Source organism: Xenopus laevis, chromosome 3S (genome assembly GCF_017654675.1).
Source record: "Xenopus laevis strain J_2021 chromosome 3S, Xenopus_laevis_v10.1, whole genome shotgun sequence".
Lineage (NCBI taxonomy): Eukaryota > Metazoa > Chordata > Amphibia > Anura > Pipidae > Xenopus > Xenopus laevis.
The window spans coordinates 28,799,972-28,872,060 of NC_054376.1; the positions used below are offsets into that span (position 1 = coordinate 28,799,972).

The following is a 72,089-nucleotide window of genomic DNA, read 5'->3' on the forward strand; positions in this document are numbered from 1 at the left end:
TATGATAGATATTAATATGTCAGTATCTTTTTAAGGCATTGAGACATTTTGTGCCTTAAGCTACCAAAAAATGCCTTACCCTTTAAACATAAAAGGGATTGTTTGTCCATATATTGCAATATATTTCAAGGATAAAACTCCCAAAGTTGGTTGCCCTTTTATTGGCCACCAGTGGGATCACCTGACCAGAGTTGGAAAGGTTGGGAACTACAACATGGAGCTGGCCACTGCTCCTGTATAAACTATAACAAACAAGGGAAAGTTGTAACTGGCCAAATCAGGGATGGCTTTGACACAGTTGGCCATCTTAAATATAGTGCAATATATGGGCAAACCATCCCTGTTTTGTTTAAAGGGTAAGGCATTTTTGGTAGCTTAAGGCACAAAATGTCTCAATCTCTTAACTATATTGATAATGGGTTGAGTGCAGAGGTCTCTTGTATTTGTCTGTATGAATTCTGTGGTCACAGCCTCCTTGCACCCCAGCTCAATGGTTCAAAAATTAGTGGTGAGCACAACTTTCCCTTGTTTGTTATGGGGTTAAATCATAGTCACTTAGTTGAATCTTTTTTGTAACCGGCTGTAGAATTAATGATATGTTTAGCTCTTAGTGTAACTAATGAGAATTCATATACCATAATGCAGAACACTAATAAGATCGTTATGTCAAACTCAACTAAATTGAGTTTTTATCTGTGGTTTGATCCTAACAAACTGAACCGTTGCATGTATTTAATTACGGAGGCATCGAACATCACATGATGTTTCCCGTATTGGAAGCCTTTGGTTGTACTAGATTACAAATGTTATAAATGAACATGTATACTATAGGGAACAATACAAGAGGCTTTAAAGCAACAGAGGGGTGGTCCATTTGGTGTCACAAAGCAGTAAATTAACATACTGTAAATAATTATGATGGGTCGAAAAAAGACTAAAGTTCATCTAGTGCAACCCCTCCAAATGAAACTCAACACCCATTCATTCACAAACTCATAGCGACCCCTCCATATCCACTATATATAGACCAATACATCCCCTGATTTTCCCTCATTTTACATTGTTGTTTTGTGGTTCCACCTATACATTATACATTTCCCTGATTGTACATTTTCCTGGATTTTACACCATTTTTTTCTTGTTCCCTGAAAAATGTAAAATGGGGGTTCTACTGTATCTATGCTAATTGTACATGTTAGTATCACAACAGCCTTGGATATCATGCTCGTACAAGAAATCATCCAAGTCACTCTTAAAGGCATTAACTGAATCAGCATCACAACATCACCCGGCAGTGCATTCCACAACCTCACTGTCCTTACTGTGAGGAACCACCGACGCTGCTTCAAATGAAAGTTCTTTTCCTCTAATCTAAAGGGGTTGCCTCTGGTGCAGTGATTCTTTCTATGGTAAAAAGGACCCCTGCTATTTGTGTATAATGCCCTCAAGCCACAGAATGACAGTGACTGGAATTAGACAACTTGTCATGTACAAAAATCCCCAGATCCTTCTCAACCAAGGAAACCCCAACACACAGATATTCAGTGTATACCTCGCATTTATATTATTTATTGCATGACCTTGCAACTGAACCTCATTTTTCAATTTACTGCCCATTTTTCCAATTTAGTGACAACATCCAGTATGGAACTGGTAGTTCTGCACAATTTAGAAACAGTACTTTCAATGCCCACCTCCAAGTCATTAATAAACAAGTTAAAAAGCAAAGGACAGCCCTCTGCGGTCTTCTACTAACAACACTAGTCCAATTAGAAAAATGTTCCATTTATCACAACTCTTTGTAATCTATACTTCAGACAGTTCTCTATCCAAGAACCAAAACTATGCTCTAGGCTAGGGCTGTCCAATTTGTGGCCCGCGGGCTGCATTGAAATCTGCCTGCTGTGTCTGTTTACCATGTGTAAATTTTAAAAAGTATCACTACAGAGATTAACTGGCCCCTGCATTGTTTAAGGCTCAAATTCAGACTGTAATTCTCTGTATTGTTCGCACATGTAATCCCCCTGCATTGTTCACACTTGTGACACCTCTATTGTTCACACCCCTAAAACCCTGTACTGTTCACATGTGAGACCCAGACTGAAACTGCCCACATTGTTCACCTGTTCACATCTCATATAAACTGCTGAAGGGGAACCAGTATTGTGTTACTGTATGTAGTAAATCTCAGAGTGGTCCTAATAGGTTTCCCTGTCTCCTGCTCTGTTCTGCCTTCCCTATGCTCCCTGTGTGTGCCTCCTCATAAATAAATACATAATAATATGATTTGCAATGAAAAAAGCTTTCCTTCCACTGATGGGTAAGAACGGGATCCCCATTTTAATATCGGCACTGCATTAGTAATTTTCCAATCTCTCTGTACTATGCCAGACCTCAATGAACTCAAAAAAAAAAAATATGTAAAGAGAATTGGCAATCACAAAGATTAGCCCATTTAGTACCCTGGGATAAATACCATCTGATGACAATTGGGATAAGATTTGGAACCACAGAGCAGGCTGAGTGTTTTGTTGACACTGTATGTATATAACTCTTGGGGCTTGGGGTTACTTAACAACTGCTTAGGGTTGAATTTAAAAAACTCTGAAGTGGGGCGGAGACCATGTTTAACCAATGGACCACAAGATGCCGCAAAGCTTCATCTCCTCCCACTGCACAGCAGCTGAAGGCTAAGCCACTTGTGTAGCTTTTTTTCACATGTTTTGAGGTCCAAGCAACTGTTGGGCCTCCAACAAACATCAAAAAGTGCATGGGGAGGCTATGATACTCATTTCCACAGACAAAAACTTAATTCAGCAATGTGCTGCCTATGGTAGACACTTTTGCCATTAGTGGTGTATGGACTGAAAGCACTGACTTCAAGCAAGTGATGCTCTGCTAAAATTAGAAGTGTATTTTCCATATTGATGCTTGGCAGTAGCAGTCTTGGTGGTTTGTTTGCCATAAGTTCACCTGTAAAGACTGTGGTGATCACAAATGTACCCACAGCACTCTTTACCTGAACTGAGAAAGAAAGGCCAAATCACTAGAGGGGAGACACGTTGTTAGGTCCTACAAATGATTTTAGATCTTACCTGCTACCATGGCCTTTCTGGAGATCCTTGTTGGGCAGCACATGTGTAAACTTTTTTCAAAATGTCTGTACTGCCTCCTACAATAGTCACAGGTGACCCCTGGGAGAACAAAACAAAATGGCAACTTGGCTATAAGCAAACCCTTTGCTGGTGCATTTTTTTCAAGAAGAGGAGTGATGGTCTTCTTTAACAGGTAGGAGGATAGAATCACTGGGGGTGAATTTTCCTAGCCATCCTTAGCATAGGCTTAGACTTGCTTCTGTGCTGTATATTAAATAGCTCCCCAAATCAAAGTGCCAGATGGTAGTATAGAGCCTCATTATTCCTCAGGGCAAACCCTACTAGACCTCACCAAATCCATAAGATCAGAAGTGAAACATTCATTTTAAGAAAATAGCGGAAGAGAAGAACATAAAAATAGTGTTTTTGTGGCCTGTGAAAGTGTTTCCTAATAAAATGACTCCTTAATATCTCCTTATACAGATATATTACATGGTATTTGCTTTCTCTTCCATCATTTTTCTAATGAATTAATGTTTTATACTAACCCATAATGAACTCATAACACACCAGCCCAGTAACCATAAATGTAGCTGCATGTTTTGATGTTGTTCTGTTACAGCCAGACCTATAGTATATGGGTCAAGTTGTTAGGGCCAAATTCATTATGTGGAAGTGATCTGGAAAATTGTTCTCATACGGAGTCTGTATATTGCATTTCCCAGTAGGAACGATGAGTTTGTATTTATTCATTTTGACCTGGAGAGTTGATTGAAAAAAAAACGCATATTACTGCGTGGGATATGGGCAGTTTCAGCGGGGGACTGCTAGAGTGGCCCAATGTTCCCTTTACAGAATGTCTTCAATAGCAGGGGATGAAATTCACATACAGCAAATAGCCATAGCTGAAACACTAAATTGAAAGTAATGTCTCCTGTAATCTGGATTTCTATTTTTTGCTCAGCCATGCTTTTAACCTTAAGGCGAGAACATTTTTTCTTTTGGGTATAGGTTAATTCAACAGTGTTTCTGTGTCACTGAGGAATATAGGAACAGAAACACAAAAAATGAACAGTAAAACCTTTATAACATACACCCACTATAGCTACAATATGTCATGTTTTTATTTGTTAATTCCCCCTTTGAATTAGTCTAATATACTAATATTATCTCCTTAATACTTAGGTATTATGAATATATATTAGGTATAGGTATATACCTATAGGTATTAATACGTGGATAGTTCTACTTTGTTTCTATGAAGGTATTACTTGAAGGATAAGTAACCTTTAGGGGCAGATTTACTAAGCTCGAGTGAATGGTTAGAATGTCAAAAAGTTCGAATTTCGAAGTAAATTTTTGGGTACTTCGACCATCGAATTGGCTATATTCGACCATTTGACTTGGTTTCGAACGATTCGAAGGAAAAATTGTTCGACTATTTGACCATTCGATAATCGAAGTACTGTCTCTTTAAATAAAACTTTGACTTCATACTTCGCCAAATTAAAGCTACCGAAGTGCAATGTTAGCCTATGGGGACCTTCCACAGCACTTTTCTATGTTTTTTTTTGGACAAATAGAAATCCTTTGATCGATCGCTAAAAATCGTTTGAATCGTTTGAATCGACCAATTTAATAGTTTGATCTAATGATTTTTATTCGACCGCAGGATTGCCAAATTTGTTGAAAAAACTTTTAATTCGAAGTTTTTTAATTCGATGGTAAAGTCAATCTTCCCCTTAAAGTAAGTGAATGTAAAACTGATGAGAGAAATTGACGAGAGAGAAATTTTAAAGTTTGCCTCCATTACTTTTTTGAAACTCTAAAAAGAGAGAAATATGTATGTTTGTGTGTGTGGGAAGGGATTCCAGTATCTATTTTTTTTCTCATTCAGGGCATTACATGTATCTTTAGTGATACTGATGAGGACCCCAGGTCTTACCTAATTTTCTCCTATGGAGATAACTAGTGTCCAATGACTTGAAAGAGAGTTCACGAATTTATGGTATAGTTACTACACTACATTACATTGTGTACATTGCACAAAATTCATTCTACCATTGAAAATTTTATAACCAATAAATATATTTTTTTTTAGTTGTTAGGCTTGGGATCCATTATCTGGAAACCTGTTATCCAGAAAGCTCCAAATTACGGAAAGGCTGTCTCCCATAGACTCCATTTTATCCAAGGTTAATTTGAAGTACTTAAAAGAAGTATGGAGGTCTTTAATAGTAATGTTGGTTCAAATGTTTGAAATGGCCACTTTTTAAAACAAATGTCCAAATGAGCCATAATAAAGACAGATGAGATCCTCTAATGCCCTACACATGAGCCCACCCTTATATAAATGTGGCATGCCCCTCAAATGAGTTAAAAAAATTTGTTCACACATAAGTCTTTAATAGTTTGGAGTTATGAAGGCAATCCCCCTTTAAAAAAAGAAAAGTCGCCAGCGTTTTTGACAACTTTAATGCATTTCCGGCATACAGGATATGATGTAGCTGACATAAGATTGAGGAAGATGTTGCTTCGTTTTATCAGTTCGCCTGGTTTGAGGTGGTGAAGTAAACTCTGGCGAAAGAGGTAACGTTTTGTAAAATTTGCACTGAATTTGCGACCGTTCCCCAGAGCGAAAAGTCGCACGAAAAGTACAAACGAATTCTAGCGACACATAAGTTGGCTAGCAAATAGTCCTCTACACCGTGAATTGCTGATGTCGTCGCTAGCGACGGCCACTTCGCCCTTTAGTGAATCTGCCCCATAGTAACCTTATAGATTTGGACGAATTCAAGCCTGGTTAGTGTATGAGCTGCTGTCTTCAAGATAGTTATTAAGACTTATCAGCAATTAAAAGTTGTGTGTACCTTTGTTATTAGTGGGTTGGAACCTCAAGCATGTAAATATGAAAAGTGAATAAGGTAACTGGTCCTCCACCTATAGGATTGCCACCTGGCAATTGTCTTTTTACCAGGTCATCTAGTAAAAATTATGCTTGATGCCAATGTTATTAATAGGGAAGACTAAAAAAATATAGGAATAAGAATATAGGCGTTATAGGTGGTGACCATCTTCATAGGTAAAGTTCTAATGGGCTCATGTGTAGCCAACCAGAGCTGTCCTTGCTTGTTATATCAATTGAGCTGAAAAATCACCTACAACATGTCCTACTTGTTATTCTCTTGCATCTCAAACAATCCCTGACATGAAGGAACACTAAACTATGAAACTGATTTAGCTAGCAACTGAAAATCCAGCTGTCAGTTACCTTGAATGCCTTTGTGGCCTTTCCACAAATCCGGGCCTGATCACCACCTCTAACATGTGTTGAGATTTTTTCTATGCCATTTGCTGAGAAGAAGGAAAGAGAGCTGTTGCTACAGTTAGCAAAGTGCCTAGCTACAGTAGTTGAGCTATTTACATCCTTTACATTGCTATTTTGCCTTCCTGAGCTGAAAGTTTGGGGTTTGTGCACCTGGGATTGCTTGGGTAAATTAACCCCAAAATTACTACCCAATGCATAGGCACTGAACATTTGTCTATATATGTATCCCTGTTGAAGGGCAAGCTAACTAGTTTCTGAGCACTAATTAATAAATAAATAAAGATCAAAATCTTTATTTAATCCAGTCAAACTCAATGACTTCAACCTGTGTATCCATTGTACCTCTGCTTTTTTTTAACAGCATTACCCTATCCCCTATCTCTTCAGGGTTGTGGAATATGCTGAATAACCTAATTCGGAGATAAGATTAAGAAATGGTGCGGATGGCGCCCGAAACATCTAAATACCTCTGTACAGATGAGTATTTGATCTAATATGTTATAATGTGATTACCCTATTTATCTAGGTGTGGCTTCTACAATCAAAGAACAATCAAATATAATCAAATAATTCAGAGCTTTAAGGAGTTATGCTTTTCGGACATGAAAGCCAAATTCTTGTCTCCACCTGACTTTCGACCAGCCTCTGGATTCTGTTGCTGGGGAGTTAACAAGCTGACTCATATAATGAGAGAAAAATAAGTTGACTTTTCAAAACTAGTCATCCCCATCATGCAGCAACTTTATGTGAGACAAGTGCTAGCTGATAGTTGATGTCACATCCAATTATGGGAACCAGAGAACCTGCAAACATACTACAGAGCTGTCAAGTTAAAAGTGGTGTGGGCTGCAATATAGATACATTCGTTACATCCTGTGAGATCACACTCCATGGAAATGCTGATAATGTATGCTCTGTTATATTCATAATTGCACAAAAAAATGGTTGTGTGTTAAAAATATATATCAGCAGTCACCAATGTGCATGATGATATAAAAGGCAAAAGTCTCAAACAATTCATGGATAGTGATGGGTGAATTTATTCGCCAGGCGCGAATTCACGGCGAATTTGTGCGTTTCGCCGCCAGCGAATAAATTCGCGAAACACCCGCGAAAATTCGCGGCAAAAATTCGTTGGCGTCAAAAAAAATTTTTTCGAAAAAACGGACGCCGGCGTCAAAAACGAGACGCCGGCGCCGTTTCGCGAATTTTTTGCCGTTTCGCGAATTTTTCGGCGAAACGAAACGGCGCAAATTCGCCCATCACTATTCATGGAACTTCAAGAGAAGTCTCATATTTTAAAGGAGGGCATGCATTATTATTTCTTATGCTATAAAAGCTGGATACATTTTGTGGCTTACGTTCAATTGCAAAGTGCAGGGTCTGTCTAAACTTTATAGGTTCATATGTGCCTATGGTGGGACATACTTTGGTACTTTGGTACCAATCGGACCCCAAGTCACTCATATAAGTTATAACATTACAAAATACTATATGTATTTTATATTATACTAGACTTTAGGGTACTGTTCAATACCCTAATACAGGGGTGCTTGATATCGGGATCTACGAGTAGACCTTTAGCTGGTGATCAGTAGATACCCATAGTAGATCAGCCTTACCCTTTAAACAAAACAGGGATTGTTTGTCCATATATTGCAATAAATTTAAGCTGGCCAACCAAGTCAAAGTCATCCCCAGAATTGCCAGTCCTACACTCAACTTATCTGATGTATTAAGAATTCTATTGCTTCATTGTACATTTTACACAGGGATTAAGTTTTAACTTCAACGTACTTGCTTTTATTGTTTGGTAGCTTAAGGTACAAATGGGGGAATGTAATAAAAGTTGGTAACAGCAAAAATATTCGCAATGCGAAAAGTTATGCCTCTTTGCAAACACATTTTCCTTTGCGTGAATTTTATATAGCTTTTGCGAACTGTTTAGCGACCACTTCCAACAGTGGAAGAAGATTTGCAAAGTTTAATGGTTTGCGCCAGTGCGCAGTGAATGTAATAAAACGTCTTACTGGAAAACAATTACGACACCTTCAAGCACTTCTTAAAAGTGGGCAATGCACAATGAAATGCGAATTTTAATTCTTATTCATGCAAATTGTTTTGCTCTTTGCGACTTTTATTGCAGTCTCCCAAAAATGTCTTAAATATATTGATAATTGGTTGAGTGCAGGAGACCTCTTGTATTTGTCTGTAGGAAATTTTGTAGACACAGCTTCATTTCACCCCCACGTAATGGTTTAAAAATGATTGGTGAGCACAACTTTCACTTGTTTGTTACAGTTTATACAGAAGCAGTGACCAGCTCATTGTTGTAGTTTTCAGCATTTCCAGCTACAGTCAGGTGATCCCAGTGGTGGTCAATAAAAGGACAACCATGTTTGGGAGTTTTAACCATGAAAGCAGCAAGTAAGTTGTAGGTAAAACTTAGTCCCTGTGTAAAATGTATAATGAAGCAGTAGGATTCTTAATGAATCAGTTAAGTTGAGTGTCGGAACTGGCCACACCAGGGATGACTTTGACATAGTTGACCAGTTTAAATACATTGCAATAGATGGACAAACAATCCCTGTTTTGTTTAAAGGGAAGGCAGTTTTTGGTAAGGCACAAAATGTCTCTGTCTTAAATATATTGATAATGGGTTGAGTGCAGAGGACTCTTGTATTTGTTTGTATGACACTTTGTGGTCACAGCCTCATTGCACCCCTGCTTAATGATTTAAAAATGATTGTTGAGCACAAATTTCCCTTGTTTGTTATAGGGTATGTCTCTTTTCTAAAAAGGAGAGACTTTTAGTTCTCTCTTCATGAAATCTTCTGGACCCACAGGAAGATCTGTGGATATGTTTTCTACAGGTACAAGAGATGGTCCTCTTTCTAGTGTACCACTTGCCTTGCAAACCATACTCTGAAATTGCCCTGCTCTGCAGGTTCCATTTTGTGATGGATTTTACAACAGGGTACAAAATACTCTGCTCTAAATCTGTGGAATTGAAGAAGATTGGGGAATGGGGAATAGAAATCAAATCCCATGACTAGGGATGGGCGAATTTTTTTGCTTTGTTTCGCTACGGAAATGACAGGCATAGACATGTCATAAAAAAGCCAAGCGTCAAAAAAATTTCTTCGCGCATCAAAAATTTTTTGACGCCCATAGACTTTAATGGCCATTGGCGAAAAATTTTTTGCTAAACAAAACGGGTCAAATTCGCCCATCCCTACGCCATGACATATGCGGTCTTTGTGGCCGGCTCCTAATGTCTTAGCCTAATTCCCCTCACTTACATCTTACATATAGGGTTTTAATGTGGAATGTATCCTTTTGTTGCTACTAAAACATCCTTTAGCCTCTATGTTTCTGGAAAGGCTTTGCACTAAATGTTGGATCATTTTTGGCAGGATTTACTTGCATTCATGCATAAGAGGTTGGGCAGTGATGTTGGGAATAAGGCCTGGCTTGCTGTTTTCATTCCTATTCATCTTAAATGAGTTCAGTTGGGTTGAGGTCAGGGCTCTGTTCTGGGACCCAATGACTAGTAGGGGAAGCAGGGACTTGATGCGGCTTAGGAGTAGCGCCAAGCCCCGCCCCTTCTTTTGTTGCAGGGCCTGATTGGAGGAAAAGGTTCCCGGGCTTGTGGAAGGATCGAGGCGGTGATTGTACTCACCATTCGGCGCCGGGACGAGGAGGCAGCAGGACGCAGCATCCCGCCCGCCCTCCCTGTATACGGGTTGGTTTTGTCGCAGTTGTTGGAGGGTACCTTTACAAGGGGAAGTTAAAAGGGGGTGTTTCATAGGGAGTGGAAGTAGCCTGGTAGGCCTGGGTCCCAATGGGAAGGTTGGCAGCCCAGTTTGGGGCTTGGGAGAAATAGAACAGGAACCTACCTTGGCAGTTTGGGTACAGCCATCCCCACTCCCATTCCTCTTTCCCTCAGATGGGGGAGTAATATTAAAAAGAATGTTAAAAGTTTGTTATACAAACGGTGTGTAAAATGTTAAAATGTTATACTGGTTAATTATTATTCTGTTTAATAAACAACTGCGGCCATCTCTTTCCAAACCAGTGGCGTGCCTGTGTGTTATTGGGGTAGGAGGTATATGGTGTAGGGGGGAGAAGGGAGTTGTGCGGAATCGACATTGCACCCGTCAAGGCCTTTCACTCCCATATTTTCAAATGGACTATACTTTGTACCTTGGCCCTCACCTAAAGTGATGCTACAATGTAGGAAGAACTCAGTTATCAAGAATGCCATTGTATGATACAGTGACAATGTTGGCAAGGAAGGTTGTGCATAAATAGCTAATTTCAATAATTTACATATTATAGACATACAATCGACATATTAAATAGATCATCCTTGTTCCTGCTAATGTTTATACCCACTAAGGTTTATACTCAATTCATTTCACTCATGTGAAAAGCAGCCGATTTTAATTAGCATGAATTTTACAGTCTGAGCCCCCACTTCGATACAGATTTCACTGAAAGAGCCAGGAAATATCTATTTATCACATTTCTGAAGACTTGTCATTGGGCTTTCACTCTGAGTTAGGTGGCTGTTAAAGAATCTACTTCTAACAGTTCAGCTTGCACAAAACAGGAATCAGAACATAAGAATCTTGAGTAGGGATGCACCGAATCCAGGATTCGGTTTGGGATTCTGCCTTTTTCAGCAGGATTCGCCGAATCCTGCTGCCTGGCCAAACCGAATCCAAAACCTAATTTGCATATGTAAATTAGGGGTGGGTTGGGAAATCATGTCACTTTTCGTCGTAAAAGAATAATTTTCCTTTCCTGCTCCTAATTTGCATATGCAAATTAGGATTCGGATTCAGTTTGGTATTCGGCTGTGACATAAATACCACCTTATTGGAGGCCTAATGTAGCAGGGCACAGAAAATACGGTTTCTGTGCATAAATTTAGGGATGAATATGTTTCATTCTCAAGAATAAAAAAGGCATAAAACCTTCTTAATTTGTTGTAAAAGTAAAGGAAGGCAAAAATGTTCATTCTTGGTGCCCTGGTTGCACTATTGACTACAATATTGCTGGATAATTTGTGACGGCCCAAAGCTTAGCTTCTCAACAGCTGCTCAGAGCCCACTGAGCATGTGAGAGTCGCAGACACTTTCCAAGATGGTGACCCCCTGTGACATGTTTGAAGTCCTGGATCATTGCTGCTATTGAGAAGCTGAAGCTTTAGGCTGGAGCAATAAGTTCATTATATAAAATACAGCATTTTTAGCCATGTTTATTTTTTAGGGTTTAGTTCTCCTTTAAAGGGCAGGCTCTTGTACAGGCATCCGTTCTGTTATTCTAAAATGTGAAAGCCATCTCCCATAGTTGTTTAAGAGGTTATTGAAACCACAACTAAGCTCACAAACTCTAAAACCTCAAATGTCATTGAATTTATTAAAAGATCGGAATATAAAAAGTGCGAACAAAAAAAAGGGGTTGAAAGATGCACTAAAAAATAAGAATACCTTGAAAACCTCTTTTCCGACAATTCCTAGTGAAAAAAAATCCAAAACTTCCAAAACTGGATTGGATTAAAAGTGGTCCGATAGGATCAGCACACCGCCCATTGATTTCTGTAGGAGTTTGACAACTTTTACTTGGTGAATTTTTGTATTTATTGCTTTTGTGTTTTGTTTCAATAATATAAATCTCAAACTTTTTTTTAAAAAAATTTTTTTTTGAGACTTGTGGAAAAAATTGATATTTGATTGTAATTAAGCCCCTTGGATTTTATTGTAATCAAATACTTCACATTGTGAAAAATAATTTCCTTTTCTCTGTAATAATAAAACAGTACTAGGGCTGGAACTAGGGGTAAGCAGAAGAGGCATACTTCTTCTGCTGCCTACCCCTGTTCTGGGCCTTGTCCCCTCACAGCTTGCTGCTCACTCTCTGCACCGCTATGTGCCACTAGTGCCAGTTGTCGTGTGCATGTGACTGCACGAGGTGGGGGCTGAGAGGTTGCCTTTAGTGCTCGATTGTCTTGGCCCACCTCTGAACAGTACCTTCTACTTGATACCAACTAAGATTAAAGTAAGCCTTATTGGAGGGTAAACAATCCTATTAGGTTAATTTATAATTTAAATAATTTTAGCAGCTTTACAGTTTGGAGGTCCAAATTATGGACAGACCCCTTATCTGGAAAGTTCCAGGTCCCAAACATTCTAGATAACAGGTCCCATACCTGTACTTTCTATATTTTAAACTTTCATTAACGGAAAACTATACTCTCAAAATGAATACTTGAGCAGATAGTTTATATAAAATTAAGAGGCGTATTAAAGAATCTTATTATATATATAAATTTATAAGTAAATATTGCCCTTTTACATCTCTTGCCTTGAACCACCATTTCGTCATGGTCTGTGTGCTGCCTCAGAGATCAGCTGACCAGAAATACTACAGCTCGAACTGTAACAGGAAGAAGTGTGGAAGTAAAAGACAGAACTCTGTCTGTTAATTGGTTCATGTGACCTAACAAGTAAAGGTCGTTTGGTATGTTTGTGTGCACCGTGAATCATACAATCCCAGGGGACTGCCCTTATTTTTTAAAATGGCAATTTTCTATTTATGATTACCCAATGCTACATACTAGAGTCCTGCGTGGAACCGGGACCCGCAACCCACATACTTACCCGCATGGACCTGCTACCCGACCCACAAGTACCTTATCCACAACGCGACCCGCTGATCATCAAGAAACGGGAAGTGCTGTCATTGAAGTGACATCATTAGAAGTAGGTGTGATCAGAAAAAAAGGAGTAAAACTCCCTATGGAGAAGACCCGCAAACCCGGAGAACCTGACCTCTATACCCACTCCCGAAACTTCTACCTGCAACCCGCAGGCAGGGCCGGACTGGGGGGCCCGGGGCCCACCGGGACTTGCTGTCCTGGCCCCCCTCTGTACCCCCTGGCCCCCCAAACGCGACGGTGCACAAGAGCGCAAGAAGCAGCACATGCGCACAAGAAGCCGCACAGTGCGCATGCGCACACGGAGCTGCACAGCGATGCGCCGCAAATTGTTTGGGTTTTTTTGGACCAGGAGATAGGGAGAGGGGGTCTGGCTGGTGGGGGCCCATGAGGGCCGGGGCCCACCGGGTTTTTTCCTGGTATCCCGCTGGGCCAGTCCGACGTTGCCTGCAGGGTACTGCAGGTTTTTGTGGGTAACCTGCGGGTTCCCGACCCGATGCAGGACTCGAAAAAAGTGTATTAATATGACAATGGTTTATTTAAATGAAGCTGGGTTTAACATATGAGCTGTTTTTTGTTTTTATGGAGACCTACATTGTGTGAGGGGTATAAGTTTTGCTTTAATACGCATTACAGGATGCCAGATATTGATCCACCATCACACATATAAAAGAGCAGGCAATCATTAGCTTTATTTGCATAATCGTGGCACATTATCCTGCAATATCTTTCTCATTAGAATCATTTCTTGTGTCACTGATGTTGCCAAGTACTGCAGAATCCATGCACTGAAAAGTTCATGGGTGTCTACCATCCTTATGTGTTCAATTTCCTCTGCAAAGACCATCCATATAAATATAGACATACAGTATATCTTTGTATATGTGTTCTGAATTCTATGTCACCTCGTTCCCCTTATTTAAGTGGTTTACAATTTTTAAAGGGGTTGTAATGAAAAAAACTGAACGGAAGGAGTTAAGAAAATGCGTAGAAACTATTTTGTCCAGCAATTAGTCAACCATGCCCTTGACTGTGATTGGCCACTCGATCTCTGGAAGATGTTATAACAAAGTGATCCCATTTACAGAAGACATAAAACACTTCTGGCAGAGATGAACTGTTCGGTTTCATAAAGCCAGAGAGCTGCACAAAAAGGACAATATTAAATCATTAATAACATGAACTAATTATACCAGCCTGTCCTGTCACCTCCATAGCCCTAAATTAATAGAGAGCAAGAGCAGTATTTCTAAATAAAGAAATAAAATATAAGCAGATCTCACATCAAACAGACAGGAGACAATAAACAGGAGAACTAGGCTTTCTCAATGTGATTACCCTTTATTTCTGCATCATACGGCTTTCATTAAGGCTACTGTTAAACTCCCTCTCTTCAGATTCTGGTCTCTGTGTCCAGAAAGTCATTAGAATTATCTGGTTAATTTTTTCGGTGTATATACGTCTGTTTTATTTATTTATTTTTTTAATAAAGGCACAGTAACCTTCTATTTTTCCAGAGAAAATATCATGCTGAATATTTCATGGTTTGAATTTCTAAAAGAGTTCCTGTCTGGCAATAGATCATAGTGTTTACCTAAATCTTCATATGTCTTCCCATTTGGTATAGCACGACATACTGAAGCTGATAAAAGCTGCCAATAGGGCCCCTCCAGACTGAGTTGACAGTGTATTGGCGATATATGGGTCCTTCTTGATGGCACCTTTCGGAAATCCCATCTTTTCATTATTATGGTTCTATTCTCCCAGGTCTTCCTCTGCCCTTATTATGATCCAGTTCTTATGTAACAGAATAAATATCTGAATGAAACTGGAGGATAATTTAGTCAACCTGTTTGTTGACAGTGTCTTGAGATCTACTGATCACCAACTAAAGGTCTACTGGTAGATCCCGATCAACCTTTTGAACACAAACACAACATTTTGAAGACATACCCATGTTGATTATTACCTAGGAAGACAGGGACAAATGTTCAATGGAAATTGTCTGCTACTGCTGTCAAGTTATTGTCTATTGGAAAAGTGTCAGTCTAGGTTTCCTTTGGTCCTTTTACTACTACTAAATGGCTAACCAATGTGGAAGGATATTTTAAAACACCACTGGGGGGGGGCTACATATTGCATTAAAAAATAAATATAACACTACTGTCCAACCCCCACCACCCGCGCCATGGATTTAATGTGTCAGGCTCTGTACAGTAATCCTGGCTATACCCACATGATGGTGACCTTTATTACCAATGAGTCACAAGATAATTTCCATAGAAGTAAATGGGAATAATTCTAAGGATTTTGTTCCAGGTTCTACAGCAGTGATCCCCAGCCAGTCACTTGTGAGCAACATGCTCACCAACTCCTTGGATGTTGCTCTAAGTAGCCTCAAAGCAGGTACTTATTTTTAAATTCCAGGCTTGAAGGCAAGTTTAGTTGCATAAAAAAACAGATGTACTGCCAAACAGAGCCTCCTGTAGGTTGCCAATCCACATAGGGCTATCAATTAGCCAATCACATCCTTTATTTGGCATCCCAGGGACATTTTTCATGCTTGTGTTGCTCCTGCTTCCCAACTTTTTATATATGAACTAGACATTAAGCCCGTTAAATTAACGGGCGCTAGAGGTCCGTGGGGCACATGCGCAGTAGCGCAATCCCACGGACACAGGGACTGGACGCAGAGACACTTCAACTTTATTATATAGGATGTGACTCATGGGTAAAAATGTTGGAGACCTCTTCACTAGAGCTTCTCCAGCTGGTGGCACAATGATGGCAATTACAATGTGATAAGGTAACAAAGGACACCAGCCAGGACCATTGTACAGAGCATGGCACATTTTAAATCCAGGGTGGGGGGTCTGGGCAGAAGTTTTTTTAAATGCAATAAGTAACCTTCCCCCAGTGTGGTGTTTAAAAAGATCCTTCTGCGTCGGTCACTAGCCATTTAGTAGTAAGGACACCAAAGGTTAGGTATATAATTTATGTATAATCAAAGTTTGTATATCATTAGATGCCACTCTTGTTCAATATATACATTTGACCTGCTAGATAGAAATACATTTTAAAAGAAAACAGTAAATCACTTGGCGATAAATTATTTTGCCTGTTTCCAATAATCCTCTGGATTATTCAAATGCTTTAATAGGAAATAAAATACTGTGGAATGGCAAGCACCAAAGAAATGCAGTACAGGTATGGGACCTGTTATCCAGAATGCTTGGGACTTAGGGGTTTCCTGATAACGAATCTTTCCATAATTTGGATCTTCATATCTAAAAAATGTATTTAAACATTAAAAAAACCCAATAGGCTTGTTTTGTTTCCAATAAGGGTTAATTATATCTTAGTTTGGATCAATTACAAGGTACTGTTTTATTATTACAGAGAAAAAGGAAATGATTTTTAATTATTTGGATATAATGGAGTCAATGGGAGATAGGCATAATTCGAATCGTTCTGGATAACCGGTTTCTGGATAAAGGAGCCCATACTTGTGATAGAAAACAGACACTGGAAAAGTCCTCAGCCAGGCCCGGACTGGCAATCTGTGAGTTCTGGCAAATGCCAGAGGGGCTGCTATAAGGTGCCATAGAAAGTCAATATTTAGTGGGCTGGTGGGGGGCTGTTCGGGCCTCTTTGTGGGCTGATTGGGCCTCTGAGTACCTGAAATGCCAGGGCCTATTTTAATTCTCAGTTTGAACCTGTCCTCAGCTCCTTAGGGCTAGTGATGTATTCGTATGACATCACTCCACGATGTACTGTGCATGGTTGTGACATCACTCCCATTGTGACCTGGACCCAACAGCCCCCACCCCCCCCCACCTCTGCCACCAAGTTTCATGGAAATATATCGTGTGGCAGGTGAAAATGTTTATTTTTAAAAATTTACTACATCGGCATCCAAGGGCCTCACCCTAAAAGCTGTCGCCCTTGGCACAGGCCCTCGAGTGCCTATATGGTAAATACAGCCCTGCTTGGGCAAAAACGCTTGCACAAAAATGGATGATGCCATTCATTAAAGGTACTTGCTTGCAAAGATTCTCTTGCAGTTTTATAGTTGTGTTGGAATAATGGGTTAAAAAAGAAACATGGCAAATTATATCTGAAATTGAAAATGGAGCAGGAAACAGTGCGCTATTGGAATGTTTCACTTAAGTACATATAGTGGTCAGGTTTTACGCATTGAAGGTTCTAGCTGCTTTATCCTTGGTTTCGTCCGTCGGATTTCGGTAGCGTTGCCTAACGGGAAAAGACCAAAGATAGTGCAGAATCGTTGGCACGTGAGTGAAGGAGGGTGAGGGTTCTGCTTACCGGAATGGTTTTCTAACCAAGCGTATAAGGGCCGAAATGTTGTAATTTGGTGCGGCTTCCCTCTCCTATCGCTATACTGGTCGGGCAGTGAACGATCCACCAGTTCTTGAGGGCTCCTGTTGCAGACAGTCGCTGGAATTTCTGCTGTACACCAGAGGTGCGGCTCTTTTCCTCGTGGTGAACGCTGAAAAACTCAGCGCTTGATCTGTAGATGCTTACTTAGGTATTAAGTGAAATCATACAGGGGTTCCGTAGTATTTGCTTTAAAAAGAATTTTTTTATTGTAGTAAACTAGTATAAAAGGACTATTTAGCCCAACGCGTTTCGTATATACAAATACTTCCTCAGGGGCAGTTACCCACACAACCTTGTGAAACCTTTTTATTTGGTTGGTGGGTGGCTGTATCAATTAACATAATTGGTTCAGTCATGATTGTTACATGTGAGGCAATTACTTCAATTGGACATACATGGTATCCGCTTGTACAAATAAAAATAGCAATACTTGTTTAAAAGGAAATGAAGCTTTTTTTTAGAAAACACATTATTCGTTTAAAAAACATTTAAGATCGATTTCAATGTTTAACCCTTTAGGTGTGAGTGTTTTTAGCTTATGGATCCAAAAAGTTTCTTCCTTGGATATTAAATTAATAATGTCACTTCCCCGCCAATGGGCTTTTTTTTGCTTTATTCCAACAAAAGTTAAAAGTGAGGGATCTGAATCGTGATGGGACTTAAAATGGGCCAATACGCTGTGTGTTAAAACACCTTTTTTAATATTATTGATATGTTCCCTTATTCTAGTTTTAAGGGTTCTGCCTTTCCTTCCTATATATTGTAACTTGCAGGGACATTCAAGTAAGTAGATTACATTGGTACTGTTGCACGTCAAAAAATTCTTAATATCAAATGTTTCGTTTGTTACATTGGAACTAAAGTTGTAAATCTTTTTTTCGTTACTTTTTTTTTAAAATAATATTTTTATTGGTTTTGGGAAAAATAGACTCACATCAGAAATACAGAAAACGGCACGTGAGACATATATAACAATATGCATAACATGGTTGGTCTAGACATTATGTTAAACCAAGGAAAGCAGAGAGGATCCTAGGAAGCCCATGATGAGAATCCTCTTGCTGGCAATCTCAGAGTATGCCACAAATCTGTGAGGATCTCAAATGCAGGAAAAATTTCTCTGACTCAATATGAACCATGTGGAAGTGCCTGCTAAACATCTGCTCAGTGAGTATTATAGAAACAAAAAGAAAAACAGGGGGAGTGGAAAAGGGAAGGATGAAAGGAATAGGAAGTAAAACGAAGTAAAATGGGAGGAGGAGTCAGGAAAAAGTGGGGTAAGAAAGAGCATGAGAGGGAAGAGAGGTAGAATGAAAGAAGTGGAAAGTAAAGGTTGAAGCACCTGACTGGGAAAACTCTTTTTTCGTTACTTTTACACGTTTTACAGGCCTTGCAATTTTTGCAGCTAAAAAATCCATTTTTCTCTTGTGAAAGAAAGGTTTTAATGTTTTTTTGTTTGGTAGGTATGCAGCTTGGGGCAAGGATTTGCTTCAGAGTCTGAGGTTTTTTATATATTATTCGAGGATATTCTGACAGGTGTCCTGACAAATCTTTATCCTTTTTTAATATGTGCCAATGTTTAGTTAAAATCTGTTGGAACAATTTATTGGAACGATTGTAAGTTGTAATAAAGGGAATGAATTGATTTGTTTCTCTTGTTTGTTTTGTATTAGTTTTTAACATTTCTTCACGGTTCTTCTTATCACATTTGTTTTTTGCTTCGTCAACTATTCTCATATTATAACCTTTCTCTCTGAATTGTTTGCGTAAAGTTTCACATTCTTGTTCATAGTCTTCTAGCTTGCTGCAGTTTCTTTTAGCTCTGTTGAATTGACTTAATGGAATGTTGTTCAACCATTTTTTATGGTGGCAACTAGTATTGAGAATGAATCCATTGCTGTCTGTGGGCTTACGGTATAAACTGGTGGAAAGTTTGTCGTTCTCTGCTGTAATAACCAAATCAAGGAAATTCACACTCTTGGTACTGTAATCGGTAGTGAATTTTATATTGAAAGCATTAATATTAAGGGAATGTAGGAATTGTTTTAAGTCGTTTTCTGGGCCATGCCAGACGAATATACAATCGTCGATGTAGCGCTACCATTGTATTAATCCTTTTGTTTGAGTTATTAAACAAAAAAACATTATCGCAGTATAGCGATAGGAGAGGGAAGCCGCACCAAATTACAACATTTCGGCCCTTATACGCTCGGTTAGAAAACCATTCCGGTAAGCAGAACCCTCACCCTCCTTCACTCACGTGCAGCTTTTAACCCGTCATTCATAAGCACGGTGTATATCTCTTCAACCCACTAGTTATATCTGAAATTGCACTTAGAACACTGAGGAAATCATTGCCTATTACAGGGTTAAACAGGGGTCCCGGCTATTTTCCATGGCAGATCATATAAATATTTGTTCTTTCTTCATCCCTTTATTTTAATATAATAAGTTATTGATTGGACAGCATTGCATTACAAAACACATCCATCTCCCAGGACGGATTACCAAATGCTGAGGCCCCAGCAGAGGATTTATAATGGCTGCAAACATTATAAACTGCAGAGAACTCTCCTGGAATATTTATTACCGTGGCGGGTAAGAGGTGGGAGGCAACTACCAACGGCACAAACGGAAACTTTCATGGGACAGAAGGATTAGTTGGACTATTACTAAAACACAGATGTGGAGGATAGTTTCTCAACACATATTGTAGCCGAGAGTTGAGAGACACCAGACATCTCAGTTATAGAGTTATAGGGGTGCTCAGAACCAAGAGACTGATTTATGGAAAATGAAAGTGGGGGTACATGAAGGATTCCCAGTAGTTTTCTATTGTTTTTGATTCATCAAAATGTTCCCTTTTCTGACAGTTAGGAAAATGTTTAGTGAATGAACATATTTATGAAAGCTTCTGATGATGCCAATCATTAGCTGTTGGTAAGATTTACCGGGGGATGATCATCCAGCCCCTATTTAGCAGCTTACTACTTGGTGGGGTGGTAGAAATGATCTCAACATTATAAATAAATGTCATTGTGATGTAGGATAGACATTGTTTTCAATACTTCATTCACTTAGGGGCCCATTTACTAAGGGGCACATTTACTAGGCTCGAGTGAAGGATTCGAATGAAAACAACTTCGAATTTCGAAGTTTTTTTTATGGGTACTTTAACCATTGACTATTCTACTACGACCTTCGACTTCGATTCGAACGATTCGAACTAAGAACCATTCGACTATTCGACCATTCGATAGTCAAAGTACTGTCTCTTTAAAAAACACTTTGACTACATACTTCATCAGTTTAAACCTACCGAGGTACAATGTTAGCCTATGGGGACCTTCCCCATCACTTTTCTAAGGTTTTTTTGATCGAAGAAAAATCCTTCGGTTGATTGATAAAATCCTTTGAATCGTTCGATTCAAACGATTTTTACTTCAATCGTAGCATTTGCGATAAATCCTTTGAATTCGATATTCGAATTCGAGGATTTTACTTCGAGGGTCGAATTCGAGGGTTTATTAACCCTCGATATTCGACCCTTAGTAAATGTGCCCCAAGAGTCGAAGTGAATTTTCGAATTCAAAAACTTCGAATTTCGAAGTAATTTTTGGGTACTTCGACCATCGAATATGCCAAAATTCGATTCGAATTGAAAAAACTTTGACTTCTAAAATCGAAGTACTGTCTCTTTAAAAAACTTTGACGCTTCGCCACCTTAAACCTGCCGAATTACTGTTTAGCCTATGGGGGACCTCCTATAACCTTTCTGAATGTTTGGCTACGTTTTGAGTAGTCAAAGTATTTTTTTGTAAAATTGTTCGAAACTTCAATTCGAACAGTTTAATCGATCGATTGAACGATTTTTACTTCGATCGAAAACGGCCGTTATCGATCGAAAAAATACTTAGACTATCGAAGTATCAAAGTCGATGGTCGAATTTCGAAGTTTTTTAACTTTGAAATTCGACCCTTCGTAAATGTGCCCCTTAATGTTTTACCTGCATTGTCGTTGAGTGGCCTGACATCAAAGTTTACATCACGATTAATGGTTATAATTCATTTTATCCTGTATGTCTGTCTATAAGGCCACTCTGTGTTTTTTCTTCTTCTAACTCAAACCGGCATATGTAATAATAGGCAATTTTTGCCCAGGTGACCAGTAAATGCTATAGTACTTGCTAATTGGTTGCTATAGGCCATTATAACTGTAGCCATAGTCAAATTGGGGGGCAGGGACAACTCAGGAGATGGTGTACCCCCTCCACCCCGGCCTCCTTGCCTCAGCCGCAAACCCCTCCGCCCCTATGAGTACCTTATAGTCAGCGGGGAACACCAAGTTTTTTCCCAGTGTCCCGCTGGCCCAGTCCAACCCGATCGTTTCACCATTCATAAGCTGTGCCACATCTCGCTATAATTGTAAAATGGTAACGTGCATTGGACTATTCTTTTGTTCCCTGTTTTCCTTTGGATGAACATTTAGGGGCATATTTATCAAGGGTCGAATTTTGAATTAAACAAAATTTGAATTCTAATTCAAAAAGACCAACGGAAATTAAGTCAAAGTTTTTTTTTTGGCTGAATAGGTCCGTTTTCGATCAAATAGGTCTGCATTTAGCCGAATTTGGATCGTACGAATCAAAATAATAGCGCATTCGATCGAATTTGATTCAAAGTTTTTCCCCCAAAAAATTAGATTTTTCAAAGTCCACCAATTGACTCCAAATGGGTTCTAGGAGGTTTCCCATAGGCTAAAACTGCGATTTGGCAGGTTTTAGATGGTGAATGGTCAAAGTCGAATTTTTAAAGAGACAGTACATGATAAATTTAGATATTCGAATTTTCTAATTTTTTTCAAATTAAATTTGGACTATTCCCTTGTCGAAGTACACAAAAAATTGCTCGAAATTAAAAAATTTTTCATTCAAAAATTCACCTCGACCTTTGATAAATCTGCCCCATATTCACGAGCAGGTAACTTTGTGTTATTTGCTGTTCATTAAGCCTATTTTACCTTCTGTAAATTATACAAAAGTTTTTCCCTTTATAACATTATTTTGACAAATCCTGCCCCTCCCCTTACTGCTTGAGCTTATTTAATTCAGAGAGTGCAGTTGCACTTTCTCTGTGATACATTTTTGGTAGAAGACATAAGGTCTGCTGCCTTAAGCATGAGGAGCATCAGAAGCCCCCCAGATTAAGACATTCAGGAACAGAATGAGATGATGTAAAATTAAAGGAGAACTAAACCCTTAAAACTAATATGGTTAAAAATGCCATATTTTACATACTAAACTTATTGCACCAGCCTAAAGTTTCAGCTTGTCAATAGCAGCAATGATCCAGGACTTCAAACTTGTCACAGGGGTCACCATCTTGGAAAGTGTCTGTGACACTCACATGCTCAGTGGGCTCTGAGCAGCTGTTGAGAAGCTAAGCTTAGGGGTTGTCACTAATTATCAAGCAGAAAATGAGGTTGGTCTTTAATATAAACTGATGCTACAGGGCTGATTATTAAATTCTGATGCTGATTGCACTGGTTTCTATGCTGCCATGTAGTAATTATCTGTATTAATTACTAATCAGCCTTATACTGTGACATTTCTATTCTATGTGTACTGTATATTGTGAGTGGGTCCCTAAGCTCAGTAAGTGACAGCAGCACAGAGCATGAGCAGTGAATCAGCAGAAAAGAAGATGGGGAGCTACTGGGGCATCTTTGGAGACACAGATCTTTACTGCTAAAGGGCTGTGGTTGCCTTGGGCTAGTACAGAAGCCCAAAACATAATGTACAACATGTCTAGCCTACTTCTTTAGTTAGGCTTTAGTTCTCCTGTAAGGGTTAGATGGATTTTACACCACTTGATTTACCTGCATAAGGCTGAATTTTGTCATTCAGTCTGAAATCTTAATACAGATAGGGGCAGATTCACTAAGGGTCGAATTTCGAAGTAAAAAATACTTCGAAAATTCGACCCTCGAATTGAAATCCTTCGACTTCGAATATCGAAGTCGAAGGATTTAGCGCTAAACGTTCGTTCGATCGATCGAAGGATTTTTCGTTCGATCGAACGATTAAATCCTTCGAATCGAACGATTCGAAGGATTTTAATCCAACGATCGAAGGAAAATCCTTCGATCAAAAAAAGGTTAGCAAACCTATGGGGACCTTCCCCATAGGCTAACATTGACTTCGGTAGATTTTACCTGCCGAAGTAGGGGGTCGAAGTTTTTTTTAAAGGGAAAGTACTTCGACTATCGAATGGTCGAATAGTCGAACGATTTTTCGTTCGATTCGTTCGATTTCGTTCGTATTCGAACGAATTTAACCAATTCGATGGTCGAATTTTTTTTTCATTCGAATCCTTCACTCGAGTTTAGTGAATCGGCCCCTAAGTGTTCTTTTTGTCTGTGTGTCTTCCCCAACCCTAGGGGTTCTGGCTCTTCATGTTTGTTCAACTGTTTGTGGCTGCAATGGCTGAAAGCTGCTTAGGCACGGTTCCTTTACTGATTGCAGATCTCCTGACCGGAGAACACGCATGCTAGGTTTTTACACCTGCATTAAGACGGTTTGCTGACAAGTACTAGATAATGCCTTTTCATGTGTGTTTTTATATTGCAAACTCATTTTACCACTGAATTACCAAAGGCTCCTCTCACGTGTAGCCCATTACCCAATCCACCGTGAATGTAAATACAATGTAAATAACTCCAAATCCTAATTTGCATATACAAATGGTAAGGGGAAACAATTTTTACTTCCTTGTTTGTGACAAAAAGTGACGTGATTTCCCTCCCTGTCGCTAATTTTCAAATTCAGATTCGGTTTGGCCAGGCAGAATCCTGCTGAAAAAGGCAGAATCCCTAACTGAATCCTGGATTCGGTGCATCCCTACACTACAATAAAGTTAATAATCTAGGACAAATCTCCAAATTTTCTGATGTAAAGGAAAGAATGAACCAGTGGCAGACACATTTAGCAAAGGGTCCCTTTACCTTTACTAGACACTAGTGATGGGCGAATTTGCGCCGTTTCGCTTTGCCGTAAAATTAGCGAATTTCGTGCGAAATTCACGAAACGGTGAAAAATTGGCAAAACGGCCGCGTCTCTTTTTTGACACCGGCGCCTGTTTTTTTTACGCCTGCGCACGTTTTTGTGCCTAATTTTTGCCGCGAATTTTCGCGGGCGTTTCGCGCAAATTCGCAGCAAATTCGCGCCTGGCGAATAAATTCGCCCATCACTACTAGATACCTGATAGGAGACTTCCTCTGGACCGTAAGGGGCCCTTGTGTTGCTGCATCGGATGCAAAATAGTATGTCTCTACCAAAAGTAAGGTTGCGCGGAAGAGCGGTTAAATACTGTAGGTTTTTTAAGACAACCCCTGATAGAACCTAATTAAATCGGTAGTTTCATAATAAAAAAATCCTTTTAATGTCAATAAATATAATGTGTTTCATTTGGTAATGTGCATGAAGAACAATTCAACCTCTAATTTCACTTAATGTGACAGTAACAATGCATTATACGGTATGCAAAGCCACAATAAAGCTAAGTAATGCCTCCTGACCCTTAACAAACTGTCTACATAATGGGTTTTTTACTACCTGAGCTATTTTACAGTTTATGTGTAATTTTTATATATAGATATATATGAACAAAAACGAAGCAATCTTAGAAAACAATAGGATCCATCTGTACGGTATCTAGATTCAGCCCAGTAAATACAAACATAATCACTCCCTGCCAACAGATTTTCCTTTTCCCCTCACTGTAATTGACTTAGAATAGTCGTCTATGTTCTAAGGACTATAATTACAGGTTTAGTCAGGTAAAAAAGTGGGAAATGCAGATAATATGCACATATTATGATTACACTACCAGAATTATTATACTGGACTCCATATTAGCTTATTTACACAATACCATTAATTTAAAAACTAACTTAGGGCTATGCAACCTCAGGTTTTCTATGTGTCCAAGCAACTATTCCCTCTATTCTCCAAATATGCCCTTCAACTGCACATGGCCCCATATAGAAGGGTAGCTAACATGATGTCAGAGGTGCAGGAGTAAGGCTTGAATGGGTGAAGGTCAGAGCATAATGGGATGCAGTATTTTTGGAGAGGAGAACAACTGACCAAATTCCTCAATAACATCATCATTTGCCTACAGCTCCTGATATCTGGTAGCCGGGGAAAGAAGTTTTTAGGAATCTATTGGCACATGATCAAACAGAACAAGGCCTTTAAAGGAACAGTAACACCAGGAATTGTTAGGAAACATTTCCCATCTAGAGGTGGCCATACACGAACTGATAAAATCTGCCAATGTGATCTTTCAGTCAGCAGCTTATTGGCCAATGGACAAAACTTTCAGATTAAACCAATATTGTCCTAAAGGTTGGCACATTGGGGGAAGGATCCTCTCCTTTGGCAACCTCACCAATTGAATACTGTAAGGGGGTTATTTATCAAAATCTGAAATGTTCTCACTATTTTCTGAAAACCACTCCGACCAAATCCACATTGACTCCCCCCCCCCCCCCCCCCGTTTACATTTACATTTTCATGTAAATGTCTTCTGCTGGAAAAGACTCAGTAAAGTCGCCAAAAACTGGGACTTTTTTGGATTTGAAGCCGAAATCTGAGACTTTTTCATATTTAACGCCCACAACCACGAAATCTTCTGATTATTGATGAAACCCAGTGCAGATCAGGATATATTCAATGGGACATCTGCCATTGACTTCTACATGAACTTGCCAGGTCTAAGTTGGAGTACATGTTTATCCCATGTAAAGGGAACTTTTAGCTGGGGGGGTCCTGACACTTGGACAGGGTCAATATCAGGTTTAGCTTCAGTTTAGTACAACATTCATTTAGATTATCTCTCTCTCTCTCTCTCTCTCTCTCTCTCTCTCTCTCTCTCTCTCTCTCTCTATCTATATATCTATCTCTCAGTGTTCGCTTTGGAAATATCTAGGCCTTCTCTGATAATATGCATGCATTTAAATCAACATTTCAAAATACCTTTTTTCACTGTGTTAAGCTGTAAATATGAAGCCCTATAGAATGTCTGCTTCTACTGCAGGGATATTGCATTATCCCTGCAGTACGATGGATCTGTCCCATCCAGCTTTTTCTCACCACATCTGTCTCCTCTGTGCCTGACCCCTCTTAATCACCTGCCTGCAATTTCAGCAGATTTCCCTGCATGTTGGGCTTTTAGCTTCTTTGGCAAGACTACACATATAATAGAAGCCTCCACTCATTCCTTCTGACAATGGTCTCCCGATCACCTGCACCTACAGGAAAGAACCGCAGGAGCCCAGGGTATAAATTTGCCTCATGCTGTGTAATTCAGCAGTGGAAGTTCTTTGCCCCACCTCAGTTAGTGATGTTTAAATTAAAGCCTGTGTCTATAACCTTTAACTCCTTCATGACTGTCAGTATAAGGCCATGCCGAGGTTTAAACACAGGACCTCCAATGTGGCTGCTTTATCTTTTGGTAGGAGGTAGATGATTGTTTTGCAAGGCTATTGCTAATTTCTATCTATTTTTGAGGCAATTATTTTCAGTAAGTTCCATTAAAGGAGAACTAAAGCTAAACTACAGAAGTAGGCTCGACATGTTGGGCTTCTGTACCAGCCCAAGGCAGCCACAGCCCTTAAAGGACAATTAAAGCTTAACTAAAGAAGTAGCTAGAAATGTTGTACATTATGTTTTGGGCTACTGTACCAGCCCAAGGCAACCACAGCCTTTTAGCAGTAAAGATCTGTGTCTTCAAAGATGCCCCAGTAGCTCCCCATCTTCTTTTCTGCTGATTCACTGCACATGTTCTGTGCTGCTGTCACTTACTGAGCTTAGGGACGCACTCACAATATACAGTACATATAGAATATAAATGTCACAATATAAGGCTGATTAGTAATTAATACAGATAATTACTACATGGCAGCTCAGAAACCAGTGCAACTAGCATCAGAATTTAATAATCAGCGATGACCTGTAAGTTAGGCTTCTCAACAGCTGCTCAGAGCCCATTTATATATATACAGTATGCCTTATGGTACCTCTTATTGCAGGGTAAATGAGGCATTGCCAGATATGGGAGTCAGAGGGGCCACAGCAACCTACCCACTCCCTTTAAAATAATCTAATCTTGCCAGAATAGATTAATGCGAGTGAATGTAAATAAGAAACAATATCCATCTGTGAGGCATAGACCCAGGTAAGGCTGATGCAAATTCTCCAAGGTTTACTAAAAAAAGAGTGGGAATAAACAGATTTGCAGCAAGCTCTGCTTTTTGGCTTTTTTCCTAGTAAACCTTGGAGAATTTGCATTTGATGTTTACACCTGTGGCGGGGGGGGGGGGGTGTACTAGGATTAAAGCCTGAATTGAGCCGCACTTAGTCACCTTCACACCATGTAAAGCAGATGTTGTACTGTCATCCCTACAGACATCCCTACAACACAATCTGATATATAACCTATAACTTCCAGTTAGCTTGGTAAACAAGGTTTTAATCCACACCTCCATTTTCTTGCTGTAATTACTCAGCATTATGGATGCGGTGAAATCTACTTCTTCCAATGTAGGACTGAAAGAATAAGGTGATGTCTGAACTCACTCTGCTGTGCCATAAGAAACACTTTATGGGCATTTTCCTTGTAGCAGTTTTATCTGGGAAATTGTGATGATCACACTCCTAGTGCCCCACTGCTATAATTAGATTTTGTGACATATATCACGAACACTCTCTATAACTCAACTGCTGAAGTACTTCCTTCATACTATGATTATTAAAGGGGAATGTAGTACATTGCATTTTTGCCCGCAATATTACATCACTCATTATTGCAAAGCAAAGATTAGTGTTAACTCTTGCTCTGGAGTTTGGTTTCAGTAGTTTGAGCACTCAGATTTGAGAGCAGGCCACAATGGGCTCGGCCTAGGATCGCAAAGTTTTTGGGACAGCATGCCTCTTGCTGTCCGCATCTTCACAGGGGACTGGGCTGGAGATTTTTTGCCATTTCAAATGTCCTGGCCATCCAGTCCCCAGTGGAAGCAATCGGGAATGGGCAAGAAGAAGCAGAGCCAGCAAGGTGGTAAGAGGATTGCAAGCAGCGGTGGGGGCAGGACCGGATTCCTCGGGCGGGTGCCCCTAGGCTGTGCTGTCCAATCGCCCGCAACCTCCCCTCTGCCATGAGCACATGCGCCAATGCGACGGTTAAACAGTGCTGTTGAATGGGGATGCACCTAGGCCGGCGCGCGCTCCTAGCACCTACACTACCCCCTCCTACTTCGTGCGCATGCGTGTAAGCACTGGCGAACGGTGCAGTTGAATGGGGACGCACAGGCATGCCTCCCCTAATTTTTTGCCACCCTAGCCTCGCCACAAATCCAGGCCTGGGCAGGGGTTGCATGCAGGCAGGGGGTAGGCGCGTGCAAGCGAACGGGACCGGGGTTTTTGTATTGGAGCAGGACGGGTGGGCCTAGGGGCACACTGTTCATAAATCTGATTTTTACTCAAAAAACGCTTTGCAATAGTGACATTTAGTTACATACACTATGCATTTTCGCAAAAGCCATTTGTCGGAAGTTGTCAAAATCGGTCAGAAAGGACACAACTAGTGATGAGCGAATTTGTCCTGAAAAATTTGCGAAACGCGGAAAAATTTGCGAAACGTATTGAAGTCAATGGGCATCAAAATTATTTTGACGCACATCAATTTTGATGCCCAAGACAATTTTTATGCACTCATTATACGTGCATTAAAGTCAATGGGCTTCTGAATCATTTTGCCAATTTTGATGCGTGCAACTATTCTGATGCACGCCAAAATTTTTTTGACACAGCTGATTTTTCGTCTGTGAATTTTCACCACAGTTTCGCAAATTTTTTCACTGGCGGTGAAAAACAACTGGCATATTTATTCGCCCATCACTAGACACAACCAATGAAAATCTTGGTCACTAATGTTCAAAATAGACAAAACATATGAAATTACCTATTAGAATGCAAGCTCTCACACATGGACCCTCCCCCTATTGGAGAGACACCTATGACTAAGTGCCGGAGGGTACGAAACGCGTAAGGTGGGCCATGTGGGGTCAGTATGTAGCTAATTTTTAAATATGAACTTTAATAAATAAATTATTTTTACTAAATATGAGCCTTAGGATATATATTTTGATATAAAAACATTTTCCTCCCCCTATTGGCTCCTAAATCTCCAATCGTAATTGGACACCTGTTTCAGTGAAACGTCTGTCTGTATCGGCAAGACAGACTAGTAATGATAGACAGTGACAGGAAATGTTTTTCTGGCCATTAATTTCCCATAATTAATATTTTTCCTTATTAGCAAGTGTTGGTTTGCAAGATATATAATTAATCAAAATATTCGGCTTTTTAAATTACTGCTCTGAATTTTCTATATGAAAGCAATCTTTGAGGGATACAGGCTAATTTGGTGTCCTAAAGAAAAAAACAGGTTTGATTATCATACGTAAGTAGATTTATACAAGTGACAACATGTATATTGACATTTAAAAGTACTCAGTTAAACTCAAGCTGTTAGGTATGAGTCAGGGAGAGATTACTCAGGAAGTCCAGTTGATTTAGATTTACCAATAATTTGTTAATAAAAACACGGTCAGACATTAAGCTGCAAACATTTTCAATAGAGTGGGCATGTATAAATGTAATTAGTTTCTATTTTTTTATATATATATATATATATATATATATAATATATATATATATATATATATATATATATAGTATATATATATATAGCAAGGATTTTGGTACTGCTATACAAAATCCCTCTGATTTACTTGGTTTCCAGAGTTCAAGGTGCATTCATTGGGCTTTGGAGAAATATGGTGAATTGGGTGAATTGGGTTGCCGCCTGTCCTTTTTTGATGCAAATATAGTATTCAGAGCAAGCTCACCGAATTTCTTTGTTGGCTTCTTCCACAGGTATTCTGTGTGTAATACCCAATAGTTCAATGCATTCAGTAGTTGTGGAACAAATCCAGGGCAGCAACTTGTCTGCAAAGTTCTTTATTGGGATAATGAGTTACACAACATGTTTCGGGCCCACGCCCTTTATCAAGTGTAAAAAGGAACAACCAAAAACAATCATTTATAATCTCATGTGACTACCAGCAGTGCAGTATGGGTAAAAGTTTTCCATTAACTATTTAGTGTTATACATCTTAAAGTGCATTGTGCAACTATAACTCCCATATGGCTGCACACAGTTCATCATGGATAAAACTTTTTCATTAACTATTTTTTTTAAAAGGTAAGTTTTATTGCGTTTTGAACACAAAACAGACACACAGAACAGACAGTCAAGCAGACCGCTTCATATAGATTATACATAGGTACAAAAAATGGCTGGACATGCAAGTTGACTACAAGCACAATAAAATAAACATCGCTATGAGACAATAGTGGACTTCAGGGATAATCGAACACCCAAAAGACCTTACAGGGAATACAGGATGGGCGGAACCACCACTAGTACGACCCAGACGGTCAGCACAGCTACCGTTCAGTCAGGAAGGTTTGGATCTATGTCAGCCCACGAGCCCCATATTTTGTCAAATTTCGTAGGTGAGCCCCTGGATTCATAGGTGAGTTTGTAAAGGGGTAAGACATTATTAACTAGTTGCACCCACGCTCTAAGAGAAGGTGGTAGATTGCCCATCCAGTGCATTGCAACTGTTTTCTTTGCGTAGAAAAGGAGGATACGAAAGGCAAGTCTGGGGTATTTGGCCGGGACCAGTTCTTCTAAGACCCCCAACAGACAAACGGACGGGGTGATAACCCTCGGGAAGTCAAGGTTATCGGCTAGAAAGTTAACCACTCGCGTCCAGAAGCTTAAAATCAGTCGACATTCCCATAATAGGTGGAAGAAGTCCGCACCTGGTTGCTGACACCTCGGACAAATGTCAAGGGGGATTCGGCCCATTTGCTTAAGACGTACTGGGGTTATATACACATGGTGTAAAATTTTATACTGAATCAACTTATCTTTAAGAGAGACAAGGCCGGTGTACACATTATCTATTGCCTCCTCCCAGTCCTCCTGTGTAAGACCAGTAATTTTATTAGTCCACCATTCTTGAGTAATCAGGAAGGGTTTAGGTCCAGCTAGTAGTAGCCGGTGGTATAGCCGGGACACCAATTTGGAAGGGCTAGGGTCATGGAGGGTTTCTTCTATGGCCAGGGAGGACTGTCGGGGGGCAAGGGTACCAAATTGGGAGTAAAAAGCATGTCGAAGCTGAAGGTATTGAAATAACAAAAGTGGCGTCGGGTGGGTCTTACGCTGAAGAGCACAATATGTGGGAAACACCTGGGGATCAAGAAGATCATTTAAGCACTTTATGTCCCTGCTAGGCCAAAATATGAAATCCGGGAGGTACCTGAAGTGAGGTAAGTATGAGTTACCCCACAAAGGTAAGTGTGGGGACAGCAGCGGAGGAGCATGGCCCAAAGTTTTAAGGGCTACCTGCCAAGCTTTGTGAGGGGTGGTCAAAGTAGTGGGCAGGGGACTGTAATCCCTAAGAGAACGGTATGGAAAATGTCGGAGACCTTCCCATGAGGCTACAAGGAGAGCCTGTAACTGCGAGTTTGGGTTGTACGGGTCTGGGTGAAAGCACCAGTGTAGGTAATAAAGTTGTGAAGCCAGATAATATAGATAGAAATTGGGGAGAGCCAGGCCCCCCTCCTCACACGGGGCACATAACCGGGTCCAAGCAATTCTGGGTGTTTTATTATTCCAAAGGAAGGGGATCATGATCTGGTTAAGGCGCTTGAAGTAGTGTTTAGGGAGATATATGGGCGCATTATGGAGCAAATAGAGGATTTTGGGAAGATAAATCATTTTAATAAGATTGACTCTACCCCACAGAGATAAAGGTAACTTCGTCCAACGGTTCAGCGTGGTGGTCAGATTAGTAAGGAGGGGGTCCAAGTTGAGGGAGACATACTTGGAAACATCTGCCTGGATTGTCACGCCAAGGTATTTGAACTGAGTGGCCCACTCTAGGGGGGTCCTGGCTGTCAAAGGTCGAGGCTGGTCAGGGTCAATGGGGAATAGAACAGACTTATCCCAATTCACCCGCAAACCAGAGAAAGAGCCAAATCGGTTGACCAGGTCTAAAAGGGCGGTAAGGGAGTCATTAGGGTCGGCCAGGTAAATGAGAAGATCATCAGCAAATAGAGAGATTTTTTCTTGTATAGTGCCGAAGGTTAAGCCTTTTATCCGAGGGGACTGTCTGATCAATATCGCCAGAGGTTCAATCGCAAGGGCAAATAGGGCTGGGGAAAGGGGGCAACCCTGTCTCGTACCTCTCGTCAATGTAAAAGGGGGCGATATAAGGCCATTGACTCTAACTCGCGCCGTGGGATTCCTGTAAAGGAGCTTAATCCAAGTTAAACATCGGGGGCCGAACCCAAATCGGGCCAAAACCTCCCACAAGAAGTCCCACTCCACCGAATCAAAAGCCTTAGCAGAGTCTAAGGAGGCTACAACTCTGGTGCCTGTCTCCACATGAGTGATTTGTAAGTTGGTAAACAGTCTGCGAAGGTTAATGTTGGTGGAGCGCCCTGGCATAAAGCCAGATTGGTCAGGGTGGATCAGGTCTGGGACCACCCGTTGAAGGCGGGAGGAAAGTATTTTAGCTAAGATTTTGGCATCTGTATTGAGCAGGGAAATAGGGCGGTAGGAAGAGCATCGGGTAGTGTCCTTACCTGGTTTGGGGATAACTACTATGAGGGCTTCATTGAATGAGGGGGGCAATGAGTTACTATCAAAAGCCGACTGGAGAGTGTCAAGGTATTTGGGAACTATTTGATCGGAGAGGGCCTTGTACCAGTCGGGAGGGAGGCCATCCGGTCCTGGCGTCTTATTAGGGGGTAGTGAGGCAATGGCCTCCCTAACCTCTTGGGGAGTAATAGGTGCATCTAGAAAAGCTTGATCGTTAGGGGAGAGCGATGGTATGGGGATGGAATCCAAGAAATGCTGGAGTTGGGCTTTGGAATACAGTGCCGTGGTGGTGTAGAGATTTTGGTAAAAGGTAGCGAATTCTTGTGTTATAAGCCTAGGTTCCGTGACCACTGAGCCATCGTCTAGTACGATGCGTGAGACCGCCGAGGGTGCAGAGTGTTGCTTGGCCAGAAACGCCAGGAGTTTACTATTTTTGTCGCTTTGGTCAAAAATGCGTTGATTCTGATAGAGAAGGGCTTTCCTGGTGAGGGAAATAGAGGCCTGAGAAAGGGTATTTTGAGCCTTCAACAGATCAGTGTAATTAGCAGGGGTAGGGTCCTGGGTGTGTATAGAGAGAGCTTGCTGGAGATCATATTCCGCAGCAGAGACTCGTTCTAGGGTAGCATTTCTAGCTTGTGATATGGCCCCCGTGAGAGCACCACGCATAACTGCTTTGGAAGCATCCCATAATGTTTGCTGGGAGGCAGAACCCGCATTACAGGTCCAATAATCCCCATAAGCTCGAGCATTAGCATCGGCCACAGTATTGTGTTTGAGCCAAAGAGGGCTCAGCCGCCACAGCCTATCAGTGGCCGCAGGGTTCCACCGTAGGGTGAGTTGTAACGGGGAGTGGTCTGAGAGGGCCTGAGGTAAATACTTGACTTGGTCAATAACGGGCAAGAGTTCCATAGAGACAAGGGCCAGATCAATTCTCGAAAAGGTCTTGTGGGTTGGGGAGTGACAAGAGAATTCTCTTTGAGAGGGGTGTTTCCATCTCCAGGGGTCAGTTAGGTGCAGGGCCTCTGCCCAGGAGGTGAGATTAGTCATAGTGCGGGGGTCGGGGCCTAGTTTGTCCAAAGAAGGATTTAAACAGCAATTAAAATCCCCAAGGATACAGAGAGGGCTGGGGGGGAATGCAGAAAGCTTAGTCACCATTAAGTCCAGGATCGACACTGCGAATGGCGGCGGCACATATATGTTAACTAAGAGGATGGGTTTGTTGGCAATAAGGCCATGGAGTATTAGGAATCTGCCATAGTGGTCTAGGTGGAGCTTCAAGAGCTCAAAAGGTAAACTTTTCCTGATTAAGATAGAGACCCCCCTCGAGTGCGAGGAGAATGTAGAGTGGAAATGCCATCCCACCCATGGCTTTTTAATGCCAAAATTTTTTGCCCAGTAAGGTGCGTCTCCTGGAGAAGAAGGATGGACGGGGGGTATTTTTTCAGATAGTTGAACATAAGGCTCCTCTTAAATTTAGAATTGAGGCCTCGCACATTCCACGAAAGGATTGAGAAACTAGCCATAACTCACAGAAATAGGTATATGCCAGGCCAAACGAAGTGTCCATCCCGTAACACAAAGCCAATGGAAAAACATAGCGAGCACATTTTGTACACATATGACATCAGTCAACACACATTGAGTAGTCTGCAAAACATATTGAAACATAAACCCAACAATAACATATACCCAACCCACCCTACTCACCCCCCAAACTTGAGCGAGTCTAGTACCCATAACACTTAAGAACCTAAACAGGGCTCAGTCCCTAGATATCTGCTAAAAAACAGTCCCTCCTGCGGGATCTAGGGTGGCAACAAGTCCTAACGATTGCCTAAGGCTGAGGCCCGCACTGGTGTGCTGAACAGTTACCCTGTGACAGAATACAAGCGTGGCCCCCATCATGGGGGCAGAGATATTAACCCAAGAGAGGAAAATATATGGAGGGAAAAAAAAAAAAAAAAAAAGAAAGCACCCTCAACCGGGGGCCGGACGTCAGTGCTTAACCAAGGGGCCATGTCACACCTATGGCAGAAAGTGGGAAGGAAGTTCCATAGTATAAGGCGGTGCAGTCGAAATGGCAGAGTATAGTCAAGAGGTCACATTCCAACCCTGGGGCGAGGTAGTGGCCCATTAGCTTAGTTGGGGAACCAGTAATATTTCATTAACTATTTAGTGATATACATCTTAAAGTGCATTGTGCAACTATAACTCCCATATGGCTGCACACAGTTCATCATGGATAAAACTTTTTCATTAACTATTTAGTGATATACATCTTAAAATGCATTGTGCAATTATAACTCCCATATGGCTACACACAGTTCATCATAGATAAAACTTTTTTCATTAACTATCAGTGATATACATCTTAAAGTGCATAATAGAGATTTTACAAATTTATAAAAGCCTCTCACAAAGTGTAAAATTACAAAATATGATCTCTAATAAATATTGTAAAAACTTATTGTGACCCAATTCATCTAGCTATTAAAAGTGACACACATTATTTCATATAATACATGTTGAAATCCCACTGAAACATAATGTTAAAACCAGGTTACTGCTCAATCCGCCTAACCTGTAAAAGACCTGTAAAAACAAGGAAATTGCCATTAGCCTATCCAATTCACTTGAAATCTTTATGTTGTATCAATTTAGCACTTCTATTATATCAATTTAACAGTACCTTCTAATCTCGCAACGTATGTTGCTATTCTAAGACATTCTGTAATTATTTCCTATCACTGGCTTCTATGTATATATTATCTTTCTTAGCAACAAGGTTGCAATATTATAGTTACCAATTCAAAAATAAACGATATATATATATAAAGACTCCTGATTGAATGGACTCACCCATATGTAAATGCAGCAGGAGTTCCATGTCATTACAACTTGGAATCTAGTTATAATTCCTGGGAACAAAGGACGACAAGCCATTACTATTAAAGAAAACATGATAAATTGCACTGCTCATTTAACCCTTTCGGATAAGCACTATCCAAGCGCTTTATCCATCTTGCCTCCCTCTGCAATAGTATCAAGTTATGATCACCTCCTCTACTGGGTTTTGCTACTGTCTCTAACACTATCCACTTTAGCTGACATACATTATGTTTTACAGTATCAAAATGTCTGGCTACAGGAGTGTCAGTATAGGTATCATTTTTAAAATTGCGTATATTGCCTTTATGCTCTTTTATCCTAGTACTGACAGACCTTATTGTCTTCCCTACGTACATTTTCCCGCAGGGACATTTCAGAGCATAAATTACGTGGCTGGTTTTACATGTGGCGTATGACTTTAGTTTGATTACCTCACCTGTAATGGGATGATTTATACAAGGTCCTTTTATAATGGAATTGCAACAGTTGCAATTCATGCACGGGTATGTGCCTACTTTTGGTGTACCTTTAAACACAGTATTGCTATTATCCACTCTTGAAATGGCACATAATGTGTCTCTTATTGACTTACCCTTTTTATACGAGAACCGCGGGGGATTCGAAAAAACTTTTCCGAAGATAGCATCAGTTTGCAGAAGTGGCCAATATTGTTTCACTATCTTTTCTACCTTCTTACTCCTTTTGTCGTATGTACTTACGAAGGTTAATCTATCCGTCTCACCCTGCTTTTGTTTGGGCTGTAATAAAGCAGCACGGTCCATCCCTTTCACCTCTTCTACCACTGCTTTAAGTTTACCTTTGGGGTATCCCCTTTGCAGAAACCTTTCTGTCAGATCGCTACTTGCATGTTTATAACCCACTTCACTGGATGCTATCTTCTTGGCTCTCATAAATTGTCCCTTAGGGATCGCATCCAGTGTTCGTGGGTTATGGAAACTCTTACTGTGGAGGAGATTATTTCGGTCCATTGGTTTCCGATACAAATTTGTACATAGGCCCCCATTTTCTATTTTAATTTGTACATCCAAAAAACTAATAGTTTGGTTGGATGACTCACTGGTAAATTTGACTGTATTGTGGGCCTCATTTGCAGTATCCACCATATTATTAAATGCCTCTAACGGTCCATCCCAAAGGATCAGTATGTCATCCACATACCTATAGTAGCATCTAATATACTGCAAATATGGCTCTCTCAGAAATAATTTATTCTCCAAATCATATACAAATAAATTTGCAAGGGATGGGGCGACCGCTGAACCCATCGACGTCCCTTGTTTCTGCCAATAGAAAAGATCGTCAAATTTGAAATAATTCGAAATTTGAAATAATATGGTGGATACTGCAAATGAGGCCCACAATACAGTCAAATTTACCAGTGAGTCATCCAACCAAACTATTAGTTTTTTGGATGTACAAATTAAAATAGAAAATGGGGGCCTATGTACAAATTTGTATCGGAAACCAATGGACCGAAATAATCTCCTCCACAGTAAGAGTTTCCATAACCCACGAACACTGGATGCGATCCCTAAGGGACAATTTATGAGAGCCAAGAAGATAGCATCCAGTGAAGTGGGTTATAAACATGCAAGTAGCGATCTGACAGAAAGGTTTCTGCAAAGGGGATACCCCAAAGGTAAACTTAAAGCAGTGGTAGAAGAGGTGAAAGGGATGGACCGTGCTGCTTTATTACAGCCCAAACAAAAGCAGGGTGAGACGGATAGATTAACCTTCGTAAGTACATACGACAAAAGGAGTAAGAAGGTAGAAAAGATAGTGAAACAATATTGGCCACTTCTGCAAACTGATGCTATCTTCGGAAAAGTTTTTTCGAATCCCCCGCGGTTCTCGTATAAAAAGGGTAAGTCAATAAGAGACACATTATGTGCCATTTCAAGAGTGGATAATAGCAATACTGTGTTTAAAGGTACACCAAAAGTAGGCACATACCCGTGCATGAATTGCAACTGTTGCAATTCCATTATAAAAGGACCTTGTATAAATCATCCCATTACAGGTGAGGTAATCAAACTAAAGTCATACGCCACATGTAAAACCAGCCACGTAATTTATGCTCTGAAATGTCCCTGCGGGAAAATGTACGTAGGGAAGACAATAAGGTCTGTCAGTACTAGGATAAAAGAGCATAAAGGCAATATACGCAATTTTAAAAATGATACCTATACTGACACTCCTGTAGCCAGACATTTTGATACTGTAAAACATAATGTATGTCAGCTAAAGTGGATAGTGTTAGAGACAGTAGCAAAACCCAGTAGAGGAGGTGATCATAACTTGATACTATTGCAGAGGGAGGCAAGATGGATAAAGCGCTTGGATAGTGCTTATCCGAAAGGGTTAAATGAGCAGTGCAATTTATCATGTTTTCTTTAATAGTAATGGCTTGTCGTCCTTTGTTCCCAGGAATTATAACTAGATTCCAAGTTGTAATGACATGGAACTCCTGCTGCATTTACATATGGGTGAGTCCATTCAATCAGGAGTCTTTATATATATATATCGTTTATTTTTGAATTGGTAACTATAATATTGCAACCTTGTTGCTAAGAAAGATAATATATACATAGAAGCCAGTGATAGGAAATAATTACAGAATGTCTTAGAATAGCAACATACGTTGCGAGATTAGAAGGTACTGTTAAATTGATATAATAGAAGTGCTAAATTGATACAACATAAAGATTTCAAGTGAATTGGATAGGCTAATGGCAATTTCCTTGTTTTTACAGGTCTTTTACAGGTTAGGCGGATTGAGCAGTAACCTGGTTTTAACATTATGTTTCAGTGGGATTTCAACATGTATTATATGAAATAATGTGTGTCACTTTTAATAGCTAGATGAATTGGGTCACAATAAGTTTTTACAATATTTATTAGAGATCATATTTTGTAATTTTACACTTTGTGAGAGGCTTTTATAAATTTGTAAAATCTCTATTATGCACTTTAAGATGTATATCACTGATAGTTAATGAAAAAAGTTTTATCTATGATGAACTGTGTGTAGCCATATGGGAGTTATAATTGCACAATGCATTTTAAGATGTATATCACTAAATAGTTAATGAAAAAGTTTTATCCATGATGAACTGTGTGCAGCCATATGGGAGTTATAGTTGCACAATGCACTTTAAGATGTATATCACTAAATAGTTAATGAAAAAGTTTTATCCATGATGAACTGTGTGCAGCCATATGGGAGTTATAGTTGCACAATGCACTTTAAGATGTATAACACTAAATAGTTAATGGAAAACTTTTACCCATACTGCACTGCTGGTAGTCACATGAGATTATAAATGATTGTTTTTGGTTGTTCCTTTTTACACTTGATAAAGGGCGTGGGCCCGAAACATGTTGTGTAACTCATTATCCCAATAAAGAACTTTGCAGACAAGTTGCTGCCCTGGATTTGTTCCACAACTACTGAATGCACTGTCCTTTTTTGACCCGGACAGCCTGGTTTTTTGAAGGGCTGCCCGGTCCAAATTAGGAAAACCAGGCAGGATTCCCTATGATTGACGTGGCAATTGACCAATTGCTGATCGCAACATCACAGCCCTGCCTCTGATGTCCTGACCGCAGCGGCATAGACCTGCCCCCTGTCCAGATTCAACCGTGCCAAAAGGTGGTAACCTTTATGGTGAAGGGAGATCACTAACAGACCTACTCACTCTGTAGAGCAATTCAGCTTTCTATATATGTAATCATACATTTTGCAGCTTGCCTTGTTACCCTATTGAAGTTGCATTGCTCTGCCCAAATACTACATAAGATAGGTGCAAGATGCAAGGCCTGAAGCCAGACCAGGGAGGTTTATATCTTAGCCATCATTTTGAAATAAAAGGAGCTGCATTTGACTTACTGACAGAGGAATAGAGCTATAAGCAGAATGGAACAGTCACAATCTGGGATTGTAAAACTGCTCCTCTTTTTGTTTATTAAAAATAAATTACATCCATAATACTGCAATTAACTAACATGGACAATATCACTGACATGAGATTAGTCTTTCTAATAATTGGAGTAACATGGATATGGAAACTGAAACCTTGGGATTATGATCATGGCACACCAGCCCTGTGGAGGATCATTGTGAGTGACTTTCCATTGGTGGGCAAAAAAAAATACGACCAGGGGTGCTCCGACAATAAGGCGAGTTGAGAAACTCACATCAGGCAGCAGCGCCCCGCTGGTTGCCAGGGGCTGCAAAAATGCCGCTCCTGGTAACTTTAAGTGTTGAATTTCCGTTTTTCAACCTGGAAATTCCACAGTACCCAGTGGGGAACCAGAAAAAAACCCCAATGGGCCCATCACCAAGACGAAACCTGATCCCTTATATTCTTGCACCCGCCCTTTCCCAAGTGATGTCAGATATGGTGGGGTCAGGCACTGCTGTATAAAAAATTACAACACTCTGGGTCTGAGTTAGAAGAGGATTCACTTTGCTTATGGGCTCCATTTTTTTCGTTCCCATTCTTATAGCAGATTATTGGAAGACTCATCAAAAAGGGCAACTGTAAAATATTAAAATGTACATGTGTTTCATGTAGAAAACATTCGCATGTGTTTATTTGTGCCCATCGATTTGCAGTTGTACAAATAGACATAAATAGGCAGAAAATAGGCAGAAATATGATGCTAAGCATGTGTCTCCAGCTCCCAAAATTGCCTCCTGCAGAGGCAGATGGAGTCTAGATGCTGCTAAGGACTAGTGATGGACGAATTTATTCGGCAGGGGCGAATTCACAGCGAACTTGCCCGTTTTGCCAGTGGTAGCAAAGATTTTTTGCCGCCCAAGAAGGTTTCGATGCCAGCGTCAAAGTTTTTCTATGCTGTCGACGGTTCCGATGCTGGCGAGGATAAATCAACGCCCACTGACTTTAAAGGGCGCCGCCGTCAAAGTTGACAGCGGCGCCCTTTAAAGCCAATGGGCGTTCATTTATTATCATTTTGATTTCGGCGAAATTCGCGGCGAACCGAAACTCGACAAATTCGCCCATCCCTACTAAGGACATGCATGTGTCTGGCAAAATAGAAAGCCCAGAATAAGCAATACAAATTCTGACGTTCCCTTCTCTCCCTCACAACTGCTGCCCTGCAGAGGTATCATTGAATGTCATTCTCCACTGGGGTTTAAACCATTAACAGAATGCATGCATTTACAAATGGAGAACATACGGAGGCTGAAGTACAATGTGTATCTATATCAGTTCCTGCTGTGGGAGAGGAGGGATCCCATCACAGAGAACCACAGTAACATTGCTCTAAAATTTACAGCTATTTATACAGAAATTCACATTATTCTGATTCTCGGGGTGTTATCTTAACAAAAATCAGACCTGCTTTTGCCAGAAGCATCTGGCGCAGAGAAGAGATGCGGAGAAAGAGTGGAACTCTGCTTCTTTCTAAAGTTATCAGAGTTTTCCAAGCTACAGCCTTCCAGACATTATTTATCTGTGATGCTGCTCATAGTCAACCTTTGATTTTGAAGGGTGGGGGTGCATTAAGAATTAGAGATTCCTAAACTGATGTTGCAATTAATCACTGTACTTTCATCTTCCCTTGTATATATATATATATATATATTTTTTAAGTTTTTATTCTGCATTATGAGGGAACATAAACGTACAACAAGATCTAGCCCTTTGGCTAGAAGAAAGGCGGGAAGCCCTTGTATTTTGCTAATGGAAATATGGAATGTATGAGATGAATATATACAGCAATCATTTATGTTTTTATATCATGACTAAGTTTCAGCTTTCTGCAGTTGTTTGGCCTCAACCCTCTTTACTACTCCCCATGGCACTCCTATTATGTTTCAAAGGACAAGGAAAGCACCCAAAGCCTCAGTGTGCTGAACATTAGGACACCCCTAAAGGTGGCCATACACGGGCCGATAAAAGCTGCTTATTGACCCGCTTATGGGCCCTCCGATGGGCTTCCCTGAACGATATCTGGCTGAAAGTTGGGCAAATGTCGTTTGGACAGGACTAAAAATCCCGTCGGATCTGTTTGTTGATGCGGTCCCGCAATCTGACCGCCTGCTACCCTTCATTATGATCCAATTGTTTGGGCCCTAGGGCCCACTATCGGGTCAACCAGTTATCTCCAACCCCAAGGTGGGCATATCGGGGAGAGCATATTTGGGGACATCGCCAAAACGAGCGGATCTCTCATTGTATGGCCACCTTAACCCATGCATCTGCTGGGTCTTTCTTTTCTATAGCTGCAAATCCTCTCCCACATCAGTTTACAGCAGCCATTTTGGTTCCTAAAATGTAATTGAAAGTGAGTAAAAGCATCTTGCACACATAGCCCCTTTTGTTGAACCTGTACAATACTCAGCTCGTAGGCTGTAATGAACACTTGATAACAAGAGTCTTCAGAAAGTCTAAAAATGTTAAATTCTTTATGTACATGTGCAGACCATTGATTATTTAGCACGTGCACCACCACGTGAAGGTGATCTTGGTGCATCTTTGCTCTGCCTGCTATAATCCTGTTTATGCTCCCAATTCACCTGGACCACACCTCCTACCTGCCCCATGATTGTACTTTGCTGCTTCGGAAGATGTAGGGTGTTTTTATGCATTTCAATGCAGCCCTTGTTACTGTGGGTGACTGGGTGAAAGGGGGTTAAATTAGGGTGACTGGAAAAATGTGGGTAAGTTGACATGCTTGCAGCAGGGGAAAGAGGTCACGCTGGGAGCCCTTAGTAAAAGGCTAGGCATTCATTTATATGTCCTTGCCAGGTTCATGAACAGGGTTTCCTTTTCTATAATCCCAGTGGTTATAAGCAAACAAAGGTTAGTAAGTGGCTTTCTATAAGCCCAGTATTACGACAACAACTCCCTATGTTATCTCACAACCTATACAGAAAGAAACCATAAGACAATGGCAGCAGTACTTTGTACCGAGCATAATTCAGAAGGAAAAATTATCTTTTAAACTGACTGGAAGACAGATAGATACAATACCATTTTTCATTCAGCTGCTTTTTGTACTGCGAATTTGTTTTTGTGCAGTGCTGGAGACAATGCTACGAGAACCTTCAGAAATGTTTGCAATGAAAACAAGGTTTCTTGGAATATACCAGAAGAGGCGTTAGAGGTGCCTTGGCATTGTTGTACTGAAGAAACGAAGGAACACACCAAGTCACAAGCTTCTTTTGTGTATTTTGAAAGTGGGAAATATTTCTAGATCCGCAGGCTCTAAAGTCTTCTACAATGCATTCTACAAAGAAGATACAATTGAAGCGTTGAATAAAAAGAAACCAAATGGATCAAAAAATTGAAGTTATAGCTGTAAGCTAGGGAAATGGAACAGCAAGAAGGAGACAACATTTTAATAGTATAAATCATATGTTTCACTTTAGGAGGCACCAGGGTATGATATTCCCATGTGCTGCCTGGGAACTCTTAGGGAGCAGGAGCAGCAAATTTTAATAACATTTAGGGTTTTTTTTTTATCAAAATCTGAATTTTTCGGAATATTTTATTTAAAAAAAAAAGTCAGAGCAAACTAGAATCCACAATTTGACCTTATTTATTTTTTAAAAAGCACAATTTAATCAGATCGGGTAAATACTCAATAAAATCAAGAGAAAATCTGAATCGTCCAATTTTTTTCAGATTTTTTTTCCAAAATTGCTTGCTCTTTTCAGACTTTTTACCAAAAGTCAGAATTTTGCAGATTTTTGCCCCAAAAAGTCAGAAATAGTCTGATTTTTGGGCTACTTACAGTGCAGACCACAGAAATTTCCAAATAGGAAGTCTCATTGACTTATATACAACCTCGGTGGGTCTGAGATGGAATATTTTGGGATTCAGACTTTCCATCCTAGGGGTATAATAAATCTTGAAAAAAAGTCCGTTTTTTTCCAATTCAGATTTTATAGTTAAAAAAACTCACGTTTTTTGGATTCAGACTTTAATAAATAACCACCTTGGTGTGTGCCACTATGTTCAAGGAGTTGATTTTGATAGGGGTCTAATAAAACAGTGATATTAGTCTCAAGTTCAGTCAAAAAACAACTCCAAAAGCCTTTTTTGGTCTTTGAAAGACAATGTATTCTTATAGAAGACATTTATGACATGTAAATGCATACTGGTTAACAAAAGGGTTTCTTACTGAAGTTGAGGTTTGCAATAATTTAACCTTGAGCAAATGTTCTGGGCAGGGCATGGGCCACTATGTTGATACACCCTCTGTGAGTGCTCGAGACTTCCCTTGTTTCAGAATATGACCTCTTGTTTTGACATTTCCCACTCTTCTGAATTCCATTACAGTTTCTTTATGAGCAAACTAAAATTGGCCTTGGATTCTCTTTGCATAGGAGAGAATATGTATTTCATGTACACACTAGTCTTTCCTACTGTGTAAGCTGCTGTTGTGCGGAATATTTTGTGCTTCTTGCAGAAAATCATCAAGAAAGTTGCTGTTTTTGCAAAGACTGCTGAAGATTGAGGTTATCTGTAATGCAATAATATGATGAGCCTTTCCAAGTCTGCTTATAGTTTTCATTTTGCAGCTCCCTATATGCAGGGATTGTAAAATACTTGATTTCAAATAAAAATGTATTATATAAATTAAATCAAATCGCAAGTATTAATCCTTTCCCTGCCATATACAGTACAATCATTGCCTGAAATAGTATGGTGTGAGATAGATTGTGTGTGTGTGTGTGGGGGGGGGGGGGAGTTGGTGCCTATAGTAACAGTGGGATAATAGCCTCTGGGAAGGGAGTGTGACTGTGGGATAGCAGGTATAGTAGGGAGAGGTGCTGCCTATAGTAACAGTGGGATAATAGCCTCTGGGAAGGGAGTGTGACTGTGGGATAGCAGGTATAGTAGGGAGAGGTGCTGCCTATAGTAACAGTGGCATAATAGTCTCTGGGAAGGGAGTGTGACTGTGGGATAGCAGGTATAGTAGGGAGAGATGGTGCCTATAGTAACAGTGGGATAATAGTCTCTGGGAAGGGAGTGTGGCTGTGGGATAGCAGGTATAGTAGGGAGAGATGGTGCCTATAGTAACAGTAGGGATAATAGTCTCTGGGCAGGGAGTGTGACTGTGGGATAGCAGGTGTAGAAGGGAGAGATGGTGCCTATAGTAGCAGCAGGATAATAATCTCTGGGAAGGTATGGGATCTATTATACAGAAATCAGTTATCCATTAAGCTCTTAAATACAGCAATGCTATTTTAGAAAATTAGTTTCCTATTTTTAATTGATTTGCTTGTTTCTGTATTAATAAAAAAATTAACTGTGCTTGATAATAACTAAGCCACATTGAGTTGAATGTGTTAGTATTTAAATGTTTTTCATTTATTGGCCAGATTAGTGTTCAGGTTTCACAAAGGCCGAAGGCAGAAAGTTGAGACCCAAACAGGCCTTAGAAAAACCAAACTGATCGGGTCAAAACTGATCAGGTGGCAACCCTACAAGTGCTTGATCCAGGGAATTTTTCCCATCTCCATTGGGGTCAGGAAGGAATTTTTTTTTTTACTCTTGAGGTATAATTGGCATTGGCATCAGGCTGGGTTTTTTGCCTTCCTCTGGATCAAAACAGTGGATATATGATAATGTATTTTAAGTTTCATTTGTCAGAGCAGTGGTAGGAGCTTGCCAGAGTACTGCACAGGTAAGTTTAGAAGAGGAAGAAAGGAGGTTCTCTCCTGTAACTGCACAGTGGGTTGATTGATACAGACGCTACTACTGCTTGTGCTAGGTGACAGCCTGCTTGGATTTCCTATCATCGACACACTGCAGATTCAGAGCAGGCAGCATGGCTGCTGAACTTTTCTTATGGTTGGAGATGCAGCTTGTGCTGGTAGCAGAGTTTAGGGCCATCCTCTCTGTAGGTAGAGGCAGCCTAATACTCAGAGGTGGATATAATAACAAAGTGTGGATCTCAAGTGAGAAACGGCAGAGCATAGTAACAATCTCTTATTGAATTCTAGATTTAAATATTGCCTTGGGGTGAGGCTGGCAAGGTCCTATTTATTTGATAAAATGTGAATAAATGCTGTATGTAACAATGGGGTTCAGTGGGATGGCTGAAAGCAAAGGGTCAATAAAGGAGTCCCCTTGTCAACTGCAGAACCTGTATTTTAAACTGCTAGAAGAGATGTACAGCTAAGCTTCAGAAAACACTATACTCCCAGTTTAGGATACCCTAGATACATTAGCTGTCTATGAGGCTATTTGTGTGCAATTAGAGTAAATGGCTCAGAACAAGCTTTTGGCTTCCTGTGTAGCTAAGAATAAAAGGGTAAGCGTGTGACAATGATTAGGGCATATGTTTGGAGACTGTCATCAAAACAATACAAAACAAAACAGTAACTGTGTTCTTAAGACAGCTAAATAATTAGGCAGATATAATGGGCCTATTAGACATTGTGACTTATTCCATTTAGGAGGTGGTTATAGGGGAACAGATTTAACAATGTTGATAAAGACAAGTACCATATGGATGGTTACACTTCTCTAGTGCAGAGTTTTAAAACCAGTGCAGCATATATATAAAGGGGTGGACTTTCTAACTAAGTTGACCCAGAGGTCTTGGAAATATGCACTACTGGACACCTGTTGTACTCATATAACTAGTGATGAGCAAATTTTTTCGCCAGGCATGGATTAGAGGCGAAATTCTGCACTTCACCATATGTTAATTTTTTGGAGTGATAGAAAATTGTCGCACGCATAAAAAAAACGTTACTCACTAGCTGCTTATATACAGTAGATATTAACCATTAATTGAACAATTCACATTTCACCCACTGAAAAGGAGACCATTCTTGTTCTGTTCTAGTGCTCTTCCTGTAAGATTAATTCTGTCTGTGATGTCCAAGCAGATGTAATGTGGCTCTAGACAGCTTGAACCGAGTAGATGGCAACAGACCTTGAGATTCTGGTCAGAGCCATAAAACTTTGGAGCTCATGTGCAAACAACAACCAGCAGCTGCCATGTTTCACACTTTGCACACTTGCTAAACCACCAGTTATTACGTCTTAAGGCTTTGACCAAAATTTCAAGTTCTGTGACCATTTCTTTGGGTTCAAGCTGTTTGGACATCTGGTTCCTTGCATACCCTAACTTGCACGTCATTCAGCACAAGGAATAAAGCAATGCTCTTTACTTAGTACTGGATATTTTATTCTGCACAAGGTGCATTGCACAGCACGACAGCACTTCTTAAATGTACAATAATAGGCTAAATTTAGAGCCCCTCAGTGGTCTAGCACATGTGCTGGAATATTTGTAAATGACCACTTTTGGGCCAGACACTAATAATTCCAAGTTCTTTCTTCTACATGTTTTTCTTTAAGCATGAGTCCTGCTTTTTATTTTAGAGTGCTGTTCTTCCATATTATTTCTATTGTGTGCAAAAGGGCAAAGTAAGCTAAATTAGTTTGATTATGGCATTTTTATGTCTCAGTGTTGCTGCTCCTGTAAAAGTACATCCTGGTACCCTGGTAGAGCTACTAAAAGAATTATCTCCTGACATAAAAGGCCTGACTTTCCACCAGGGTGGGAGGTATGTATCCATTTGTGTATATACTGTATATAGAAACTTACATGCATGCGAATCAATCTTGTGAAAGGTTTTGGATGTGATAACCCTCTGTTACTGGATTATCTTCGCACATGGTGATTTTGTGTATTCTGAGCGAGGAGAGATAGGCGCCTCATTAGCATACCAAATATGTAAGTAGGCTAAACCCACCTACATGAATAGTAATGCATTAATTAGAAATATTTTGTATAATCCCATTCTAAAACACACGTGATTTCCTTACATTAGGTTCTCAAGAGTGATAAGTGGGTTATTACTGATTACTGATGTGCTTGTAATGATAATTTCACCAGTCACAATGCCCACTCATTGTCCTCGTCATCATATCTGGCCAAAGAACAAAACCTTTTACAATTCCAATCAACTATTACACTGTAGAGGATCACAGAAGAACAAGACTGATACTAAAGAACCCTTTGTGGATTTGTATTTCCTCTAGGTTCTCCAAAAGCAGGTTAATAGGTTTTGCATTATAATGGACCAATGTGTGTGAATGTGATAGGGACCTTAGACTGTAAGCTCCATTGGGTTAGTGACTTATATGAATTATGTATGCATGCTTTTCGAGACTTACCAGTTGACAACCTGACTTCACTTGCATAAAATATTCATGCTTTATTTATTTTTTTCCATTTTCATTTTTATTATGCTTTATTTTCAAAGTCCCATCAGCCTTATGACTATTCTGTGTCTGGATTTAATATTTTGCAGTTTTGTTTTTAACTGTTTTAAACTAGTTAGAACTCTGGGGACGTGTGATGACAGAGAGGTTTGTGTGATGCCAGAGACGGTTATGTTATGATAGAGAGAACTGAGCCATTATAGACAGGCTTGTTGGATGGTAGAGAAGCCAAAGTAATTATAAAGAAAAATTCCCATTATTATGGTGTTATTTGTATCCCTCAGTCCCAAAAGAACAAGTAAAAGCTCAGCATTGTGCACTTGCTATTAGTTCCGCTTGCCCATCAATTTAATAGGCAGTTTTACACATAGCCTTGAAAAACTCAGAGAAGACCTAAGAAACAGAGCGAATGGAACATGTCAGACAGCAAAGAAAGAGGTGGGCCATCCAGCAGGAGAGATACAAAGCTTTTCTAAAGTCCTGGCATTAAATCAGACACAATTCCCCTTTCCCATTTGGTAATTAAAATATCTTTTCTCCAATTAGCGCCCTCACGGTTAAGGGAATAATCCACTGGCAGCGTTCAATTTTTAAACAGTCGTTTAGATATCAAGGCTGCAGCTCATAATGGAGTATGATTTGCTGGGAGACTGGATAACAGCCAGACTGTACGCAAAACACAAATCTTTTATTTATCTCACACACTGAAGGGGCTTTTACCAACTCAAGTGGCTTTAAAATATGTATATGCTTTTTTTATTAAAGCTAATGCATCTGAAGAGGAGACTCGTGAGGTCACCAACCCTTATGTGGTGTAGAAAACAGTCAAACAGATTAAGATCACGGGATGCTGGCTCCAAGTTTAACTGCAGTTTACTGTAAATAATGGAGTAAAGGCACTAAACATAATTAGAAAAGATGAGAAGTCGTATGTAACACCTAGAAATAAATGAATCAAATTGTGCTTTATGTATGTAGGAGCACATCCTGACTAGAGCTTCAAACACAACAGAGGCACCACGGACACCTTGTGCTGCCTTGCACCTAACACCCTACACAAAGCAGACTTCTGCATTCCATATTTAATGCATGTGAGGCAGAGGTGAGACCAATTTTGATAGCATTGTGGGAAATATCTTGCACTTAGCCTATGAACAGAGCTCATTGGACTTCATTAAAAAATGAGACACTGTCTTAATAGGGTTAAAAATAATTTGGAAACAAGTGGGGGCATAGCAAGGCTTGGGCAATAAAATAACTTTATTGTCACGTACGACTCCCAAAATTCAGATCAAGTGCTAAGCTTCCTGGTCATGGCTTAATCGTCCGTCTGTAGCAGCCGCCTTTGGCTTAGGGAGGAGCCCTTAGCTACTCAGATGCCGCCAGGTCTTACCTTGAGAAGAGCAAAGCAGATGTTATAAATGAGCAAAGGGGCATGTGCGTTTCCAAGGTTTTGGACGAAAGGCAACAGTTCAGGGAGTAGACCAAAAACGTAGTCAGGCAGGCTGGGGAGGGTAAAGGCAGAGTTCAAGCAGGGTCAATACCGGTAGAGTTCAGAATAGTCATGCAGTCAAGGATTGGCTGAGTTCAGAATAGTCAGGCAGGCAAGGGTCAAAGCTGGAATCAAACAAGACAAAAACCGCACCCAGGATACTTACAAGTTAGACCTAACAACTGGCAATGAGTTTGGATCCAAAGCCCTTTTAAACATTTGAATTTTGCGCCAAACGAACATGATGAGGTGCGGCGCGTAAAACCCCGGAAGTGTGCGCTGTGTGTGTCCTAGGACAAACTGTCACGAACAGAGGAAGAAGAACCATGCGGTGGGTGTCCTCGCTGGAGGCGCGGCGGCCATCCCCGTCGGCCCACTATTCCACCAGGGTATGTTACATATATATTCTGGGTATGCCCAGTTTGTAAGACTTTTTTTGCCCCCACACAACCTTTAGTGATTGTTTAGCATGCAGTGAACTTGACTATACATTTTCAGCAATAATTTAGTTTCTTGAATGAGGTTGGACTCAAAGAAGTGCTTTGGTCAATGCAAGAAGACATGTGTAAGGACTTGGCGAAGCACAAAACAGGGATCAGGCAAAACTATGGTCTAGAACAGGCATAAAATCAGGATGGCTAACAAGATTCATAGTCAGGAAGGGGCGAAGAGTTGAAACCAGGCAAAGAGGCAATACAGAGGCTTAAGCAGAAGAACTAAGAACAGAAGCCAGCTTGGTCACTGACAAACTGGAGCCCAAGATTTGAATTTTGGTGTGCACTTTTTTTTTTAGCTGTGAGCAACATTCAAATGTAAAAAGTGTCGGCAGCAACACAAGCTACACAAACGAAAACTTTCTGGGGGGTGCCAAGTAAGTGCTCTGATTGCCTATTTGATAACCCCTATTGGATTAGCAGGCTACAGTCTGTTTGTCAATACACCTGGTTTTTATACAACCAAATGTTACATTCAAGCCAAGAATTCAAGAATAAGCACCTGCTTTGAGACAACTGGGAGCAACATCCAAGGTGAGCAATATGTTGCTATCAAACCACTGGTTAGGGATCACTACTCTGTGTCAATAGGTGCAACTTCTATCAATTTGGAATAGGAAGCAAGGAGGACTGAACAGTGCTGAGTGCAACTATACATTGTTACATGTATTTGTTTGAAAAAAGACCAAAATCCATCAAGTTCAACCCCTCCAAATGAAACCCAGCCCATACATACTAACACTGACCCTTCCATACCCTCACATAAACTATATACACCAATATCTATACAACTGTACAACTGGCATGTGGTCATAATTTACTAGAACAAGGTAGAGCAAGCACACACCCATGGCAACCTCCTGGAGATAGCAGCCTGGTGCTCAGTAATAGAGGATACGGCAATCTCCAATTGAGCCAAGAAACAAAGATACCGGCACACAAGACTTACTTGCAGGGAAACCCTTGCTTTAATTCAAAGTGCAACGTGTGGTCATAATTTACCTCTTTGGCCTTTATCTTGGTGGGAATTGGGAAATAATAAAGTGGGCATCTAGGAGCTGGGGCCTTTCATCTTAACAACCTTCAGTATCTGCAGCAGACTTTGACCTTGGAAAATGACCTTTCGCCTTCCCTAGAATCAAATCTAGCCCTGAAAAGCATTTTTATTAAAGTCCAAGAGTCAAAGAAAAGTGAATTATTTGTGCAGGAAAATTTGCAAGTAATGCATGGCACCAATCAGCGATTAGCTTTGCTCAGACAACTGCTGGAAGAATATTTAATCAAAAATTAAATTGATTGTCATGGGTAAATGGATAAACTAATAATGCAAATGTGCCCACTGTTTTGAAATGGGCACTTCTAGTCTCAATGGGACATATATTGTTTCATCTGGCTCCCTGTCTCATATAAATACTCTGTTCATATCAGACTGCTACCTGATGTTGATTACTTTCAAAATGTTAATTTACATTATAAAAACACTGTCTGTTCTGATTAGAAACTACATTTTATTTTTTCCACCCCTATGAATATTAATGTTAATTAAACCCATAAAAGATTTTTTTTTATATATCAGACAACACAATGAATTATAAATCTGACTCTTTTCATTTCTGGTTCATGTGTCTGAAATAATGCAGTTTGTTATATGACTAATTAGTTTGGCACTGATAGGAGGAACTCAGGGTCAAGTGAGTAGTCGAGGGATTTATTGGGAGGCAAATGAGGTAAATATGTATAACATTTTTCTGTGTAGAATTAGGTAAGAAATAATTACATAATCACTTTTACAATAGGCAATTAGATGATAATTCATGCAGACATGTTTCAGCTCGTCACTAATGGGTTCAAAAATATGTATAATATTGATGATGTGTGACTGTCATCAGATTCAGCCACTTCCTACAGCCTATGAGGCTACTGGAAATGTACTTTCCATGATTCTTCGAAATAAGTGTGGTCGAGGAACCCAAGATGATTCCTGAGTCATGGAGCAGAGCCATGGCATATTACTTGGGGGTCTGAATGGGGTCCTGTAACACACAGCAACCAGCCCTTTGCTTTAAATAGTTCACTTCTAATGCTCAAATTTGGGGCTTCTACAGCTTAAAAGAAGGCATGCCTTTTTATTGGTCCAACTCGTTGAAAGACCACCTAAATAATCAGAATAGTGGAACTCAATATTATTTCATACCATGTTATTGGTACATTTATGGCCAACTTTAGAGAAAAGTTTGTATCCAGAGAAAAAGAAGCATTACTATATTGGCTGTGCAGTTTTTTTGCCTCAACACTGCGTCAGAAAGGACATAGTCTACCACTCATAAGTGTTGTAGGAGACTCATTGGAAATGCACCTTTGAGGGTTATAATATAATAACACATGTCTTGATGTAAGTGGTCTTTAAATCTGAGCTCTGCCTCTTTGTGGACACCAGCTTAGTCCTTTATTGCTTGTTGTTTTTCAGCAATAGTGACTCCAGCTTATCTTGTGTGGCTTATGTTTCTGAACCTTGTTCTCTACTATAAACCATTATTCTCTACTGTGCCTCAATCCTCACTGGCTGCATCTAATCTTGAGCTCTGATGCAGCCATTACAACTGAATGGAACTTTCTCTGATGGTAACATCCCCATTGCCCACTATTATTCTTATGTTGACTCTATAGACCAATAGACCAAAACAAAATTGAGGAGTTGATCAGGGGTCATTATGCTCAAAGTCAAAAATTACATGATTCTTGGAGGATTTTCATGAACGTACCTTATGCAGTCATTGACAGTAATACTCAGCTGTGTGTGATCTACAAAAGGTTAAAATAAATTGCAATGTTCTTCAAAGTTTCAATGGACCAAGTAAAGGTTACTCCACATGATGTTTTGTGTATTAATATTATTGAGTTGGCCATACATTGGCAGATATAAGGTGTCGTAATGGCAGATTCTCATCCTGACAGCCTTCCCAACAGATGTCTGGCCAGAAATTGGATAGATATATATGGGAAAGGTTTGAAAATCCTTTATAGGAATACCTCTCTTGACTGACCTGCATAAGCTACTGTTATGATCTAGTCATTGGCCCAGGGGCGAAATGATTGGATCGTTCTGCTTTGGCCCTGCATGTAGGTGCAAAAATTGGTGCAAAGGTCTGTTCATTTGGAGATTCTCACCAAATAAGCTGATCTGTATGTGTTTTATGTGTCAGCTTTAGTCATGTATTTGTTTTACATACTTAAAACGATCTATGGTATGTACCAGTGTACAATGCTTTTATTTATTAAAACTTCCTTTCTGTTAAAAGAATGCCACCTTAAGAAATATTGTAGTAAATAAATATCCTCAGGTTTTATAAAATGGACATTATACTGTATATACAGTAAATATACAAAGTGATCACAACCCCACAAACACATCTTCAATAAAACCCAATCTAGACAACCTATCATTCTAACTTAAACCCTTTGTTCCCTTTATTCCTATGCCTTAACACACAAGGGCGATTTTTCCAAGTTTATTCATTACGGAAAATATTTTAAAATGCAAGGGCAGAAGGTGCTTAATCCATTTGCTTGTAAGAAGTGCAGAAAACAATCTGGTTATCAGATATACACTAGTACAACATACCTTTGAATGCCTTTGTCAGGCAGCAAGCATTTATTTCTGGCATTTGGTACAAAGACGTGTTGTTCATTGGGGAACAGTATTGTGGTGTTAATGGGGTCATGCATAGTGACAGGTGTTTGAACGGCTCATGTAAATCAGAGAGTAGGCAAGGAGTGCTCCATTACAGCTCTACATCGTGCTGTGTCAAGATTAATATGCCTGCTATTCTGTGATAGTTCTACCAAAAACACTAAAATGCCATTGCTCTGTTGAGAATGTGCTGGACAGAGGTCCAGGTTAGTCAAAGCCTGAGGAATTAGTACTTTTCTGAAAAAGTAGTGAATAGCTGAGCAGGCTTCCTAGAAGCATTGCAAGGTCACTATATGTAAGATGCAAGCCTAATTTCTATGTAAAATCTACTTTATGGCTTATTATGGTATGTTGCTGTACTAAAAATAAAAAAGATTGGAGAAGTTTGGGCTAACTTGGATGAAAAAATGTTTATGCAAATATAAATCCTAGTTATGCCCAAGTACCCCAGATTTTCTTTTATAGAAAAGGAAATCAGTCAAAAGGTATTTGGTCCCTTTACATGCCCTCCACATTGCCTACATTTCAAGATTTAGATTTAGGACCTGCCAACCAGAGATGGGTGTGCCCCATTTAAACCCTTCTCCTACATAACTTTGAGGCTTGAGAACTGAGGCTTGTAACTAGGTTATGCTGCTCCTTGTTCTTTTACTACTCTATCCTAGTTTATGTTCCTTTGCTACCTGTTCTGCTTCTTTATCTGGCTTTGAACTGTTCTTTTCTGTCGCAGTCTGTTTTGTCCTTCTCCAATCCTGTTCCAGATCTTCGCCCTCTCCTTGTTTAAACTGCACAAGTGAATAGAAATTTGGGGTGCACCTTTGTTTCATGGTAGAGAAACTTTTGTTGAACCTTTGAGAAAAATGCCCACAAATGTTTTGGGTTTACAGATTCACGTGGAGAGCAGACCAACAGAGATAAGGTTCCAGTACTACTAGTTATGCCGGCATCACATGCAAGCCAAGACCAGTTGTCAGTCTGGTGTGATACATTCAAAACAGAGTTTGCTCTAAGCTCACATAATAATAGTGAAGATATAGAGAGAGGCTTATCCCCCTCAAAAAGAGGTCAGCTTCTATATAGTCACATGATTTTACGTTTTCCCATAGAAAGCCTTCTATTTCTAGCACTCCCAAACAAAAACTTCACTTTCCTCCTGGACTAGAACTACAGCAGGCACATCAACTCTAGGTATTTTAAAGGAGAACTAAAGCTTAACTAAAGAAGTAGGGTAGACATTTTGTACATTATGTTTTGGGCTTCTGTACCAGCCCAAGGTAACCACAGCCCTTTAGCAGTACAGTACACATAGAATAGAAATGTCACAATATAAGGCTGATTAGTAATTAATACAGATAATTACTACATGGCAGCACAGAAACCAGTGCAACTAGCATCAGAATTTAATAATCAGCCCTGTAGCATCAGCTTATATTACAGACCAACCTCATTTTCTGCTTGATCATTTGTGACGACCCCTAAGCTTAGCTTCTCAAAAGTTGCTCAGAGCCCACTGAGCATGTGAGTGTCACAGACACTTTCCAAGATGGTGACCCCCTGTGACAAGTTTGAAGTCCTTGATCATTGCTCCTATTGAAATGCTGACACTTTAGACTGGTGCAATAAGTTCAGTATATAAAATATGGCATTTTTAGCCAAATTCATTTTTAGGGTTTAGTTCTCCTTTAACACAAACCTGAGGCAATAGTTCATCATCTACTATCAGTTGATTAGCCAGAAGTAGTGATGGGCGAATTTGCGCCGTTTCGCTTCGCCGATAAATTCGCGCATTTCGCGCGAAATTCACGAAACGGAACGGAACGTTTTTGACGCCGGCGCCCGTTTTTGACGCTGGCGTACGTTTTTTCGAAAAAACATTTTTGACGCCGGCGAATTTTTGCCGCGAATTTTCGCGGGAGTTTCACGAATTTATTCGCTGGCGGCGAATTGCGCAAATTCGCCGCGAATTCGCGCCTGGCGAATAAATTCGCCCATCACTAGCCAGAAGGATGATTATCCTATATCCCTGACTTATGGAGTTTAGTCGTAGTATAGCTGTGTTTTAGATTGAAGAACACATAATGCTTTTCCTATTTTACACGCAGGCCAGTTTTGGGTATTATAGCTGCAAACACATAATGCTTTTTGCAATTTTTAATTAAAAAATGCTGTTAATGGAAAAATTGCGTACTTAGGAAGTGTGAAATATGAATGTTCTTACTGGAGGGGAGCTGTGCAACATAGCTTATAAGTCTTTATGACTTTATGTTCTAATTATTTTACTGCTAATGAGGGACAGGCAACATCTGGTAAACTGTGCTGAGTGGCCTTAGAGTTGAAAACCTGAAAAAAAACAAGGCCTTAAATAAAATGCATTGGATATGGATATTGGAGTGCTTATTGGATTTTCTAAACTAAACCTGGAAAGTGATAAACCAGGGCTGTTATACCAGTTCTAGAGCTTTAGCTGTGTCCCTCACTACTAAATTATCTGCTTCATGGTTTTTAGATCTTTGCTGCTGGATGTTGAGATACAGCTCCCAGCAGATCTTGATGATTGGGAGATTGTTGAGGGATGATGGTGTTAGAGCGAATTTGTGAGCATTTAGTCAATGCAACAAGCATCTATAGCATTAACATATTCAACTTCCACTAAAACCCTTGCAAAGAGTTAAGGTAGTTATAGACATCTTGAAATAATCTGCCAACCCTGTCCCTCCAGTGTTGACAACTTATTGGCCAATGTATTGGGCCTTTCCAATGGCATATCTGGTTGAAAACTGGGTTGACATGGACATCCTTATTCTTTTTTGACTTTTGGGTTTCCTTTGCTCCCCTTGGATGATTGCATCTTTTCAGTGAAATTCAAAATGAAATATAACTGTAGTAGAAGATTCATGCAATGTAGAGAAACCGCAGTCAGCTGTGCAAGTTCGTTAATATAAGACCACTGAATAAATAAAGAGGCAGAAAAGTGCAATTGTGTCTTTATTACAAATACCTAATATTGTAAACAAGCCCTAAGAAAGTCACCAGAACTGCATCTGAATTAAGAAAAGGCCTGGAGATGACTGTTGCAATGATAAACATTAAATGGAAAAAGAGCCAAGGAAATTATATTTGTTTATGAATATTTTTATTAATGCTAATAAAGTTCCCAGACTGCTTGCCGGCAGCTTTGTGATAGCTTGAGTAGAGTAATAACCTTCCAGTCTTCCTGTAATAACTGCCCTGCCAAGCTGGGTCTTGTGCCGTTTGTATGTGTACATGAAGCTGCCCTACACATAACAGATTGCTGTGTGACTTTGCCATGTTTGTAGCTCACGTGAGCAGATTATGGGTACCCTGTAGGAATGCAGAGGAAAATAGGTTAATTAACAAGAACACCATTCAGGGATGCAACTACAGAAGAAGCAGACCCTGCAGCTGCAGGGGGTCCAGGAGGTATAGGGGCCCCATGAGGCCCTAACTCATATACAATTTCAATAAATATTGGTAAAACAAGTCAAACTTGGGGGGCCTGAAAAATAATTTGCTGTGGTGCCCAGTAATATCTAGATACACCACTAACACCATTCGCTCAGGTCAACAACTTATACAACCAAATTGGCAAATAAATAAATCAATAATCTGAACAGATCAATATTACAGTGGACCAGTTACAAAAAGGTGTTGCAAAAGTGTGGCCAGATCATTACTTGCCCCACAAAATTCTTTGCATCTGTTAAAGTCTACTTTTTCTGATGTACAATTTCACTTTCAAACTTGTACAGTTTGTGTAAGGCCAGCAGGCCTAAGGAAAAGCCCTAACAAGTTAAAAAATATACAGTATGTTGCGTGGAGCTGATTATTTATGCACTTTCTTTTTGAGTGTTGGTAATCCTTTAAGATATCTGATATTCAGAGCATTAAAACAGTGTAATGTTGAGCAATTTAACATTTGTAAGGTAGAGGGACATATCAAAATGCGAAGTAGAATCAACAACCTCTGGATGGGGCAGGAATGTAGAGGACCCAGTAAAGCCCCGACTTATTTGCAGTTTTATTATATATATATATAAAGAGTTTATGACCTTAAAACCATATAATCCTTTTTAGGAATCATTTTTTAAACTTCTCTGGTTCCTTGTTGGAACCAAAAGAAGATCCTTGTCCTTCAAAACAAACAAAAAAAGGTTCTTAGTGAAACTGGATGGTGGGACATTAAACCCACGCCTTTCTGTGACACTGGATGGCAGATGGTAGCTGCCCTGAGATTTGATGAAATTCAAAATGCCTAATCTTTAGGGCCCGGACAATTTTTATTTAGTGCAGAGATCTGAAGCAAAAGAACGTGTTACATGTAATAGAAAATGTTCAATGGAACTGATGGATCAGTAGAAAAGACTCCTGGGTAGCAGCTGTATAACAACCTTCTAAATCACTGTACCCCTATGCTAGTGCACTTTGTGATGGTCTGATGCTACTCATAATGCTTCCAATTGATTCCAAAGGGAAAAAGCTCATGGCAGTTCATTGCATTTCTATATGAGCTACAAGTGTCCAAATCAGAATTGAAGGTAAGGAAGGGGGCAATGCTAAGCTCTGAGCCACCATGTTACTAGTAAAACAGTACATTGTATTATAAATAACTAAAGATTGGTCAATCATCTATCATCTATCTATCTATCTATCTATCTATCTATCTATCTATCTATCATCTATCTATCTAATGTTTCAGAAGAGTGAAGGGTAGCACCTTCCATTGATAGAGATATGAAAGCAGGTTAGTGGTGTGCAGGGTCATATAATATGTAGTGTTATATGTATATGTAGAATGTACAATTTAACTTTCTGTATACCGTTTACAAGATGATCTATCTATCTATCTATCTATCTATCTATCTATCTATCTATCTATCAGTCTATCAATCTCTCACTCACTCTTTCTTGTAATAGTATGACATAATTTCCTACACTGCTACTTGTAGCTCATTCATTTAAATCCATTTAAAACTGAATTTGTATGCCTCTGGTAGAAGTCTGTACATCTTTAATATATAAAAGAACAGTTATCTAAACTCCCACAGTCAAAAAAAAATATTCACACTTCACTAGTTTTTGGCTACAATGCCTTCTGCCGAACAGAAAAAAACAACAGATTTTTAGCTGAGCTCATTGTGACTTAGAATAAATAGCAAGAGATCACGGACTAAGTACATTTCCAATGTTCGGTCTCATTCACATGGTGTATCCTTTACTATTTCTTATCGCCAGTCTGCTGTTAACTGCAACTTGTCTTTTTTCTCAGCAGAACAGGTCTGATTGACTGGGGTAATGAGGTTGCCAAGTCAGAAAAAGCTAGTAGGTTTGTAAATATGCTGAATGACAATTTTTTATTCCAGCTCGTTCAAGAACCTACTAGGAATAACTCTCTTTTGGACCTTGTAATAACTAATAATACTGAATTTATCTCTATAAAGGAGTAACTAAAACACTAAACTTTAGACGTGCAAACTTTGAAAGTATAAGGGCATCTCTGCAACATATTAAGTGGAACAGGCTTTCACAGGGTTAAACACGGAAAACAAAAATGAGAAGTCTTTAAAATGCTGCTTAATAAATATACTTGTCAGTATATTCCCCTTGTAAGCAAGGAATGTTGTTGCAAAGCAAAACCTTTTTGGTTCAATAGAAGCGTTGGTGTTGAGGTGGGTAAGAAAAGACATGCTTTTAAGGCTTTCAAGTTAGCTGAGACAGCTGAAACGTTTATCAGGTACAAGGAGGCCAATAAATCATGCAAAAAAAATCAGACAAGCTAAAATCGAAATGGAAAAGGATATTGCAGCAAGCAATAAAAAGAATTCAAAATTGTTTTTCAAATATGTTAATAAAAAATGAGGAACCGGTTAATGAAGGTTTCCTTCTTAATAGTCCCAATACTAGTAATACAACTAATGGTGCATGGTTCACACATGAGGAAATTCAAAAGAGACATGTTACTTAACTTAGCTCTGTGATAGCAAAATCTCTTTACTTAATTTTTCAGGATTCATTGAGGTCTGGCATGGTGCCAAGAAACTGCAACTTGCTAATGTGGTGCTGCTATTCGAAAAGGGATCCCATTTTCAGCCTCAAAACTATAGGCCAGTTAGTCTGACATCAGTGATAGGAAAGCTTTTCGAAGAGGTATTATGGGATAAGATAATCATAATACTACCAGTTTGTGACAGTATGGTTTTATGTGTAAAAGATCTTGCCAGACTAATTTAATTTCTTTCTAGGAGAAGGTGAGAGGGGGACCCCCGTTTTTGGAATGCAGTGGCTGTTATTGACTTAGACTTTGCTAAAGCATCTGATACAGTGCCACGCAGAAGGCTACTGGTTAAATTAAGGAATATTGATCTGGAATATAGTATTTGTACCTGAATTGTGCAGAACTATAGGTTCCATGCAGGATGCTGCCACTTTGCAGAGTGATCTGATTACATTGGAAAAATGGACAACAAATTGGAAAATGAGGTTCAATGTTGATAAATGCAAGGTTATGCACTTTGGCAAAAATAATATAAATGCAAGTTATACACTAAATGGTGTATTTAGTGTTGGGAGTTTCCTGAGAAGGATCTAGGGTTTTTTGAAGATAACACATTGTCTAATTCTGGGCAGTGTCATTCTGAGACTACAAAATCAAATAAAGTTCTATCTTGCATAAAAAAGGGCATTAACTCAAGGGATGAAAACATAATTATGCCTCTTTATAGGTCCCTGGTAAGGCCTCATCTGGAGTATGCAGTTCAGTTTTGGACTCCAGACCTTAAGAGGGATATAAATGAGCTGGAGAGAGGGCAGAGACTAAGTGCAACTAAATTGGTTAGAGGGATGGAAGACTTAAATTATGAGAGTAGACTGTCAAGGTTGGGATTGTTTTCTCTGGAAAAAAGGCGCTTGCGAGGGGACATGATTACACTTTACAAGTACATTAGAGGACATTATAGACAAATAGCAGGGGACCTTTTTACCCATAAAGTGGATCACCGTACCAGAGGCCACCCCTTCAGATTAGAAGAAAAGAACTTTCATTTGAAGCATCGTAGGGGGTTCTTCACAGTCAGGACAGTGAGGTTGTGGAATGCACTGCCGGGTGATGTTGTGATGGCTGATTCTGCTAATGTCTTTAAGAGTTAATTGGATAATTTCTTGGACAGACATAATATCTATCTATCTATCTATCTATATATCATCTATCTATCTATCTATCTATCTATCTATCTATCTATCTATCTATCTATCTATCTATTTATCTATCTATCTATCTATCTACAGTATCTATCTATCTATCTATCATCTATCTATCACCTATCCATCTTTAATTTTTCATATCTATTTCAGTCAGTCAGTCTCTCTCTCATTCTGACTGTCTGTCTCTCATTTTCCCAAGCTCTGACTCATGAAGTGAAAAATATACTATTAGCACCTGATTCTGGGAGAAGGACATGCCATTTGATTTTACTGACACATTCATCGGCAAACTTTCATTTGGCTTCTCTCTAAAGCTGGCCATAGACGCAAAGATCCGATCGTACGAATCAACGTACGATCGGACTTTCCCATCTCCCGACCCTCCGCTAACCATTCAGATCAAAGTCTTTACCATTCCGATCAAATAAGAACAGATCACCCAATGTTCTGCCCCTGACAGCAATCGTACAATACTTATGTCTGACAACACTAGTGACAGTCTCCCTCTGAAAATCGTACGATCGGCAATACATGCAGAGATATTATCGCCAGGCAACAGAAATTTTCTAACCTGTCCGATCGACCAAACGACCGATCTCCGACGGACGAAAAATGTCGGGACTCTCCACACATGGTCCGAAAATCGTACGAATCCACGATTCGTACGATCGGATCTTTGCGTCTATGGCCAGCTTTACACATCTTGCTTTTGGCCATTGACATACAGAGGCAACTATAAATTACAAAAATATATAATTTACTGTTCTGGGACTTAAAACTTTGCTAGCTCAGACATTTGTATCTTTCATGCCTTATGCGAAGGGCATGTCAGCCAAGTTTCACAAAATTAAGCAGTTCTCTTGTTTTCTTTATATTGCAAACTCTGTGTGCACCATATAAATACTTTTTCTGTATAGCCCTTTCATCAGTGTCTGAATCAGGTTCCCTTTCACTGACTGGATTTGTAGTTTACATGTGATATAGGGTTTCCCAATGTCTTTGTATTGTTATATTCCTTTCTTGTTGGAAAAGCCACTGTGCCGTCGAGACTCTTCTGATGATTTTGCAAAAGTGCACCTATTAATGGTCATAGGGCAAAATTATAGCAGGTGCAAACTCATGCATGCCTGCAATTATGCTGGAATTGTGGGTAAAATGCTGCATTACCACTTAAAAACCATGGCAAATGGTGTTCAAAAATGGTACCTTGCACATTGTGGTTACATATGTAGTGGTAGAGCTGTGGGCTGAAATTGGCCTATAAAGACTTTACTACCCCAAATAATATTGCTCTTGTGGATCAGATGCAGTGTAATAGTAGCCAAGATCTGAACAAGATCTTTTACAAAAAAGTAAAAGAATAGAAGACACGTTATACAAGGACTCATGCAATAAAATGAGAAATAGAAGGACAGGAGAACAGAACAGTAGACTATTCAGTTATTTAATGATGATTTATGAATGTAATTTTTTTTACAATTTTAATATTAATTCATTATTAACTACCTTTTTGCCAGCTCTAGAATACCAAGAAAGTCAGTGGAGCTCTCTGGCATGCTTAGTACCATAGACATTTTATGTAGGGCCACATAAGGTCTTTGGTTCTTCACTAGTGATGGGCGAATTTATTCGACAGGCGCAAATTTGCGGCGAATTTGCACAATTCGCCGCCAGCGAATAAATTCGTGAAACGCCCGGGAAAATTCGCGGAAAAAATTCGCCGGCGTCAAAAATTTTTTTCCGAAAAAACGGACGCCGGCATCAAAAACGGGCGCCGGCGTCAAAAACCCTGTTTCGAAAAATTTTCGCCGTTTCGCGAATTTCGCACGAAATTCACAAATTTTTGGGCGAACCGAAATGGTGCAAATTCGCCCATCACTATTCTTCACCTTTGGAAGACAAATTGCCTAAAAGTATCCGCCAAGTAGAAGTTTCTTTTACTGTATAGTAGTGACTGCTCTCCGCTCATTCCATATCTACAATTTATAGACTTAAGTACAGACAATTTGTATAAGTGACAGGCTCCATGCTGTATGTCTTTAAAAATATATCTAGCAGACAACAAAACATTCAACGGAATAATTGTAAGATGGTTCTGTGGTCAAGTTAAGATAAATCTACAAAGGCATGACTAACTTCAGCTCAAACCAGGCCAAAGGCGATCAATGAAGAGCGAAGCATCCCAGCTGTTATCTGGCAATCTTCATAAAGTCAGCTTGGATGGGCTGTGATGGGGAAAGTAAACAGATTAATGATTTGGCCATGAAATAGCTTTGTTTTTTACACCCTTTTTTTCAAGCCTTCTCTGAATAACAAGATTTGCGGAAGAGATTAAGCCTCATTTAAAACCAAGGCTATTCCATCAAAACCTGCGCTAATTGCATGGGTCATTAGATAACCTGATGGCATCTTACTACCTCTGTGCTACACTGGCTCTCAGGTTCAGCCCCACAGCTGTAGAATAGGGCATTCATAATATTGCCTGTTATTTCTTTTTACTCTTTCTAACATTATACACAGATACACATTATTCTTTAAAGACAAACAAAATTAGTTTAAAAGCCTTACTGCATTAACTGGCCGCACAGCTTATTCAAGTGAAACAAGGGTAGTCTGGCATTTGGTTTGTTCCTTGTGTGGTTTCAGAGGCTTGTCCTTACATCTGGAGCCCAGCTCTTGATCTGAACAGACAGGTCTGCCACCTTTAATCTCTTCTCCTGCTTATCTATAGGGAGAGTACAATGTGTTTGTTTTGCTTTCTTGTGTCTGGAGCTGCAAGAGTCTGTCTAGAAGTTCTGCACTGTGGATGCAAACGGCACAAATCCAAGGAGTCTTGTGACAAGTATCATTAGAGAAACCAGCCAGAGATCCAGTCCTGATGGCAAGAAACAAATACCCTGGTAAAATAGCTTCACATGCCTCTGGTCCGGAACTTATTGTTTTATAGCTGTAAATGTTTGATATTTGCTGTCAGAAATCATATTAAAGTGAAGCAGAGTGGAAGTGGCTAAGCTCCAACTATGCCAGCAATATATTTGTTTAGGGATGCACCAAATCCACTATTTTGGATTCGGCCGAACCCCCGAATCCTATGTGAAAGATTCGGCGGAAAACTGAACCGAATCCGAACCCTAATTTGCATATGCAAATTAGATGTGGGAAGGGGAATTTTTTTTGCTTCCTTGTTTTGTGACAAAAAGTCATGCGATTTGCATGTGCAAATTAGGATTCGGATTTGGTTCGGCCGGGAAGAAGGATTCGGCCGAATCCGAATCCTGCTGAAAAAGGCCGAATCCTGGCCGAATCCCGAACCGAATCCTGGATTCGGTGCATCCCTATATTTGTTAAACAAGTGCATTCAGATGTATTTTATGTACCTGAATAATCCATGAGCTTTATGCTTATACAGTATAATATATATATATATATATATATATATATATATATATATATATATATATATATATATATATATATATATATTCATAAAGAGCAAGTCATGGAGCAGCAGGAACATTTCTTCTTAATTTGCACATCAGGGCCATTTCTGAGGCAAAAGTCACCTTAGGCAGGGTGAGGCCGCAACACCAGTGCAGAGGGCAATTGCACTCTCTTGCACTTGCAAAGCGAATTTCTGGTTTAAGAACTGGAAATTCACCTCTTAAAGGTACCAGTAGTGTCTCTTTGCTGCCCCACATGGAGCCTACACATGGAGCATGACATTTAGGGCAGTGGCCAGTGGCCGACAGAGAGATTTGCCACCCGCAATTATTTATGGGTGACAAATATCCCAAAAATACATCTCCATTGGAAATAATGGAAATCACTGGCGGTATTGGCAACATGTCGCAAAGTCGTCCCAAGTTTCCTCCCGAGGCAACTTCGGTAGAGAACGAAGTGATGCATTGGTTTAACCGCAAGTCATTTCAATTATTTCCAATGGAGAGGCATTCTCGGGAGATTTCTTTCCCTGTTGTGCAGTTTTTATCTCGGACGACATATTTCCCCTTCAGCCACTGCCCTTACTGTAGAGCCTCTTTATCTATAAGTAGGCCCCAGTTAGAGATCCAGCAATTATTTTTGATTTGAACAGGAATCTGTTTGACGAGTGATAGTGATTTATGGACTAATGTTACAACTTCTCTTCATACTAACTAAACACCAGACTGAATTTCTCGCATATAATCCCAGGGAAGCCATACTTTTACTTAATAAAATTAAATGCATGCAACTTTAACAGATTTTTAAAACCCTCTCTATATTTGGCACACCAGGGTGGCCCATATTTCAGCACTTATCCCTCTAGGCACCAAGGTAATTTGGGAAATAAATGACAGGTTCATTTTAAGCAGAAAATCTGTCCCCTTAACTTCTCATAAGCATTTCAGTATTACTAGAAGCCAGTGTATTTTTGAGTTATGCTGTTCTACTTACCATAGTTGCCATTTAAATTAGTCTTGAATGTTAAATCATCTTGAAATGTATTTATTGATATTTTGTAAATCTGTTGATTGAGTGAAGGCTTCTTGAACCCCTAAAACCCGATTCCCACTTTGATCTATTGTCTCATAAGAGGTAATGGATTTGAGAAATGATAAACGTACTCTATATAGTTTAACTGAAAGTGGGGTATTATTGTATGTGGGTATGGACCTACTAATTATCTGGTTGCACAGGTAGTAGGGAGATGTGCAAAGCACTTTGCAGAGATGATAGATCATTCTAGTAAGTTGCACCACCGGTGGTGCAACTTTCTCACTGTCCCTATCAGAATAAAACTAGGGTCAGCTTATATCAGGAGTACTTGGAGGAAACTCAGGCAACAAGGAAACAACATACTGATTGCAGACAGTGCTGAAAATGAACTTAGGAACCCTACAATGCACCGCACCACCATGCTGCCTCGAGTGAATGAAGTTAGATTTTTGTGCCAACACCCCTCCATTTGCGGTCACTCTTAATAAAATAAGATTTTGTATGAGGCCTCCATTACGAAAGCTACAGAGGCAACAGTATGCAGAAAATGTATCAGGCTAATTGTGCCACGTGGGAACCACCTTTATAAATGAGCCCTGATGTTCCTGCATAAAATTCATAGCTCTATATAATAATAAAGATAAGAATATATATTGGCTTCAGTTTGTCTGCTGCATAGTAAATGTGGTTGTTTATTTTTATTGTGGTTTTATCTCATTTGGTACAGAGAATGGTGTTATTAAAAATGTGAGCATGTTTTATCATTTAATTCCTTTCCCTAAAGGGATTATTTAAGTTTATTTTGTTGATTTTAATAAAACCCTAAAAGTAACTGAGAATCAGACACTGGAAATGACTTTCTTGCTGTTCTGTTCATCTTTCCTTGGCAATGCAGGCTGAGCAAGCTTCCCTCAGGCCCTTCATAAGCACTCAGATGTGAGGGGTGCAGGAGAGTAATGATACAGCAACAATAGGGATACATAGTACTTGATGGGGAGTCCAGGAGTAATAGGAGAATGATTACCAGATTCAAAATACTGGGGGTTTAGATTTTAGAGGCTAAGATTAAAGGGATACTGTCACATTTTACTGCTAAATGATAAAGAAACTGTAATGCAAGGTATCCCAAACTCAGAACTAACTCCAAGGACCCAGTCGCGGCTCACTCCTCTGCCTATAACAGCCGTCTTTGGCTTCAGGAGGAGCTACCAGGTCTTAATATCTATAATATGTCTATAAACTGTATAACATTAAATAATGGCATACCCCAGATGGCTATAAGGAGAAGGAAAGGTTAAAACTAAGTAAGATTTATCAGAAAGGTCTATATAAATACACCAGTAAATCCTCAAAGTAAGTTTGCATCCTCTGTCACAAGAAACACCACATTTCTTTCCTTCTATTTTGTACAATGGGCTTCTATAATACATTTCCTTCTTTCAGCTCAAACCTCCAGGGCTTGGGCTTGAGCATGCTCATTTAGCTCTTCTCCCCCTACCTCCTCCCATCACAGCAGTAATCTGAGCGCAGAGCTATGAGGCAGCAGGGATAGACTTAGGCAGGAAGTGATGTCACACCAAGCTAATATGGCAGCTGCTATCCTAAACAAACAGAGAGCTGTTTACTTGGGTATGGTAAAGCATTCTGCTGAATAAATATAGTCTTATAGCTTGCACTGTTTTGACTTATCTATTGGCAATAAACTGCCACGGTAGCTTTCCTTCTCCGTTAAGGACCCATAGATGCACACATATTATCGTATTTTGCGAGTGCATGGCAGAAAACGAGCTGAACGTTATCGGCAAAAGAGTTGGATATCAGTCAGCTTGTAGATTGACCAAGTCGTTAAATTTTGAAGGCGCCCGAACATTGGCCAGTGTTTACTGCTGAATTGTCACATACAGATGAATTCTATTGTTTCTACCTGTATATCTGATGATTCAGCTCAAAAATGTCTGTATTGAAAACGCACGATCAATGGCCACAGGAAAGATTGCAATTGTTATATCTATGGCCACCTTTACACATGTGTCCAAACATGTTCTTTGTACTTCCATTTAGTAGTTGCACTGAGTGTTATAGTCTTCATCTTGCCCCTTCTGCTGAATCACACGCAAGTCTGCCTATAGTTAGAAGGGAAGCCTTGAACTATCCGCAACAAGAATGTAGTAGTACTTCCAGAGTTCCAAAAGGTGCAACAGATTTGCACTAGAAGAATCTAAGACGCCAAATAAAATTATGGGGGGAAAGTCTTCATTTAAAAAAAATGGCTATTTGAAGCCATACCAACCATAACTTCCCTCAAACTTTAATCCAGTGTTCCCCAAACAGTGGCCCATGAGCAACATGTTGCTAACCAACCCAGTCGCCTCAAAGCAGGTGCTTCGTTTTCAATTCCTGACTTGGAGGCAAGTTTTAGTTGCATAAAAACCAGGTGTAGTGTCAAACAGATCCACCGGTAGGCTGTCAGTTCACATAGGGGCTACCAAATAGCCAATCAGCACCCTAATTTGGCACCCCAAGAACATTTACATGCTTGTGTTGCTCTCCAACTTTTTTTATATTTGAATGTTGTGCCTGTGTAAGAAAGGCTGGGGACCCATGGTTTAATCCTTCTACTACTATAACCAATTCAGTTTCACATCTCTGCACTCTCTCTAGCTCATTACTATCCTTCTTGAGGACTGGAGCCAAAAACTGCACTGTATGCTCAAGGCAAGACCTTACTAAGGATCTATAAAAAGGAACAATTATGTTTCATCCCTTGAGTTAATCCCCTTTTTTTTTACACAAGACAGTAATTTAAAGTGAAGTGTTTAAGTCAATGCACAATAATAAGTAATCCCCCCTCACTTGCTGGCAATATGTGCAATTTCCTATAAGATTAAACAAGTATACATTCCAATTCCCCGGAAAGCTCTTCGTGATTATAAACGTCTTATTGTTCATTTCAAAGCGAGCTGTAACCCCCATCAAATATTCATCCCCTCTCATTAAAAAGATAATTTCATTCATTTACATGTAAGAAAAAAAAAAATGATTTCTGGGACAAGCCACTTTCACATGTAGTGGGATTGGTAGATGGGGGGGAGAGATAAGTCAATGTTGAAGAGACATGTAACATTCTGACCTACTGGGATGAAATATAATTATTCTGCTCTGGTGGTAATGAGGATTTAGGTTTAGCCCAGCAGGGAAATGTAAATTTGCTTTTCCTCCAAGAAACTCTATTGAGAAGCTGCTGTATAGGGAAAATGTATAGAAGAAGGCACGGGAGGAATTATGGAGTAGGGAGGAATAGGGAACTCTTTAAAGGATTATTATTTTTGTGGCTATCGGTGGGGCTATACAATAGAAGGGAGAACACATCAAACATACAAATTACATACCAATTGTAAGTGATACAGGAGGTTAAGCATTCAATGCACAATTAGAGCTTATGGTGACATTTGTAATGAATACATTAGGTTTTTGGTTACTATATGCCCCTCTGTATTGTACTCAAAGGGCATGCTACTTAACACCATAGGAGAGCATCTACGTGCCACCCCTCACCTGCCCCTTTTGTATACAGTGCTGTTGAATGTCGATAGTGTTGAATTCATGGGATGAAGGAATGACTCGTTGCTCCATTATGGAAATGGCAGGACAGGGTGGACAGTGCCCGTTGGGTCCTGCATCTCAGACTCAGGGCCTACTTAGGTGTCCCATTGTGCTCGATAGTTTTCTGCAGAATTCGGTCAATTTTCCATTACTTCTATTTGGTGCAACCAAACAGTATTTGTACTCAACATAAAGCAAGGGTGAAGAGATATAAGGTGTATTGTTCAAGTAGGTACACTGGGAATTTCAGTTCCCAGGCAGATGTCCACGGGCTAAACTACAGCATGGTTACTTGAAGTTGCTGTCATATCCTTTATTTATGTTTGGGGGACCATAATCAGGGTACTTTTCCCTGTGGAACATGTAACATCTGTCCCTTTGTTGTAAACACTAAAAAAATTGTAGATAGGTATGGAAAAGTATAGCATCTTAGACATTGGAGCAATTGCAACACAGAAGGGGTGATCTATATGATCACATGTCCTTGCAAACTACGCTACATAGGCAAAACCAAGAGAGCTCTGAAGAAACAAATTTCGGGAACATCTGTCAAGTATTAAATCCACCTATACTGTGATGAACAAAATGCAGACACAGAACCAGAACATGACAGAAATGGAAACCAATAAAAATAAAAAAGTGAGCCCACTTGGAAAACACTTCTATTTACATCATACATCATGGAAAAATGGAGGGAATAGAAGTGACTGTCTTAGAAAAAGTATCTTTGGGCATCAGAAAGGGTGATTTGGATCGGAAACTATTATCTAATGAGTACAGATAGATATATAAACTGAACACCTTGATCCCTTGTGGATTGAATGAAAGCCTGTCACTACACACTTTAACTGGTCAATGATATTTGATCTAAAATCATAATACAATATCTGCTTAGATATAATCTGCTAGAATTGGACAAGTTATCCCCCTCATCTGTATGAATTAACACATCTCTCTATATGCTAAATACACAATAACACATCGACCAGTTTAGTATTAGTTTAGTATAACTTTTCTGGTACTACAAGACGTCATAAAATAAACACACAAATAAATGTATCATTTTGGATTGGTAATACTATTGTTTTTTCGTGCATGATACTCTGATCCAGTGGATGCACGGTGGAATTGCAGTTATTGCGCATTCCTTATTATTTAAATTACAGCAGAATTCGGCACTAGGACCCTGAAGAAACCGGAGAATTACCTAATGATCACATGACTGCTGACAACCAATGGGCGCAACTGAGAGAATGTAAATATCGCGAGACTTGGGCGCCATTTTGCCTTTGAGAAAGCCTATACAGGCGAAATGTGTGTCAGGTGTTTGCTCTATCGAGCGTTCTAAGGATGGGGAGGAGGCACTCTGGAGGGTGGGCTGAATGGTGGCAGCAGTTTCCCTCTAATAACGGAGGTAGCATTGGACAGACTGGTGATGTTGTTACCAGCACTCGCACAGACTTAATTTTGGGCTTTGCCCGTTTCCAATTTTCGGTGTTGCATTTGCACTAGTGATAGGGAATAGGCCACACTTACTTAGGTGCCTCTGAGAGGACAAAGCGGCAGTTACTCTATGCACACTGTATTGGAAACATATATGTCTGTATAATCCTGCAAGGTACAGTACACTGGGTCTGTCCTCCGTTTGTATGCACTACCTTTGGTTATTTAACCCATTGTGTTCATGTCCAAACTTTTGGTGTTGCTTTAACACAAGACATAGGGAATAGGCCACACCTACTTAGGTGCCTCTGAGAGGACAAAGTGTCAGTTTAATCTCCTTGCACACCATTTTGGAATTAACACTTCTGCGATACTTCGAGGTCCAGCATACAAGGTGTTGGTTTGTCCATTGTTTTTCCCACAATGGGAGCTAATTTCTCTTACTATAGACACCCTCCTGCTCCCCAACTCGTACTACTATCAGAGGGCATATAGGCTGATGTAATGATCTAGGTGGGACCAGTATTTTCATTACTCAGATATACTGCAATCCCTACAACTGTGAAACCAGATCGGGATACATCATATTAAGTGTTTTTATATTTCATTAAATTCCTCTCTTGATTTTAAATGATCTATTAAATGTTTGTTTTATTGAGTGATTCCTTCTTTTACAGACTAGTGGAATGCCAACTGTTGCTTACGTAATTAGCACCCCTTACACTATTGCACTTTATTAACTCTTTATTGTTTATCACAAGATACTGTATAATAATGACAACACATCAAAGTGTGGACACAATGCATTTATTTTGAATGAACTTATTTGCACAAATCAAAAATATCCTTTAAGGCATTAATTATTCCTTTCATGGTTTCCAAGTTACACACACAACCTAATTATATTTATTAATAAGGCTGTGCGACCTTGTTAGCTCTTCTTTGCAGTTCCTTTCTTTTTGGTACAAATTCATGTCCATGTTGAAGAGGCATGTAACATTCTGACCTACTGGGATGAAATATAATTCTGCTATGGTGGTAATGAGGATTTAAGTTTAGCCCAGCAGGGAAATGTAAATGGTATTTGCTTTTCCTCCAAGAAACACTATTGAGAAGCTGCTGTATAGGGAAAATGTATAGGCACGGGAGGAATTATGGAGTAGGGAGGAATAGGGAACTCTTTAAAGGATTA

General features: G+C 39.8%; 2 protein-coding genes across 2 annotated transcripts; one reads left to right on the plus strand and one right to left on the minus strand.

The window, feature by feature from the left end:
* Window positions 1-35,794: 35,794 nt before the first annotated feature.
* LOC121402136 lies at window positions 35,795-37,566 on the minus strand. The gene is made up of 2 exons (XM_041588147.1): window positions 36,206-37,566; window positions 35,795-35,938 (listed from the first exon to the last, which is right to left on the minus strand). The coding sequence occupies exon 1, from the start codon at window positions 37,519-37,521 to the stop codon at window positions 36,295-36,297; it is 1,227 nt and encodes a 408-aa protein (XP_041444081.1). The 5' UTR covers window positions 37,522-37,566; the 3' UTR covers window positions 35,795-35,938; window positions 36,206-36,294.
* A 28-nt stretch (window positions 37,567-37,594) lies between these two features.
* Window positions 37,595-39,153, plus strand: LOC121402137. The gene is made up of 2 exons (XM_041588148.1): window positions 37,595-38,742; window positions 39,010-39,153. Exon 1 carries the CDS (start codon window positions 37,724-37,726, stop codon window positions 38,651-38,653), a length of 930 nt encoding a protein of 309 aa, XP_041444082.1. The 5' UTR covers window positions 37,595-37,723; the 3' UTR covers window positions 38,654-38,742; window positions 39,010-39,153.
* The last annotated feature ends 32,936 nt before the right edge of the window (window positions 39,154-72,089 follow it).

Bases quoted from the DNA above. Each gene is read 5' to 3' on its own strand.
- LOC121402137 (XM_041588148.1), top strand. From the start codon at position 37,724: ATGGACCGAAATAATCTCCTCCACAGTAAGAGTTTCCATAACCCACGA.
- LOC121402136 (XM_041588147.1), bottom strand. From the start codon at position 37,521: ATGGGTTCAGCGGTCGCCCCATCCCTTGCAAATTTATTTGTATATGAT.